The sequence below is a fragment of the Ruditapes philippinarum genome, unplaced genomic scaffold (genome assembly GCF_026571515.1).
Source record: "Ruditapes philippinarum isolate M1 unplaced genomic scaffold, ASM2657151v2 ctg4073_1_1_1_1, whole genome shotgun sequence".
NCBI classification, from domain to species: domain Eukaryota; kingdom Metazoa; phylum Mollusca; class Bivalvia; order Venerida; family Veneridae; genus Ruditapes; species Ruditapes philippinarum.
Genome location: NW_026854141.1, coordinates 43,171 through 108,920, shown reverse-complemented (window position 1 = coordinate 108,920; position 65,750 = coordinate 43,171). Strand labels below are relative to the sequence as shown.

General features: G+C 32.0%; 2 protein-coding genes and 1 long non-coding RNA gene across 3 annotated transcripts; 2 read left to right on the top strand and 1 right to left on the bottom strand.

Annotated features, from left to right (window-relative positions):
• Positions 1 to 11,603: 11,603 nt before the first annotated feature.
• On the bottom strand, positions 11,604 to 54,826 carry LOC132739087 (myotubularin-related protein 3-like). Its single transcript, XM_060726738.1, has 13 exons — positions 54,700 to 54,826; positions 46,471 to 47,397; positions 40,005 to 40,300; positions 35,539 to 35,720; positions 28,034 to 28,130; positions 27,206 to 27,319; positions 25,888 to 26,072; positions 22,792 to 22,911; positions 18,513 to 18,624; positions 17,562 to 17,757; positions 17,031 to 17,216; positions 14,948 to 15,115; positions 11,604 to 12,593 (listed from the first exon to the last, which is right to left on the bottom strand). The coding sequence occupies exons 2-13, from the start codon at positions 46,498 to 46,500 to the stop codon at positions 11,604 to 11,606; spliced, it is 2,676 nt and encodes an 891-aa protein (XP_060582721.1). The 5' UTR covers positions 46,501 to 47,397; positions 54,700 to 54,826.
• A 4,036-nt stretch (positions 54,827 to 58,862) lies between these two features.
• On the top strand, positions 58,863 to 59,657 carry LOC132739091 (uncharacterized). Its single transcript, XR_009626952.1, has 2 exons — positions 58,863 to 59,208; positions 59,577 to 59,657. It is a non-coding gene; the product is annotated as an uncharacterized LOC132739091 (long non-coding RNA).
• Positions 59,658 to 60,074: 417 nt separating this feature from the next.
• LOC132739090 (MATH and LRR domain-containing protein PFE0570w-like) lies at positions 60,075 to 64,287 on the top strand. Its single transcript, XM_060726741.1, has 3 exons — positions 60,075 to 60,193; positions 60,500 to 60,685; positions 62,243 to 64,287. The coding sequence occupies exons 2-3, from the start codon at positions 60,592 to 60,594 to the stop codon at positions 63,985 to 63,987; spliced, it is 1,839 nt and encodes a 612-aa protein (XP_060582724.1). The 5' UTR covers positions 60,075 to 60,193; positions 60,500 to 60,591; the 3' UTR covers positions 63,988 to 64,287.
• The last annotated feature ends 1,463 nt before the right edge of the window (positions 64,288 to 65,750 follow it).

The window sequence follows — 65,750 nt, the reverse complement described above, 5'->3', positions numbered from 1 at the left end:
ATTTGCCAAACAATGTGGAACACGGGAAATCGTCGTTTCAGCGACTGAGGCGCATTCCGGCGGGATTTCGCTGCATCATTCATTAACATCAATATAAAGAACTAGAATTCCACAGCTTACCTAATTCAAGTCCAACGAATATCAATATCATTCCGATTTTTTTCTGTTTCACGGTATTTTTTGACTTGTCGCTGCCATTTGGGATTCTGATACCTGTGTGTTATATGCGATCTGATTGGACATCCAATTTGGCTCATCCAATCAGATCACGTATTTCAACCCAGGTATCAGACTGAAAAATGGCTACGACAATTCAAAAATTATCGTGAAACAGAAAAAATCGATATATTGATATTCGTTGGACTTGAATTAGATAAGCTGTGGGATTCTAGTTCTTTTTATTGATGCCGGAATGCGCCGAAACAACGATTTCCCGTGTTCCACATTGTTTGGCAAATGAACATATAGTATTTTCACCTTTCTATAACTATAGTTTTGATAGTGGAATTTTTTTTTATAATTTTGTCGGTGGTTTTGAATTTGGTACCTTATAGTAAGCCTTAGAGTGTTGATTTTTTTCAGGGTTGTAGTAGGGGTCCAGGGGCAGATAGGGGTGGGGTGTCCAAACACTGATACTGCCACCTGTGAGTTCATCAAGACTTTCTGGCAAGCCTTAATATTACCACACATGACTAGCCGCCGCATAGCTCAGATTTTGACGAACTAAGAACTCAGTTGGATTACATAATATTTCCAGGAGGATAAATCCATGCATAGGAAAGTAAGGGCCGCGACGAATGTGCAAGTGGTACATAGGCAATTACTAAAAAGTGAGTCGGAATAAGGAGGTACCATTAAATATGCTTGAATAACCGTGAATTTCTGGCAAGAACATAGAGAAATATCTTGATAATTTGTTGATAAAAGATTAATTATTAGGCGGATATTAACCATTCTAAAGACTTCTTTCTTTACATTCCAGGAAGTATTCTTTTTTTATTTGTGTGCATCTGGTTAAAGATGCCATCTTAGCACCCTTAAGACATGTAAGAACGATTCCTTTCCGCGATGAATACCAGTTTAAGTGATTAAGAAATTTAATGTCTTATACGGGAATTGAAATATTTGATTTCTTTTGCAGTCTATAGAGATAATATTAGGAACAAGAGCTGTCCGTAAGACAGCGCGCTCGACTTTTTTATTGCTTGCCAATAAAAAAAGTTTTTGCAGTAAAAGGCAATACAAGAATCTCTGTATTTTTAAAGTGAACAATGGCCATGAGCATTAAGATATTTAGTGAAGAATTATTTTACTGAATTGTGTAACTTGTCCACCAATCAAATAGGCGAGATAAAATGTGAAATATGCATATACTACTGATTTTAATTTCAAGTACAAAAAGAGAAAAATAACTAGTTGTTTTGATACCCTTGAATATTACAGCAATGTTTATATGACATAATTTATGGTAAAGTGAACAAGTGGATAGGAATGAATTTTTTTAGATTTTTTAAGTTTTTTAGTGCTTGCCTATAATACAAAACATTGACAGTTAAGGGCCATAATTCAAATAAAATCTTTGACAGAATTACCTTCTCCTGGACATGTTTGGGAATCATGATTGTAAACAAGTATTCCAACTTTCAAATTAATATCTCAAACAGTTCAGTCAAAAAGTGGACTGGTACTAAAAACTTAACCAAGATTCTAAGTCGATAAAAGGCCTTAATTTTTAAAACAAATCCTTGACAGAGTTACCTTCTCTTGCGTACAGATGGGGGTAATGATGTGAAATAGCATTAAAAGTTTCAAAGCAATATCTCAAAGGGTTAAGGCAATAAGTGGATTTTACCCATATTCAATGTATTTTCTAAGTCAAAAAGGGGCATAATTCTGTCAAAAACCTTGACAGAGTTATGTCCTCTTGTCTGTTGATGAAGGTCGTGATGGTAAACAAGTATGGTCAGTTTCAAAGCAATACCTCCAATGGTTTTGAAATAAAGTGAGGTGGTACAAAAAACTTAACCAAGCTCAATACACTTTCTAAGTCAAAAAAGGGCCATAATTCTGTCAAAAACCTTGACAGAGTTATGTACTCTTGTCTGTAGATGGAGGTTATGATGGTGAACAAGTATGGTAAGTTTCAAAGCCATACTTGTAATACTTCTGAAATAAAGTGGGGTGGTACGAAAAACTTAACCAAGGTGTGACGCCAACGCTAACGCCGACGCCGACGCCGACGCCGGGGCGAGTAGGATAGCTCCCCTTTTCATAGAAAAGTCGAGCTAAAAATTTAGATTCTAAATATGAAGCGAAAAAGAGACAAGTTTGAAGTAAGTGTTATCACTGGGCCGCGTTCCTGCTGTACCATATTTAAACGTGCTTGCTTGATAAACTGGTACAACTTTCAACTGTACAGGTCTACATTTACTAACAAAGTTTTGGTACATCCTCCTCGGCCTTTACCTTTTCCACATTTGAAATAATCAAACAAAATGACAAAAAATCGCGTAACAGAAAGTATCATTAAAGCAATTAAAGAATCTTTGTAAAACATTTTGTATACCATTTGAGGCAAACTTGTATCCATATTCTGAAACTGGAAGTCTTGAAGTTTCCATGGCTTTTTTTAATTTTGAAATTTAAATTAAAAGGCGGGCTTTTTAAAAAAGGGGCCCAATTTTTTAAAAATTTTTCAATTTTTTATTTCCATTTTTTTTGGGCAAAATTTTTTATTTTTAAAACCTTTTTTTAAGGGTCTCAAAAACGGGAAAAGCACAATTTGAAAGGGAAAAATTCTTTAAAAAGGGGGGTTTTAAATAAAAGGAATTTTTTTTTGGGTTTGATTGTGTGGGGAAAGGCAAAAAGGGGTTTATGGGGACTTTGGGGAAATTTTCGTTTCCTGGAAAAAACCAGAAATTTGGAAAAATTGGAATTTTTTTAAAGGTTTTTTTTACGTTTCTTTTTAAAAATTTTACTGGGTCCAAGGGGTTAAAAAAACCACTCGGCCATCCGCCACTAAAAAAAAAATTTCCTTTAATTTTTTAAAAACAGCCCCTTTTTTTGGTTTTTAAAAACAAAAAAGAAAAAAAACAATTTTAAAAAGCCCCAAAAAATGTTTTATTTTAAAGAATTTTTTAAACGTTTTTCCCAACCATAAAAAAAAAAAAGAAAACCATTTTCCATAGGGGGGGAAAGTTTGTGAAATTTCCAAACTAACCGTACTTTGTTAAAAATTCAATTTGGGGGGAAAGTTAATGGATACCCCCAACTTTTAAAAACCCAAAAAACCCTTTAAAAGGGTTTTTCCCCTTATTTTCCACCCAGGAAAAATTTTTTAAAATCCAATCTTTGGGGATTTCCCTTGGGTTTCATTTTTAAAACAGGGAACGGGTTTCCCCCTATTTTCAAAAAACCACCCCCAAAAAAAACGGTTTTCCCGGGAACTTCCCAAAAAAATTAAAAATTTATTTTCATATTTTGTTTAAAAGGGTTTTTTGCTTTTTTTAAAAAAAAAAAAAATTCCAAGGGGCGGGTTTTTTCCCCTATTAACAAATTCATGTTTGGTTCCCTTTTTTCTTTCCCATTTAGGGGATTTTCAGGGTTCCCCAAAAAACTTAAAATTTTCCTGGCCCCCTTTTAATTTAAACCAAAATAAAAAATTTATTTAAGATGAGGGAAAAATGATTTAAAAAATTTTTTAAACCCTTTTTTTAAAAATAAAAAACCCCAAATAAAAGGGACTTCGTTTTTTTAATTTTTTATAAAAAAAAAAAATTTAAAAATTTTTTACTTTTCAAAAAAAATTACCCCAAAATTTTAAAAATTGTTTGTTTAATTGGGGGTTCAAAATTAAATTTGTTTTACTAGGGAATTTTATATTTAAAAAAAAAATTTTTTTGGAAAAAATTTTTAATAACGGGCCAAAAAAATTTTAAAACAAAAAAAAAATTTAAAGTTTTAAACGCTTAAAAGTGGGGATTTACAAAAACAAAAAAGGGAAAAAAAATAAGGGGATTTTTTCCAAGCCCCAAAAGTAGAAAAACCCAAAAAAATCCCCCAAAGCTTTAGGGAAAAAAAAAAAAAAATTTACATTGTAAATAAAAATTTAGGTTAAAGTGTTTAAAAAATTAAAAAAATTTTAAAAAAAATTAAAATTTCCATTTTTTGTGGGGTTTTCTTTTTTTTTAAAAATTTATGAAAATTTTTTCAATTTTAATTTACAAAAAAAAAGACCCAAACCCAAAAACCATGTAAAAAAAAACTTTTTCGGGGATTTTTTTATAAAATAAATTTAAATTAGTTACAAAAAAAGGGGACAAAAATGCCCCACTTTTTAAACCTTTTTGACTTTTGGGGGGACCTTTTTTGGGCCCTATTTTAAATTTCCCCTTGCCCTTTTTGGGGCCTTTTGGGCCCCTAGTTTAAAAAAAAATTTTGGGAATTCATAGGAAAGTTTTGGGGGGAAAATTTTTTGGGGAAATTTATGCCTTTGCAAAAAATTGGGTTTTTTTAAAATTTTTTTAAAAAAAAAAAACCGGGGCCCATCCTCCCCCAAAACTTTAAAAAAATTTGGGTTTTAATTACTTTTTAAACCCAAATTTTCCCTTTAATTTTTTTTTCAAAAAATTTCTTATTTAAACCCAATTAAAAATTTTTTGAAAAAATTTTAAGGGTCCCTTTTTTCTTTTTGTTTTTAAAAATTGGGGAATTTAAAAGGTTAAAATTTTTTACATTTTAATTTTTTGCTGACCCATATTTTTTGGAAATTTCAAAATTTCCCCACATTTGGGGTTTTTTATTGATTTTTTTTTAAAAGGGGTTTAAATTTTTTTTCCCCCCCCCTTCCCCAATTTTGGGGAAAAATTTGTAAATTTTTTTTAAATTTTTTCTTTTTTTTTACGGGGAAATTTTTGGGGCCCTGGCTTCGGGGGGGAATTTGGCAAAAGGAAAACCCATTTCCCGGGGCCCCAAGCAAAAGGGTTTAAAAAACAATTTTTCTTTTTTGCTTCTTCGGGTTTGGCTTAATTTAAAAAAAATTTTAAAACCCAAAAAATCTTAGGGGCTTTTTTGTTTAAAACAAAACTTTTTTAGTGGGGGGGCCATTTTTAAAAATTTTTTGGCTTTTTTTTACCAAAATATTTTTTCCCCAAATATAAAACGGGATATTTTAAAAAACTTTTCCGAAAAACCAAAAGAAAAAACCAAAAAAAAATTTTAAAAAAAAAACGTATTTTTTTACAAAAACCCAAATTTTTTTAAAAATTTTTAAAAGTCCTTTTAAAACTTTTCAATTTTTTAAAAACCTTAGCCCCTTTTAAAACCCCTTTTAAAATTTAAAGTTTTTTAAATTTTTGGGGTTTTTGGCGGGTTTTTAAAATTTTTAAAGTAAATTTTTTAAAATTTAAAGTTTTTAAAAAACTAAATCTTTTTCCCTTGAAAAACTAAGCCCAAGGTTCCAAATTTTTAAATTTTGGCCTTTAAAAGGGAAATTTTTCGGGGAAAATTAAAAATTTTACTTTCCAAAAAAAATTTTTAAATTTTTCCCAAAAAATTATTTTTTGGGAAAATTTCTAAAAATTGGGGGAATTTTTTCTCAAAAATTTTAAATCTATTTAAAATTTTTCAAAGAAAAAAAAAAAACTTTTAAAACAAAAAAAAATAAGGGGAAACGGGAAAAAAAAACCCCTTCTTTTTAAATTTTAAGGGGGCCCCAAAAGGAAAATTTGGGTTTTTTGGGAAAACAAATTGTTTTGGTCTTTTTTTAAAACGTTTTGCCCCAATTTTAAAACCAAAATAAAAACAAAACGGGGCCTGCAAAAAAATTTAAAAAAAAAAGTTTTGATTTTTAAGGGGGGCAAAATTTTTTTTTTTAAAAGTTTAGATTTAAAACATTTTGGATTTTTTTTTTGGGGTAAAAAAAACAAAAAATTTTGGAAAATTGGGATTTTTTTTTAAACATTAAATTTTTTTTGGGGGTTTAAAAAAAACCCCCTTTCCATAAAAACCCCCCTATTTTCTATGGGGACGGGGAAAAAGGGCAGATAAAAAATTAAGGGCCCCCTGTAAATTTTTGGGGAAAAAAATTTTCCCGGGTCATTTTAAAGGCCTTAGTTTTAAAATTTAACCCTGGAAAAAACCTTTTTTTAAAAAAAGTGACCATAATTTGGTTTTTTTGGGGTGAAAATTTTTGCTTTAGGCCTTTATTTAAGGATTGCTTTTTATTATAAGGGTTTTTTTAACTTTTCCCAAAAAGGGGTTTAAATAAAACGGGCCTACATTTAAAAAGGGGCCTGGCCGGGGGAAAAAAAGGTTTTTCAGGGGGATTTTTTTTCAAACGGGGGCCGGGGAAATTTTTAAAAAACTTTTGGGAAAAAAAGGTTTGTTGGGGGAAAACAGAAAAAAACAAAAGGGGGATCCCTTTGGGTCGGGCCCTATGGCAAAAATTTTTACAAAAGAAAAAAACCATTAAAACCCAAATTTTAAAAAAAAACATAAAAACTTTTTTTTCCCCCTCTAAAAAAAATTTTGGGGGGAAAAAGGGAAAAAAATGGAAAATTTTTGGGAAATTAAAAATTTAAAATTTTCCTTTTTTTGGGGGGAAAATTTAAATTAAATTTGTTGTTTTTTATTTTAGCAATCCCAGTTTACAAAACAATTTGATGAACGGGGGGAAAATTTCTAAAAAAGGGGCAAACTTTTTAAGGGGGGGTTTGGGGGAAAATTTTGTATGAAAAAAAAAAAAAATTTTCTGTTTCTGATCTATTAGTAATGGATTATACCCCCCAAAGTTTTTCCCAGATAAAAAGATTTTTAAAAAAAAGGAGGGGAAAAAACCCAGGGGCCCCTTTTATCTAAAAAAAAACAAACATTAAAAAAATTCTATGGGGGGGGCCCAAAACCTTTTCACAAAAGCAAAAAATTTTTTTCCCTTAAATGTAAAAATAACATTTTTCAATTTATTAGGGCCCAAACCAGGGAAACCAAATTTTTTCTTTTTTTTTGAGTCCCAATTTGAAAATTTTGGTTTCCAATGTTTTAATTTCATGCTTTTAATTTCCCATGGGGTTTTAAAAAATTTTTATTTGTTTAATTCCCAGATTTAAAAATTTTTTTGGAATTTTTAAACTGGGGTTTTGGTCCTTTTAAATGTTTTTTGATTTTATTTTTCAAAAAAAAAAATTTTTAAACTTTTTCAAAAAATTTTTTGGTTTAAAAAAATTCTTAAATTTTAAAAATCCCTTGGGGCCAAAATTTTTAAAAAAAAGCATTTGGGTTTTTTTAATATTTTGTATAAAATTTTTCCTTTTAGTTTTTAAAGTAAATAAAAACATATATATCTTTTCCCTTTTTTTTTTTTAACACCCGGGAATTTTTTCCAAAAAAAAAGGATTTCCCCCATTTTTTTAAATATAAAAGGGTTTAAAATTTTAAAAAAAACAATTAAAAAACTAAGAAAAAAATTTTTGGTTCTAAAAAATTAGCAATTTTTTTCCCCCAAATACCACCCCCAATTTCCCCTGCATGATGAAGAAAAAAAAAACCAACTTTAAAAATTTGGGCCTCCTCTAAAAAAAGAAAAAGGGTTTTTTCCAAAATTTCCCAAAAAAAAAAAGGGGGGACCCCAAAATTAAATTTAAAAAAAAACCCAATTTTCCTTTTCTCCCCCATTTTTTTTGTTTATGGAAAAACCCCCTTTTTCTTTTAAACCGCCCCTAAAAAAATTTTGGTTTTTTATTTTTTTTAAATTCAAATTTTGGGTACCCAATTTTTAAAAAAAAAAAAAATTTTTCCCAAGCCCCCAAAAAAAAAAAGCTGTTTTTTCTTTTTAAAAAAAAAAAACCAAAAATTTGGGAAATTGTATAGGGGGCCAAATTTTGGGATGCGATCCGGGGGGTAAATTTTAATTCTATTTTTTTTCCATACCCATTTTCTTTTTTTAAGATTTTGAAAAACGGGGAAAATGGTAAAAGGGGTTTTTATGCCTTTATCCTTTTTAAAAAAAACCAAAAACGTGGTAAGGTTTTTTAATATTTTTTAATTTGGGGATGCCCCCCAAAGGGGAAAACCCCAAGGGGGGCCCTAAGTTCCCCTTTTTCCGGGTTGTCCATTTCTTTTAAAGGGGGAATTTTGGTAAAAAAGGGGCTTTGGGGAAAATTTTGGTAAAAAAACCCCCCAAACCCCTTTGCCCAAAACTCTCCATTTGTTTGATCATTTTTAAATGGGGGAAAACCCGGGGAATCTTTTCCTTTTAAAAAGAAATTTTTGTTGGAAAAGGAAAAATTTTTAAACCAATTTTTTTGGAAATTTTAAACTTTTTAAAATTTTTTTAAAATTTCCAATTTTTGTAAAGAAAAAAAAAAAATTTTTATCGTTTTAACTATTTTTAAAAGTTTTGAATTAAAATCTTTTTTTCCCCTTTTTTTAAAAATTTTTAATTTTTTTAAAGGGGGTTGGGACCGCCCCCAACCCTGCATTTAATTTTAGGGGGGAAATAAAAAAAGGGGGATTTAAAACAACACTTTTTGGGGGAAAAAAGCACGTTTTTAAACTTTTTTTTGTTTTTCAAAGGCCCTTTCTCCTCAAAAAAAAAAAAAAAATTTTTCCAAAAAAAACCCTTAAAATTTTTTTGGGTATTTTGAAAAAAAACACCCACATCCAGGGAAAACCTTTTTAAAAAAATTTTTGGGGCCCCAATTTTTGCATTTTTATAAACCCAGATTTTAAATTTTCAAATTTGACCCTATTTTAAAAAATTTTCAATTTTCCCAAATTTTAAAAAACATTTTTTTTTATGTTTTCTATTTCTCAAACCTTTAATCAAAATTTTGGGGATTTTTGTTTTAAATCTTTTTAAAAATTTTAAAAAACCGGGAACAGGTAAAAAGAATAAAAACCCGGGGCCCAAATTAAATTTTTAAAAATTTTTAACAAATTTAAAGCACGTTTTAAGGGGGTTTGAAATAAAAAAAGGGATTGGGGGAAAAAAGGGAATTTTTAAAAAGTCAAAAAAAGTGTTTGATTTTCCCACTAAAAAAGGGGCCCCTTTGGGAGTTAAAATTTAAACCCAATTTTCCCTGTTCCCTTAAAAAAAACCCTTTAAACCTTCTCCTAAAGGTACAAAAAAAACTTTTTTTACCGCATTTTGGAATGCTTTCCTTTTTTTCCCCAGCATGGAGAACCCCCCCAATTTTTTCACACCCCCAGCCCCCTTTTGTGGGGGGCCCAGGGGAAATTCGGGTTCCCCCGGGCCCCGTGAAAAAATTTTTTTTCTGGGTTTAACCATTTGGCCCCCCAGTTTGGGCTTTTCGGGAGGAAAAGCTTTTACTTTTTGTGCTTTTGTTTTTGATTAAAGAAAAAACATTTTTCCAGGTGTTTCCCGGGTTTTAATTAATTTTTTTAAAAAGTTTATAATTTTTTTTTTTTAAATTTAAAAACGGGAGCTTTAAAACCCCTTTAAATTTTTACTTTTTTAACATTAAAAAAAACCCCCCCAAAATTTAAACTAAAAAAAGAGGGAATTTTAAATCAAAAAAACTTGGGAATTTTTTTAAACAACCCCAAAAAAACGGGGCCAAAAAAAAAAAGGAAAGGGGTTTAAATTTTCTTTTAATTTTTTTGCTAGATTCTTTTTCAAAATTTTTAAAATCTAAAAAAAGGTTTTAAAAAAATTTTTAAAATTGCTGTTTGATGTAAATGTGGCATATGTATTTCTTAAACAACATAAATATTGGTTAAATTTATGATAGCAGAAAGGATCATTTAATGACAACCTATTCTTATTTAGTAGTTATTTATTGTTTTATTTCTTACTTAAAATTGTACACTGAATACATTTGTTTATTATATACTTACAAATGAAATATTGAGAAAATATTGATGAAATAAAATGTGTATTTTCATTTTCCGTATTTTTCACTGTAAAAATTTATTTTTTCACTGCAGTGAAACATATTTTCCGTATTTTCACTGGTGTCTTGCCGGACTACTTTCTTTTAAATTCTGCCTGTACACAAAATTTTTAAGGGAAAGTCTTTCAAATTTTAATGTAAAAAAAAAGGGGGAAAAATTTGTTTTAAAATTTAAAAAAAAGGGTAAATTTTTTCTAAAAATTTACTTGGATTTTTTTTTCATTTTTGTGGTTTTTTGGAAAAATTAAAACCATTTTTTTCCACCCCGGGGGGTTTTTTCCCCGCCACTCTTTAAAAAAATATTTTTTTTTTCATACCCCCCGGGTTTTTTAAAAAAAATTTCATGAAATTTATAAAAAAAAAGTTTTAAAAAATATCCTCTTTTTATATTTTAAACATTTCCGTTTTTAAAATTTTTTGGGTTTGGGGAAAACCCCCAATTTCCCCCTTTGAAAGGGGGTTTTTTGGGGGAAATTTTCCCTTTGGGGAAAGGTAGCCCGGGGGGTTTTCCCCAAAGGTGGGGACCAAAAATGAAAAATTTTCCAGTCTGGCGATCTTCTTGTTCGTATTTTACTTTCATATTGCTCACTTCCCTTTGCACCGGGTCATTAAATTTTGTAAGGCCGTCAATATCTAGATGACGACTTAAACCATGTCTAGGTACTGCAGACTCTAAGGACTGAAAAATAAATATATATTATTGTTAAATGTAAAGTTTAAAAAAAACTTCACAAAAAGTTCTCTTGTTTTTTTCTCTTTATCAAACAGAAAAACAAATACTGTATCAAATATATCAAAATAACATTAACAATTATAATGTGGGACATAAAATGATTTATTGAGCCAACGAATAACTGTGGTCAAAATTAGCTACTCAATTAAAATAGACACCATACCAAAAGCAAATCAAAAGTATATTTCTGTTAAGCATTCAAATATGGCAGGAAATTAGTTTTGCTTTCTGGTGACCAGAAAAATATCATTTCCAATATAATTAAATACCTATTAAAGAGACTCAAAGAATATAAAATAAAACTTTATCTAAACTGTGGCTAAAATTTTTAGAAAGTCATTTAGAAATGGTCTTTAATCAATGTTTAATTTAGGAAAAAGAACTTGAATTAATACAGGGACTGTAACAGTATACTAAATATATTCTTACTTTTCCATCACCAGTGCCAGGAGTAGGTGGACATGTTGAATTGCGTGACTGAGGACTAATTGGGGTTGTGTGAAGGGGCGGAGTCATACTCGTATCTACGTTCACCCCTTTTAAAACCTTCCTTTGGGAAAATTCCGAACAAAATTTTTCCCTTGACAAAACCCCATCGCAGATTTAAAGACTAGTTGGAAAAGGGGACGCCTTTTATTGGGAGCAAAAAAAACCTTTTTCAAAACCCCGTGAAAACCGTTAGACCCATTTGGGAAACTAGGCAAAATACTGCAGTGTTTTCTATTGTTCTTTATTAAATTTTATCAAAAAAAGATTTGAAAACGAGCTACTTTAAAAAACTTTCCTTTTTTGTAAATTTGGGAGAGGCAACTAGCGTGTAAATTACATCCCCAAAATTCTTTTAATTCCTCTGTTACTGTGTCCGGGTTGGGAAACTTTCCAGGAAAGGGGACCCTTTACTTTTTCACTTAGGGAATTTCCTTTGTTTTTAATTTTCGTAGCAAAAATTTAAATACTATTTATAGAGTCTTATTATTCCTATTTAATGCATTTATAAATTTGGCATTTTTACAATTGTCGTCTTCATGTACGGAATGTCCGTTAGTTACGGCATTATTTGCACCATTTCCTAGATTATCTGAAATATCTTCACTTTCTGATATCGTCTCAATAGAATTTTCACTACTTTCCTCAGTTGAACTATCAGGACTATAATTTCTATCACATGGATTTTCTGTATGACCATTCATTTCATGAATGCCATTGCCATTTTTCAAGTCATCTTTATCATTGTCTGTCACAGTACTGATTTCTTTAATTTCCTTACTTTCATTATCAGAAAGCAACTCATTTTCAACACCATTTATTCCATTTTCATGATGGTTTTCAGCATTACCATTGGTAACCACACCATTTGCAGTAACATCTTCAGAAGTATCTTCCAATTTTTCAGTTTCACTCTTTCCATTTTTAGCTTCAACCCCTTCACCACTATCTTCCTTATTATCACCATTTTCCACATTATCACCATTTTCCAAACTATCACCATTTACCACCTTGTCATGTTCTTTACTATCAACACCTTCATCATGAAATCCATTTTCAACTATTGAAATTTCACCATTTCCTACTGGACTATCTAAATTTTTCATTGTGATATCACCGTTTTCACTTAAGGACCGATCATTCTCTGAACTTTTAACTGATTCACTAGAACAGCTTGTATCCCCGGACATTGCATCTTTCAACAGTTTCTGAGTCTGTTGTTCACAATGTTCCATTGCAATGTTCGGATCACTTTTTCTCCGACTTAGACTAGAAGTAAGGTCGCTATTCAAAAGCAAGTTTTCGCAAGAGCGTGTTTTCTGTAAGCCCGTCGTTTCTGTACCATCCCCTACAGGACCATTCTGATTGGTTGTTTCTTCGGGACTGGCAAATGACGAGTTGTTGGACAAATAAACTGAAGTCCACAGCCTCAAACTCTGAACATGTGTAGCAGGAAACAGAACCTGGCAACAAATAAATATATACATGTATATATAATAAGTTATATGAAATGTCTACCTAAAATAAACAGTTTTCTTGATTGCAAGGTAGCACAACTAACTTTAAAGTAAATACTTTCAAATATTTTCATCATATACTTAAAAGCAAATTTATTCATTCTTTTACTAAGAAAGAGGCAATAACTCTACAAATACTGAATAAATCAACACGCAAATACCCAGGTGCACAACTACACATGATGACTAACAATCCTGTAAAGTTTCATGACTATAGGTCAAATACTCAAATACTTCTTGAGCTACGTGTAACACAACATGAGAACAGACGGACATACAAGGGTACGAGGGTTGTTCAAAAAGTAATAGGACTGCAGTTCTACTGTTCACATTTTTTAATTTACGTGCTTAATATTACAAAATAATAATATCGGAACATATCCTCTTTATACAGTGAAGAAATCAATAAAATATGTTTAAAAATAACGAGTCTGTGAAAATTTCAAATGACAAGGGGTTCGCGATCCAGCGCACGCTAACAACACAATAAATGACGTTTATGACGTCGTCAAATAAAAAAAAAATTTATCAAGCGTCATCCCTTCTGAAAGAATTCTCCCTAGTGTTCTAGGTATCTAAATCATGTAACTTTGACCAGACCTCATGTGTGGAGATGAAGCGAGAAAGAAAATGACCACATTCTCGTTCCACTCTTCGAAAAAAAAAAGCCCAATAGCCGGCCACTCTCCGCTTTTTCGCGTATTCTTGTATCTTATAGTAATCAATACATATTAAACAGGCATGAACTTATGATGTTAATGAAAAAGCAATTAATACAATTATTTTACACATATCATCATACGTTCTTAAAACAATATGATTATGTAAGTAAAAATAAAAATAGTTATTATATAATCTATAAATAGCTTTGAAATGCCTTTCCCTGATTGGCTAACAAGCAACTTTTTGTAAAAAATAACAGGTCAATATCAGAGTATATTCACTGTTTTTTTTCCTAAAAATAGATTTTCAGAGTATATTCAGAGTTTTTCTTCTAAAAATAGATTTTCTGGAAATCCCTAGAAGACGCGTTGAGACTTTGACGTGACGTCACGCCAAGTTTGTTGTTATTATTCTGGAAAAAAAACGTTGAGTGGGGTGTACATAAGAGTCAAATTAGTTTATTTTAGTTACCGTTTTTTCAATGGCAGATGTGATAAGCCATATAAAAGCTATTTATAAATTATATAATAAAACAGATATGTACTTTTTAGCTGTTGAATATGATGTGATATGTACTAAAAAATTAATATTGACCGCGGCTATCGCCTCGGTCAATATTAATTTTTTCAGTACATATCACATCATATTCAACAGCTAAAAAGTCCATATTTGTATATTATCAACTGAAAAGTATATTTTCCTACTAAGAGCAGCGTATCATTTTTAAAAGAAAATCGGGGAAAAATATTAATTATTACCGTTAATCATTATTACATTAATGTATTGATAACACATATATCTATTAAATAGAATAGAATTTTGTTTATAACAAATCGTTTGGGCAGAACTGAATCAATAGACCCAGTGCAGAAATCAAACATGCCGGGATGTTTACTTTTTCGTGGACTGTTTACCGTCGATCATTTTGTAGCGTTTTTTCATTTGACGTCACTAACGTCCTGTCAATTTCCCGCTATCATTGTCATCCTTTCCAGTTTGTGATCTCGTATGTGCAGTTTTTGAATTGCTTGCGCAAGCTGAGAACGAGTATCCTGATAGCCGATTAATTGTACTATTGTTTATTTTATGTTTTCATATGTATCTGAAGGAGTATCGTTAATTTGTTGGCAAAGTTTAACGATCGCACACATTTTCAGTTTTTTAATGTATGTCAAATTTCTACATTTAACGTTATGACCACTGCTGTTCAAAACTTGATGATTTAGCCATTTCATGTCTGAATGTCGTCAAATTTGGACATAATGTCACTTAAATATAATTAATTGTGTTGGTGGAATAAATTGGGGGAAAAAAGAAAATAAATAATGAATAAAATAAAAGTTCAACTAAGCTTCATTAACTTCTTATGTGCTGCGCCGGGTGCGTGTTACCATGGTTATTCAATAACACAGGGAACACGCGTTAAGCACAATAATTCAATAATTTTATGCTTAAATTGAAGAAAACATTTTTTGATCGTTGTACATATAAAATATTATTAATTGAATTAAATATAAAGGTGCATGACGCTTAGTCCTATTACTTTTTGAACAATCCTCGTAAATCTAAATGCACCCCCCCCCCCCCCCCCCCAAATATTGAGGGCACAAAAATAGGTAATTTGTGGTCAAACTCACCTCATGTTCTGGAGATGGAGCATACAGTTGATTATGGAAGTTTTTATCACTGAGTAGGTTCCAGACTGAGGCAGTAGACTGGTCTAGTTTTAATTCTATACGATCCTGGACTGTGTTACATAGGAATGTTCCAAATAAACAGGAATAGGTATGTTGCACCAATTTCACCTGGAAAACAAAAAAAAAAAAATAATAAAAATCACGAGGTTAGTTTTTTTTTATAACCTTTTTCTCCAGGTTAGTTTTTTTTAAACCATTATCTATGTGAATAAATACTGTCAAGTTTTTCAAATGGAAAGTATGTATCTTATAACAGTAACAGAATTTATATAAAGTACTAAAATACTTGAAATGTTTACTTCAACCTATCCACTGTTTAGCATATATGTATTAATCTAACTTAATATAAGTACTTATTAAGCATTTAATGTCAAAGATTTGTTTGTAACACAATAATAATCGTCCTCCCTTATCTCTCTCCAAAGTACAAACATTAATGCTTACATTTCCTGAATCTTGAAAATATATATTTATAAGTCAGGGTTATTTTGGTGCATGGTTTAAATTTCCAGACAAGAATTAAAAAGCTGTCATGCAGAGGTATATTGTGTCAAATAACGAAGACTCTGGCTTATAAAATGAAGAATTTGAGATAAATTGTAAAGTATCTCATTGTGTACTCCAATATAGCAACTGATGTGACTGCAAAATTTAAACCAGATTAAACAAGATTAAACCTGATCTGTCTGATATTAAGATGTTATCTGGAACTCCGCAAATGTGGGTTTTTCCATGCTAATCCCCTGGTACAAACAAACTTTTACCATTATAGCTTCACTGTGCACTATCGGTTGCAATAGATTAGTCAACCTGTTAATTTTGAAGTTGTAACTATAAAACTTTGCCTGTACCCCCAGATTAGCTGGGAAAACCCCAAATATTCTTAATTCTGGAGTAAGTCTAACTATTGTGTAATATAATCCATTGTCAGAGCAATAACAAGAGGGCCATGATGGCCCTGAAGTCGCTCACCTGTATATAGGCCCCTGGAGCGGGGCCAGTTTAAACCCCAGGGCTTTTATTTGAACAAACTTGGTAGACACCCATTAGAAGATGTTTCATGCTAAACATCTAAGGTCTAGCTGGTCAAGTTTTTTCTTTACACATATAGTTAAAAACAATGACACACCTGGGGCAGGGGCAGTTTTGACCCAAGGGCTTTTATTTAATTATTTATTTAATCTTTGTAGACACTTACTAGAAAATGTTTCATGCTTAATATCTAAACTCTAGCTATTCAGGTTTTTTCAAAGAAGATTTTTAAGTTTTTGCTATACACATATAAGGAAAATCAATGTCCCCCGGGGCGGGGTCAATTTTGACCCCAGGGCTTTTATTTGAACAAACTTGGTAGACACCCATTAGAAGATGTTTCATGCTAAATATCTTAGCTCTAGCTCTTTGGGTTCTTTAAAAGAAGATTTTTAAAGTTTTTACTATATGCATATAGGGAAAATCAATGACCCCCTGGGGCGGGGCCAATTTTGACCCCAGGGCTTTTATTTGAACAAACTTGGTAGACACTCACTAGAAGATGCTTCGTGCTTAATATCTTAGCTCTAGCTCTTTGGGTTCTTTAAAAGAAGATTTTTAAAGTTTTTACTATATGCATATAGGGAAAATCAATGACCCCCTGGGGCGGGGCCAATTTTGACCCCAGAGCTTTTATTTGAACAAACTTGGTAGACACTCACTAGAAGATGTTTCATACCAAATATCTAAGCTCTAGCTCTTGGGTTTTTTTAGAAAAAGATATTTAAAGTTTTTTCTTTTGGTTGCCATGGCAACCAGAGTTCTGCATGAAATTAAATTCTTTGAACAATTTTCAAAGGTGACCACCAAAGGAACATTCCTGTGAAGTTTGGATGAAATTGGCTTAGTGGTTTATGAGGAGATGTCATTTAAAGTAAAAGTTTACGGACGACGGACAGGCTACGGACGGACGCCGGACGAAAAGCGATCACAAAAGCTCACCCTGTCACTTTGTGACAGGTGAGCTAAAAAGTAAGTAAAAAGTACTCACTAGAAATGCTTCAGTGAACTCAAACTGGCAAGGAAATTGCACAAGAAGTTGATAGACACATTCCAGCCATTGTAAGAACACTGGACATCTCTCATTAGGGTCCTCACAGTGAAGACCGTTACCACAGCGATCAGCAAACTTGTGGCCAAAGTGTAGCCATTCTCTTTCAACCAATACTTGGAATCCCTGTATGAAAGTTTCAAATGATGTATTAATTTACAAGTAAAGTACAAATGAGTTATTAAGAAATTTTTTTTTAAATCAGACTTCCCTTGGTTGGAACCCTGCTATGAGCGGTCTTTAATCGTTACATGTGACGAAGCAATATGACATTCTCCTGCATGGTCAGAGGTTATACTTATAAGTTTATTTGGTGTTTTCTACAAAACATACATATAAGGTGTAACAAAACAGACATTACAAATATGATCTAATCAATTTAAATGCTATGACCTTTAACATTATCATCTTATCACAAAAAGTTACAATGCTAAAAATAACTATAATTTCATGTCAGGAAAGCTAAATTACCTCTACAGTGCGGTAATATGGATCTAACATCAGCTCTGCAAGGGAGATAATCTGAGGTGTCCTATCCCAACCATCAGAACAATGCACTAAGACTGGTCTCCCTTCCTTTTCATTAACATTCACCACCAGGCTTGCAACCTTCAGGAGACTGGCTAAATTATGCAGCCATTTTGTGTTTTCCAGTCCTGACAGCCAGCTGGAAATGAATAGAGACCAAGGAGGTTAAACAACAGAAAAATATTAACATCCAGGACAGTTGTAATAAAAAATATTTCCAGTTTGCAAATCAGGAGCTCTTTCAATGGTCTGTGCATCATTTCAGTCACAAGTGGGCACCCAAGTAGAACCACCAACCTTCCGTCAGCTTGTTTTTATCATAGCTACAGCCCACTTGTAGTCAATGGATTCATTGGGAGCAGTGGCCTAGTGGTTAAGGTGTCTGCCTCTCAACCCAGAGATCATGATTTCAAGTTCTACTCGGGTCAAGACTATGTTTTTTCATATGACACCAGTACTGGTTGGTTCCAGGAAGAGGACTTGAAAGTAATTAGTGTAAGTTGCAAGATCTTGTTTCGCAATCAAGCTTAAATAAATATGCTAAATCCAATGGATTCTTTGGACATTTTTAAAAAGCTATGACTCAAATATCATACACACTAGAATTTTTAAACAAATTATAAGGAATTGGCAAATAATGATCTTAGTCATATACAAAGGCCTTTGATTACATACTTTTTGAGAAATCTAAATATTACATAAAATTTTCATTAACATATACTGCTTAAAAATTGAAAAAAAAAATCTTTGTTAACTTCTATGACTCATCCCGGATATCTGAGAAAAGGAAATCAGATACGGTAAACAAGCTTTTACATAATCTTCTAAGCTTAAATCACTGCAGAGTTCTTTTTGCTTCAACTAAACACAGAAGATTTCAATAAAACATCTTACCTAGCCTGGTCAACAGCAGAATTACAATGACTTCTCAGGGTAAAAAAACTTTTCCGTACAGCATGGATATTGGCGAGGTTCATAAACTGTACCTCACAACTTTGGTAATATTCTGAAATAGAGCACATTCACAAATCAATAGAGCACAATCATAATAGAGCACAATTGTAAAATAGCCCAATCATAAAAGAGCACAATCATCATAGAACACAATCACAATAGAGCACAATCATAATAGAGCACAATCATAATACATGTAATAGAGCACATTTTAAATAGAGCACAATCTTAATAGAGCACAATCATATAGAGTTGTAGATCACAATCATAATAGAACACCAGTGTACAATACAAGTAGAGCAGAATCATAAAAGAGCACTACAGCCCAATCATAACAGAGCCCTAATCATAATACACTCATAATAAATCACAACCATAATAGAGCACAATCATAAAAGAGCTCAATCATTGTCAATCATAATATTAACATCCAGTGAAGATATTCTACAAAAACTGTATCATTTATAACCTACATTTCCTATATCTTAATCCACATGTGTAATAGACAGTAAGACTTAACCTGTTTCACTTTTTATTGTAGATTCTTTGGATTTTAGTTGTTAATAGTTTTAACTTTTTCAGCAGCTGTAAAAAAATTGCCAAATACTTCACCTCAGTGTTCTTATAAATCTTTATTTTTTTTATTTTATGAACAATTTTGGTTCCAATACTTATATTTATTGTGGATTGAAAACAGGTTTTTTTCATTACTACAAAGCAAGAAAGATATTGCAATTTCTATTACATGTATCTCTAATGAACAGACTCAAGGAAACAGTCAGTGACTTACAACAACAGTTGACTCTAGGTACATGTATCTGCAATTTTAACAGACTGGGCATTTTACTTCGAGATAAATTAAATTTGATTTACTAGGAGCTGCTTCAATGTCATGCTTTGATGTATATGCCTGATTGAATGTCCAAAGTTATTAAGTTTACTCATATATTATAAAGGGCCTCCTGTATGTTTATCATTTATCAATAATTAACCAGAATAATGATCAGAATAAACATCTAACACACGTTCATAACAAGTACTCCGGAAAAACAATGTCGCTAATTTCAGGAAGATTAACCTAATACTTCTTTAATTCAATGTTTAATCAAGACATGTTCAACAATTAATTTACTTAACTAATAATTTCACTGTCATGACTTACATCACAAATACCAACTTCAAAAATTATTATCCGTTACTGTTATTGCATAATTACTATCAACTTAGAGACGGAAATCAAATAATGCTGACACATGCAAAAAAACAACAATTCTAACCGCATGCTGACAAAAGAGGTAATTAGCATGAATATTCAAGGACATGACATAATTCCACGATTCCAACAGTTAAAGGAATTCTGATTACAGATGACCGACTTTTTAATTTCCTCATTTGAATTGAGAAAAAAATCTCTAATCTCTTAATTCCTTGAAAGAGCATAACCAGATTTTGAGTTGCTAGTAGCAACTAGTCAATAACAAGGCAAGCAAAACAGTAAATCATTTCAGTATTCCAAGATGTTTACAATGTTAGCAGGGATTTTTAATGCCATATTTTCCCATCAATTTATCATGTTAACATATTAGTATTGTGAACAAAAACATTTAAAAAATTTGACATTTTATCTGTGTAATTTGAATACGGTACATGTGGTAGACTTCTATTTGTTGGCGCAGTTTCCACATAATTTGTCAAATGGACTTGACCTGTTTGAAATTTGGGACTGCTCATCGTCATTTTCAGGGACATCAGCTAAAACCAATTAATCCTTTCACTGCTTAATGGCATACTTTGAAAGTGGAGCAGTCGATTGTTAGCATAAGAAAAGAGAATAAAAGCATCCAACAGTTCAGTCCCTTGTCATATTGCATGCATTAATAGGCTGGCCTAGCTCTAGACTGGTGGCACAGACTAATCATATTTTGTTGTTTGATTGAAAAGGTAGTGTAAAGACAGACTTTATTGTCAGACTTCACAAACTTACTACTAAGCCTTGATCTAACCTTATTGAAAGTCTTTATCAAACTTTCTATCACAATCTAAGTTAAAACTTTCACCTAAAGATCTGGAAAAGGGTGATCCTTCAGAAGCATTAATCACAACATAATTACTTGATAACTGCAGGCTCGGTTTGATTGAGTCTGTACACCTAACAAGAGGGCCATGATGGCCCTGAGGTCGCTCACCTGTATATAGGCCCCCAACCCCCACCCACCCCCCAACGTTGCAGGGCCAATTTAACCCAAGGGCTTTAATTTGCACAAACTCGGTAGACACCCATAAGAAGATGTTTCATGCTAAACATCTAAGCTCTAGCTCATTGGGCTTTTTGAAAGAAGATTTTTTTAAAGTTTTTACTATACACATATAGTTAAAAACAATGACACCCCTGGGGCCGGACCAGTTTTGACCCAGGGCTTTTATTTGAACAAACTTTGTAGACACTTACTAGAAGATGTTTCATGCTTAATATCTAAACTCTAGCTATTTGGGTTTTTTCAAAGAAGATTTTTAAGTTTTTGCTATACACATATAAAGAAAATCAATGACCCCCGAGACGGGGCCAATTTTGACCCCAGGTCTTTTATTTGAACAAACTTTGTAGACACTCACTAAAAGATTCATGCTTAATATCTTAACTCTAGCTGTTTGGGTTTTTTCAAAGAAGATTTTTTAAGTTTTTGCTATACACATATAAGGAAAATCAATGACCCCCGGGGCGGTGCCAATTTTGACCCCAGGGCTTTTATTTGAACAAACTTGGTAGACACCCATTAGAAGATGTTTGATGCTAAATATCTTAGCCATAGCTCTTTGAGTTCTTTAAAAGAAGATTTTTTAAGTTTTTACTATAATGCATATAGGGAAAATCAATGATCCCCCGGGGCGGGCCCAATTTTGACCCCAGGGCTTTTATTTGAACAAACTTGGTAGACAATTATTAGAACATGTTTCATGCTAAATATCTTAGCTTAAACTCTTTTGGTTCTTTAAAAGAAGATTTTTTAAGTTTTTACTATATGCATATAGGGAAAATCAATGACCCCCTGGTGTGGGGCCAATTTTGACCCCAGGGCTTTTATTTGAACAAACTTGGTAGACACCTATTAGAACATGTTTGATGCTCAATATCTTAGCCATAGCTCTTTGAGTTCTTTAAAAGAAGATTTTTTAAGTTTTTACTATATGTATATAGGGAAAATCAATGACCCCCCGGGGCGGGCCAATTTTGACCAAAGGGCTTTTATTTGAACAAACTTGGTAAACACCTATTAGAACATGTTTGATGCTAAATATCTTAGCTTTAAATCTTTTGGTTCTTTAAAAGAAGATTTTTTAAGTTTTTACTATATGCATATTAGGAAAATCAATGACCCCACCAGGGCGGGCCAATTTAGACCCTAGGGCTTTTATTTGAACAAACTTGGTAGACAGCTATTAGAACATGTTTGATGCTAAATATCTTAGCCATAGCTCTTTGGGTTCTTTAAAAGAAGATTTTTTACGTTTTTACTATATGCATATAGGGAAAATCAATGACCCCCCGGGGCAATCCCAATTTTGACCCCAGGGCTTTTATTTGAACAAACTTGGTAGACACCCATTAGAACATGTTTCATGCTAAATATCTTAGCTGTAGCTCTTTTGGTTCTTTAAAAGAAGATTTTTTAAGTTTTTACTATAAGTATATAGGGAAAATCAATGACCCCCCGGGGCGGGGCCAATTTTGACCCCAGGGCTTTTATTTGAACAAACTTGGTAGACACTCTCTAGAAGATGTTTCGTGCCAAATATCTAAGCTCTAGCTCTTACGGTTTTTTAAAAGAAGATATTTAAAGTTTTTTCTTTCGGTTGCCATGGCAACCAGAGTTCTGCATGGAATTAAATTCTTTGAACAATCTTTAAAGGTGACCACCAAAGGAACATTCCTGTGAAGTTTGGATGAAATTGGCTTAATGGTTTATGAGGAGATGTCATTTAAAGTAAAAGTTTACAGACGGCCGGACGCCGGACGAAAAGCGATCACAAAAGCTCACCCTGTCACTTTGTGACAGGTAAGCTAATAAAAATCTGGAGAAAGAGTGATCCCTCCAAAGCAATGAGTCAGTACACCTAATAAGACTGATCACATGTCCGGAGTCTATTCACCGTCCTTTTGTCTGCATGGTAATGATGACTTAAATTGTATGCAGATCTCCATGAATTTACTAAACCATACCTGGACATTCCATTCCTCCTCCTTTGGCTCTATTAGCAAATGCAGCACTGTATGATCTACAATCTATTATCAACATTTTCTTTGGCTCCTCACTCTCCTCGGAATCCATTGTTGATGAGTCTGAAAGTACATTAAGATTTCTTAATTATAATAACTTTTACAATTATCATTTAATTAAAGCTAAACTACTATTATCATTCAAGATAATTATTCTAATTAAAGTCCGATTTGTAGAATAAAGCCTTATAAAGCCTCCGTGGCAAATAGGAATATCTGTCAATCTCTGAAACTCTATTACAGGAAAGGAAGCTGGTTCACATGTCAAGTGAAGAAGTGCTGGAGACACTTGATGGCCAAATAACTGTAGTTTTACTGTTGAACATACTCTTGTTACCATTGCAGACCAAGTTCAGCTGGTACATCAGTGCTATCTGATCAAGGTCTGCACTATTTGCTATTCAGTTAATATATATTTCGAAATTTTCCATGAAAAAGATATAATTGAGCCGCGTCACACGACAAAACCAACATAATGCGTTTGCGACCAGCATAGATCCAGACCAGCCTGCGCATCCGCAAAGTCTGATCAGGATCCATGCTGTTCGCTTACAAACTCTATAACAAGTAGATTAACTGATAGTGAACAGCATGGATCCTGATCAGACTGCACGGGTGCGCAGGCTGGTCTGGATCCATGCTGGTTGCAAACCCATTATGTTGATTTTGTCGTGACGCGGCTCATTTGTTTGGTCCAAAAGCTGCATTTGAAATATGATTAAGATAGTTTGTGTGGTAAAATTGAATTTTTCTATTGAAATAGTTACAGCCTTATTTAAAGCAAACATATCAGGTCAGTAAACAGTTAAAATACATGGCTTAAAGCCAAATCATTCATCATTGTAACCCCTAGTCAATGAATTCAAACAAGTTGGCAATTTTACAACTTTTAGTATAGCTGACAGTTTGTCATCTTAGATGAAATTCATTGCAGAAGTCTTCAAAGTAACAGATCTATCTGTTACACAGGCAAAACTAATGTAATTAACCCAACAACATCACCCTGTATTTATGTTATAAACTCATCCTGCTTTGTATTTGGAATATCCCATTACTAATTTTGGGGATTTCAACATTGAAACAGTACAACTTTTTTTTATCTGCCAACCAACATTAATAAGCTGGTTTCAAAAATACTCTACTGGAATAGATTATAAGACATTATTGCCCAAAGTATTCAACAGTTGAAAGGTAAAAAAAATTTCTACATGTATATGAATTTTGCTAAAGTATTATATCCCATTACTAATATTAGGGATCTCAGCATTGAAACACTATAACATTTTTTTTAATCTGGCAGTAATTAGTCTAAACTCCACTATTTTCTAATGGTATAGATGAAAGGATTTCAAAGAGTTGAAAGGTAAAAATTGTTTCCCTCATTTTTTCTGAATGTTTATAACATGTCATATCTCATGATTTATTGCATTGAATAAATGTCATAGACAAAGTTTTAATTTTACATAAATTTATTTAACTATTTTTCTTAATTTTATTGTTTCTTCTCCATAAAAATGACAAAGATGAGAAATTGTTGTCCCAAAACATAAACTAATACATTGTACTCTTTTTACAAACAATGCATTAATTATATTATATATATGTACTTAGTTGAAGAAACAGATTAGACATTTATTTTTTAACTTCTTATTTACTTTAATCAACTTCTGTGTTCTTTACACAACATTTGTGTGAAGTAAAAACTGAGTTTATATACAGAATCAATTTGGGAACCATTATAACATGGTTTCTGGTTAAATTTTCAATTTAAATGAAACATTTCTCTTATAAAATTACAGACTAGAGAAACATTAAATTTTAAGTACATTAAAGCAAGCCAGTTGTTAAAGCATCTTTCTCACAGATATGGCAAAAATAAGAAAATCTGCTTGAAGTTTAGTAGAAAATATTGATTAGTGACACATAGCATTGGTTTCACATCATACCAGATAACAAAACAATGATTTACTTCAAGAAACATGTTGGTATCCAAGTGGCACCACCAACAGTTCAGCCAGCTTAATGACACTGTTAGACCATGACCCCATCTGACATTAAAGACACTTCTTTAAATGAGCCACGCCATGACAAAACCAACATAATGCTTTTGCGACCAGCATGGATCAAGACCAGCCTGCGCATCTGCACAGTCTATTCAGGATCCATGCTGTTTGCTATCCGTTTCACTACTTGTTATATGGTTTGTAAGCAAACAGCATGGATCCTGATCAGACTGCGCGGATGCGCAGGCTGGTCTGGATCCATGCTGGTCGCAAAAGCATTATGTTGGTTTTGTCATGGATCGGTACATTAATCATCTCAAATGTTTACCTCGAGTTACATTTCACACTAAGCACACATATATAATGATATGTAGACACTTTCAGACAAAACTGTATACAGATTCAGATTCCATTTTAACCTCTAGAGTATGCCTTCATTTATATATACATATCTCACCGACTTCTCTCTACCAATCTGTTCTCTCTGGGTCTATGTATTGATTTGTATTGATAAAGCATCAAATGTAAGTATCAAAAACATCTAAGTATTGATTGGGTAGTGATAACTTATCACACATAAGTTTTTCAATGCAACAATAAAATAATATTTCTGATGTTGTCACTGCATCATGCCTAGTGTCTGATTTTCACTCAGATTGAAATCCACGCCAGGAATTAAAACTATACAGGCTATGATGAATTGCAAACTGATCTTGAAACTTAAGTTTTATAATCTTACATCAAGAAAGCTCAACTGTTTATCCCATGAAAGATATATAGGAATCTAACATAAGACATCACTTCATACAGACTTGTATTAAATAAGTCTGTGAAAGATTATAGAACTAGCCGGGCGCAAACTATGTAGATCTAACTATCCTGGGACCAATTTCAATGCACTGTAAGTCTATATGTAATGAAAACAAACACAAGATTGTTTCCACTTCTTCATCAAATACTGCATTTAACAGGCATTTCTCTAATATGACGTTTTGTAATTCAATTAATGTGTTATAAAAATACAACAAAACATTACCATCTGAACTGAGATCAGACCCACTACCATCTTCCCTAATGGACTGTTTATTCTTTGAGCCAGGATTCATTGAACATGCTACAGGAATGGAATTCAATAAGTTCTCATCATCAGTGTTCCGCCATCCAAAGAAACCCATTTCCGGTTGACTGCACCGGACCAATACTGCACCATTTCTGTTGTTTCTGTAATACAAAAATATAACATCTTCAAACTAAAATTCAAATTATATTTTTTTAATATTTGTTCTCCACCTTACTACTATTATTTCTGTCAAATTTACAGCTTTAATATTGTTCTTTCAGTCAGATATCAAATAAAATATAAACCTATGCATTTTTCAGTCGGTTGCATTTTTTTGACATAAATAACTTATCTTTTATTTCATAAATTACTACCAATCAAAGGCCTACACAGTTTTTATTCAGAGGCACATATATGCCTCAACTTGCCTGGAAGAAACTATAGTACGCATGGTAAGAGATTGTAAGGTCAGCAGAATTCAAATCACTTTTGATTAAAGAAAATTGTCCAACAAACTGTAGGCCCTAAAATTGACAGCACTGACAAAAATTCATGTGTTAACAAGTTAGTCAGTACTTGAAGATAAACAGCTAAGTACTGGTTTAGAATTGGAAAAAACAGAATAACTAGGTAACTGCTAACCAATAAAATACCTCAACAAATTAACACTTAAACTAAACAAATTAAAATCTCATTAAAATTTACAACACTCATAAAATACATGCACATAAAATTTCTTCCTTCTACTTTGTATATTTCCTAAATTACCACTTATTGGAAGATATTACAAGAATTTCTAAGATACAACAATATTAACAAATATTTTAAGCTTAACTCAAACACAAGGCAATAATTCAGTAAATTCACTAATACAATAATAATAATTATCAAGATACAAAATGCTGACAGCAAAAGCATGATTATAATGGCAGTTTCATTACTAGGTCGATTTTCTATAAGTTTTTCATCTTTTAAAATAATGCTGTTACAAATATAATGTGCATTGACATTTTTGAAAACACCGAGGGGAAGTAAATAACCATTATTATAAACTAAACGCTGTTATTCATGACATTGTTCCGATAGGAAGAAACTTGAGTTGATACCTATTGCAATGACAATTCTACCCAAGAGACTGATTCTAAATTAACAAAACAGACCATACTTCAGTTCTAAATCAATGCAAATGTAATTACAGAATAATTAGTTTTGAATCATTCTCTCATATTTCCTTACAACATTATTACATAGTCAGTGACAAATGACACATGCCAGTTTAAACATTAAACATTACCTCCAAACCACTGATGGAAATCGTTGAAGAGCTCGGAATCCTGCAACTTTCTTCAAGTTCTCGTCAGAGATATCATGGGGTACAATATGCTCACATGGGTATGATGAACATAACCTGAAAAGGCAACACAGTTTTTTTATTCATACATAAAATTTATCGAGGGTTGACCACAAAACTGTTGTAAGTCCTTCTTTATTTCATATGAGTTACTGCAGTCTTGTGATCAACCCTTTTATTAATATAATTTTTGCTCTGAAGAAAAAGCAAATCTGTATTAAATAATGTTTTTCTGTGTTAAATAATGTTTTAACAATAGATTAGAGTTTGTGAGATACTTATGAAATGAAGGAAAGTGTAATAATTTTTGATAAATGTAGAATAATGTACTAGTAAACAAAGTTGTACCTTGTCGAAATCAATTAATGACAACAAAAAGCAAAACATGTTCAGCTATATATGGTTAATGAGTACCATATCAGAATGCTGTAACGAAATATCAAACATAGAAAAGCTTTTTATGAAATAAAAAAATAACAATTTTTTTACTTAAAGTGACTTAATTCACCTTTAAATGATTACAAAGACTCTTCAGCTTGAAATTTCACCGATACACATCTTGAAAATGTCTTAGACCTAACCTTGCTGAATTTGTACAATGGACTTGTTTCATTCTAAATTTAGAACTCATAAATAACTAAATTTTTCATCCTGATATCCCAAAAGTTAATAATGGACTCAGTCCCAAAATGGAGGTAATTAAGATAATGGACAAGTCCATTTAAGAAATTCAGCAGATTAAACCTATACTAATGATACAACAGTTATTACCCAAATGTTTTATTTATGTCTGTATATCTCCAGGCAGAACTCAGGTCAAACTTCATTCTCTCAATTTCTTTGGTAAAATTATACACCTTTGCTACTCCTGAAAATACATAAAGAATTTTACAAGTGATTAGAATTTATTCTTCAATATGGAATGATTGTCTTTTCTTTTGGTCTAAAGTGGTGGGGCCATACAAGGACTAAGGTGTAATGCAAGCCCTCCATGCATCAACGTTAGCAAGAATAGGCATCTGTGAAGGACAAATGACCGAATTCCACAAGGTGGCTGGATAATGATCCAGAGGTATATTATAGAGTTTACTATGGCACTTAATCAATGTAACAGTAAGTGAATTGTTTGTTTGTTTAATTTGGTTTTACATCACTCAGACAAATTATAGGTCATATGGCGCCGTTCCAGCTTTACTGGTGGAGGAAGACCTCAGGTGCCCTTCCGTGCATTATTTCAGGCACGAATGGGCACCTGAGCTAAGAAGCACCGACAATCCGTAAGCTAGTTGGATAGCATCCTCACATTAAGGAATCAAAAGTCCCTGTCGGGATTCGGACCCACAGCAGTGAGGGGCAAGTGGTGTGAGTGAATTTAAAGTTTTTCAAAGTTAAAGTGGCACTATTTGCAGCTCTCACAGAGTGACTGAATGCTATAGGGATTGCAGTCTGATATTAATTTCTTTTTGTTAGTTACATTGACTATATAATAATATATCTAAAAGATTCAATTTCTACATTCTGTAAAGTCAAACATAAACCTTTCACTATTAAAACTAAGATTCAACTACTTCCAAAATGATATGATGTAAGCCGGAAGGAAATAAGTGTTTTATCAAGTAGCCATGATATATTTACAGCAATGTTTTCTTTCCACATTTTAACTCATTGTTTACATACTGACCTATAGTTTACAGACATATGTTGGGAGATTATAATAAATTCAGCTCTGTAATGACTGAGACCACATATTGAGACAAACGAGGTTACATAGAGGATAAGTGAGGTTACTATGAGGTAATAAGGTCAATACAGGACATTCCTATACATTATTGTTTCTTTTATGTATTCTTATATATATATTTACTAAGTAAACCTTTGTAAAACCTCTATAGACCCATTATGTTTGACTCTACAATAATCCATTTTTCCAAATTAAAGCTAACAAAGAAAGAAAGAAAAAATATTTTGATATAAATCCATATTTTCTCGCAGTTAACCTTTAACCAGCCACGGTATATAGTGGGAATGTCATGATTGCAATTCAAAGTTGATAAATTGATAGATAAAATTGTTCAATATGTGGATTTTAAACATTATTGGAAATAAAATTATGTTTAAGTCAAGATTGTGCAAGCTACAGTCAAAGTGGATTCTATATAATTATTGGTGGCACTATAATTGCTGCTCGTGCTTAAACAGTTCATTATTTACCGTATAACATAAAGCTGCCAATGGAAACTAAAATTAGGAAGTCCATCTAGAAGAGTATTACTAATATTAATAATTTCAATGTTTTTAGTAATATAAGGGAATCCGGATTATTCATTCAAGAATAACCATAATTCCATTTCTTTGATGTAAAAACACCAATACTTTTTACAGGACTTAAAATGTTTTAATGTTGAATATGTCTTAAGCCGATGCTAGGGGGTGTGGCCATGCAGTAACTTGCACTTTCCAGTATTTCCATGAACATGCTCGATTAAACAAGCCTGCAACATTTTCAAATTTGTTGCATTGGACTTTCTTTAGGGATTCTGTTTTTAGTATTTAAATTTCATCCAACAGTAATTATATTAGTGAAGAGTAAAGAGCTTTTAGGATTTAACTTGTAACCACTGAATATGTAACCAGACAGTGTTATCAGAAATGGACCATGCAACTATTACTATTCTAGAGTAATGGATATTATAAAAGGTCAATATATAGTTTATTTAAAAGCAATACCACATTATGTATCATAAACAGATTGAAATTCTTTACGTATTTGTAATAAAGAAACATGCTAATGAACTCATAAATCAACTTGGTGACTGAAACCTAAACTTAGTTAGTTAAGCTACACCTCCAAGTCATATTTCTGACATGTTTATTTTTTCCCCGAACAATGCCACAATACTTACGTCAAAATAATTTTACGCTGTATGCATTACAACCTCAAGGCCATTAACTTTAAATGAATGCGTAAACATACCTAAGAATTGCAATAAATTAGCATTGCATTAAAAAAATTAAAACTTTGTTTTCACATGTTAAAATCCCTTAGCTATGTAGTTTCTTAATCTGATACAAATTGCTAAACAAACAAATTTGTTACTTGAAAAATTGTTCTCACATAACTTAGTTAAAGTATGCAATATAAAGTTTGGTTACCCTTCTAAATGACCTTTAACAATAATTGCACCAATTTTCTTCTTCTCATGGGTTTACAAATTGTACTTAAAAAAATCTTAAGGTATATAAAATTGCTTTACAAGTCTTATAAATACATTAGCCCCTTATAAATTTTACATCCGAGCTGAGCAAATAATGATATAAAAAGACCAAAAATATGCATCAAAACTTGAAATTAGCTATCAAATTGCATAAAAAATTACCTTTAAATTATCATGGCAAAATAAGGATCTGAGTATGAAAATAAACAGTACAATTCATATCTTTAATACACAACAAAAAAGAAAGATGACAGAAACTTGTTGATACTTCTTCTGTTCTATGACACAGTAGCTAAAATAATAGCTGAATGTCAATAATTCAGTAAGTTTTCTACGAACATTAGCATCAATTAACGGATATATCATCGCAGTAAATTAAACTTGTAATTTTCCCCCAGGATATGTCAATCCCACCAACAAAAAGTTATTTTTCAGGAATTCCTGGAAGGAGCAACAAGGAAAGGCAGAAAACGGTCAAAATTGAATACTCAATTAAGTGAAAATGTATAAAATCCGTATCAACAAAAGGTGAACAATTGCTCTATTTTTTATTTTGTCAGGTAGACTCACATTAATGTACCCAATTAAAATATGTGTAACAGACAGGCCTTCATTGAATAATTCAATTTGACATGTTCATTCAATAAAAGTTTAAAGGAGTTCAATACAGAACTGGGTAAAATCAGAATTGACACTAATCAATGCAGACTACAAAAATAGGACAACAGGAAGCTTGGCTACATATGCCCCTAAAAATTACATATTGAACATTTACGTAAATATGATGTAATTAACTGGAATGACAAGCAGTTGTTTATAATCTAACTCGGTCATATACAGATAACATGTACTCACGATAAAGATAATTATATACTTTAGATTACTTCATACTTAAGATAATCATATATCATACCATACTAGTATATATACCATGTTTATATTACATTCTTTAATTATATTCAGTAAAAGATTGCTAACTTAAATTTAACCTCTCACGATTGAATGCCCATAGTGAAAGAAAATTTATCAAAAAGTAGGTCATTTTATTGCCTTTGGTTACATTCATAACTTTTTATTTACAAAATATCTTTAAAATTCTATATTAGGTTTTAAATTAAATATTTACTAATCTGGCTAGTTTGATATATAGAATAATACACAAATATTGCATAATAGTCAATACATGTACGAGGTATATAAACAAGAGCCCGGTTTGAGCCGGGTGATGCTCCCCGAATAGGTTTTGGACACAGGAAAGTACACCTCTTGCAGTTTCAGAGTTATGTCCGTGGAAAAAGTTCAAAGTGCAATAATTCCAAAATTAGGCAAGGCAGAGTTACAGTTCTTTGCACTGCACTTCTAATCAATGTGATCTATCAACCTACACAGTTTCTTGATGATAATCTCTATGATTTCTGAGTTATGTCCTGGACAATTCAAAAAGTAAAAATAAACAAAGGGCAATAACTCCAGAATTAGGCTAGATAGAGTTATGACTCTTGTGCACTGCACATCTACCATTGAGATTTATCTACCTACAAAGTTTCATGTTGATATCTCTTATAGTTTTACAGCTATGTCCTGGACAAGATTTTTCTAAAAGGGGAGATTATTCAAAAATAAGGCTTAACAGAGTTATGGTTCTTTTGCATTGCACCTCTACTCAATGAGATTTATCTACCTACAATGTTTCATGTTGATATCTCTTATAGTTTTAGAGTTATGCCCCGGACAAGATTTTTCTATAAGGGGAGATAATTCAAAAACAGGCAGAATAGGGTTATGGTTCTTTGACAATGCATTCCCCCTTGATGCCCTCTACCACTGTATGAAGTTTCAACAAATTATCTCCAAGGGTTTTCAAGTTATGTTCCGGACAAAGTTCAAGTTCAAAGTATTAAAATAAACAAAGGGCAATAACTCCAAAATTAGGACAAAAAGAGTTATTGTTCTTATGCACTGCACATCTACCCATTGAGATATATTCACCTACAAAGTTTCATGTTGATATCTCTTATAGTTTTAGAGTTATGCCCCGGACAAGATTTTTCTATAAGGGAGATAATTCAAAAACCGGGCAAAATAGAGTTATGGTTCTTTGACACTGCACTCCCCATCGATGCCCTCTACCACTGTATGAAGTTTCAACAAATTATCTCCAAGGGTTTTCAAGTTATGTTCCGGACAAAGTTCAAAGTATTAAAATTAACAAAGGGCAATAACTCCAAAATTAGGATGAAAAGAGTTATTGTTCTTATGCACTGCACATCTACCCATTGAGATCTATTCACCTACAAAGTTTCATGTTGATATCTCTTATAGTTTTAGAGTTATGCCCCGGACAAGATTTTTCTATAAGGGGAGATAATTCAAAAACCGGGCAAAATAGAGTTATGGTTCTTTGACACTGCACTCCCCCTCGATGCCCTCTACCACTGTATGAAGTTTCAACAAATTATCTCCAAGGGTTTTCAAATTATGCTCCGGACAAGACAACGGACGGACAGACGGACAGACGGACGGACGGACAGACGGACAGACGGACAAGGCGCCGACTATATGCTCCCCCGAAATTTTTCGGGGAGCATAATAAATATTGTATATTGTTATCAAATAACATTTTGCAGATAACCTTATAGATATAAGTACATCTTAAAATTTATCTATGATGATTCATTGTTTTGTTTACATTTAATTATATCTTTATTCTTATCATTATAATTATCATCACCTGAATAATGTGTTAAGATTTTCGGTCATATATAGACCTGCACATATCAATATCTGACTGGTGGGGCGTCCGTGGCCGAGTGGTTAAGGTCGTTGACTTCAAACCACTTGCCCCTCACCTCTGTGGGTTCGAATCCCAACAGGGACTTTGGGTTCTTTCATGTGAGGAAGCTATCCAGCTAGCTTACGGAACGTCGGTGGTTCTACTCAGGTGCCTGTTCTTGCCTAAAATAATGCACGGAAGGGCACCTGAGGACTCTTCCTCCACCAGTAAAGCTGGAACGTCGCGATATGACCTATACTATGTCGATGTGACGTAAAACCCAAAAAAAACAAAAAAAAAAACAACAAAAATCTGACTGGTAATCTAGATAATGCACTTAGTCTAGTACTGGCCATTTGTTCATTTAGTGTCTATTTTCATTGTGAAATTTACCAGTCATCAGGTCGAAGGACTTGATTAACCAACCTTTCATCAGGATAGTAAACAGTGCAGACTATGATCAGGCTGGATGTACCTATTCAGCAGCTAGCCGATCTTTGTCTGAACTGGTCGCATGTGTGAATTCAGTTGCCACTAGTAGGAAAAGGGTTAAATTAATTAAGTTTTCTATATTTGCGTTAATTTACTTTTATTTAATTTGATGAGAAAAAATTATACATTTTCAGTTGAAAATAGTCATTTAATGGAAAATTAATTTGATTATATGCTTTGAAACCGAAAGTACTGTTGGCATTCAGGCTGAAATCTCAAAGTTAACAATAAAGGCTAATTTACAAGGTTCATTTTGAAAAACTATTAATATTGAAATTGCACTGATAATAACGCGCTTTTGAAGATCAATTCAAATAACAACCACTGTAATAATTTAACATGTGGCATTACAGTTTATATTTTGCAAATACAAACATCACGTGACCATTCTAGCTATTTTCAAGGACATGAATTATGATTAGTATTAAACCAGATATGCATGCATTTTTCAATTTTTAAAAGAGATGTCATCTGGTAGGTTAAAGTTATTCAGATTAAATTCGCTGTTTAATTGTTTACTTTGCTGATATAGCACAATATTATCAGATGTGCAATTGTATTCATGGGGTATAACCTACATTAACATGAGAACATGCATGCATTTTTTGTCACATGCAATTTGCACACAGCACGTATACATAACAAAACTAAATGGTAAATGGTATCACTGTTCAACTTCCTTAATACAAGTCTATAACTAGTCTCGATCATTTAAAAAAATTGTCACACATGGAATATAAACCTGACGTTTTTAGGTTAATATATTACTTTGTTTGCAATTTTGTACTTTTGGCAAAGGTATTTTGGCAGAACAACAAAAACCCCCAACTAGAAATTAAGTTCTCTTGAAAACCCATTCAATTTGTTTGGTTTTTTAAGCCTTACTGACACTGAATATTTATGGCATCTTTCCTGAGACCAGATCTTAGGTGCCCTGTATATGCATTATTTCAAGCAAAAACAAGTCTTTGAGTAAAACCTCACCAATTCGATAGCTTCCTCATATTACAAAAATCCAAAATTTCTGTTGAGGTGGTGATGGGCAAGAGATTTTAAGACGGCAACCTTACCCGATAGGGCATAAAGTACACTCCTATAGTCGGTAAATTATGTAAAAAAAAGCTCAAGAACTTTAGGCTGATTAAAATGTTCTGATAAGACATAATTTACCTACATGATTTATTATGCATGCTAAATTCAATTTTAAATTTTGTGATATATTTATAATTATATATATCAATTATCATCCTTTTGATCCCTTTAAAAGCTCCCACCCACTGGTATAATAAGACATGGTAATTTTATCAACAGTGAACAGTGTATTCAATCATATCATATCATACAAACTGCCACACACTGACAATCGTTAACATGTTCACGTTCTTCAGAAGGCATGTCACTATAACTACGATATAAAAAAGAAACCGGCCAAGGTCAAAACTGAGCATAATAATAACTACCGATGACTCAGCTTTACAAGCATAACGACAGACTGCACAGATCAATATTACAATGTTTACTTTGTAAAAACACTTACAACATGCACTTCAGTCTGAATTAGCCCCCAGTCTAAATTAGCCCCCCCATATAGAACTTTCAAATTATAGATTCTGAATATATTCGGATAAAGGTATTCAAGCTAAAACAACCTTTTCTTGGTCAAACACATTTCTATTGGATTTTTTTTTAAAGAGACGTTTGAATGCAAGATGTGCACGTTAGCCTGGCTGTATACGGTGACAAAGGTTTATTACTTCCGATACGGTAATACCTGCAAATTAAAGGTAAATACTGACCTTGTGGACAGAGCTGGTAACATCCAAGATCCGGAGTGCATTGCTCTGTTTGGGCATTATGGTCAATGCACCATGCATGGAACGCAAATGCGAATACATCCTGAATCTTTTGTCTTGGAGCAATCTTGGTCAACAGACGCTTGAACCAATCCTGGCATGCTTCATTTGTCGAAAACGCACATCTGAAATAATTTAACAAAAATGTTTAAACTCTTACTACTCCCCCTACCAATTTCATTATTTTAGATGTTCTGGTTGAGAGGGGCATTCTTGTCTGGAAGGGTGTTTTTGGTGGGTGAGGGGCATTCTTGTCTGGAAGGGTGTTTTTGGTGGGTAAGGGGCATTCTTGTCAGGGTGTTTTTGGTGAGTGAGGGGCATTCTTTGTTTTTTGGGAGGGGATTTTTTGGGGTTGTTTGGGGGGGTTTAATGGGGGAAGGGGGATTTGAAAGGGGGGAGGGGCGTTCTTTGGAAAAGGGTTGCTTGTCGGGGGGTGAGGGGTGTTCTTGGGAAGGGTTTATTAGGAAAAGGATTTTTTGAATCAAAAAAATTTAATTTTAATTGCTATTCTTTTAAAAGAGCAAAAATTTCTCTTAAATATTACAAAAAAAAAGTCTTCTTTTTTAAAAAAGAGAACCTCTAAATCGTTAACCAAGAAATAACCTGTCAAACAAAAAACCAATGTTTTAAATAAATACACTTTTGAACAGCTACAAAGTACCTCTTGTCCCTGACCTACATTAAAGGAAGTAAATGATGTATGCAGCAACCAAAAAAGGAAGTACTTAAAAACAAGCTATTACAAAAACAACTATCTGTCTGTCAATTGTTCTATTTTACAATGGAGACAACCTGGTATTTTTTAAACTTAAGATGTAGTAATGTCTAAGCTCTTTGAAGTGCAATATTCATCTTAAAAACTTGCAACGACAACAAAATTCAAAGCTGCCAATACGTAGCATAATCTATGTACTCTGAAATGATTTTAGATTGGCTGTTGACTATTATTAAATTTCATTATTTTGAAACTTAAATCTAAAGAGAGATTAAAAATTAAAAGTATGCCAAGGCCATTTAAAAATGACAGGTAAAATGTTGACATCATGAAAGACATTAAAGCAATAAATAACCGACCAAATGAAGTACTGGTAATCAAGTGATAACACATCGTCCAACTTTGAACGCAAGTTTCAATTCAGATTTTTACTGGCAAGGCTTTCTGACCTGTATAAACATTCCTAAATCTGACTGGGTCACTTGATTGTTTAAGTGATAAAAATACATTCATTATTTAATATCATAATACCGAATGCGATTTTAACTTGAACAACTTATAATTGCTTGCTTTCTCTTGGTAATGTGATGGTAATATACATGTACATGCAAGTTTCATTTTAATAATGATGTCTGTCAACAAATTTGCTGGTTTACTAAGTAGAAAAGAAGTACAATTTCTATTTTGATAGATTTGAAAAGAATTCATGAATTTTCACCTTTTAGACAAACTTCTATTCAAAAAGACATTTTAGTATAAAGCATCTTTCAATAAAGACATAAAGGGTACAATCATGCTTTAATAAGACATTTAAATAAGCAACCCCTTTTCATAAAGACGTTTAAATCAATAACCCCTATTCATAAAGACAGTAAAGTACATGAAAATTGAAAGGTAGCAAATTGATGAAGAACAAGGATGACTGACCTTATTGATATGACAATGTTGGTGTACACTTAATATAATAACAAGTTTTTAAAAACAGAAATTGACATGCCATATTATTTGTATGTAAATGTCATTTTATATCTACATTATACTGCCTAGCACAGCTGCTGTCTTTGATAGAAAATCAATACCACTCACTTGTATATAGATATATAAAATATCTGAGTTTCTTTCACATATGACATGTTTGACATAAATAAGAAAATAAGCTTCTTATTTCACAACACTGCCTCCTTTCTAGCAGACAAGAAATCTGTTGCTTTATCAATCTAACAAACTAAACACTTTCAAGAACAAACTAAATACCTGAAGCATTACCATGTTTTGCTTTAAATAAAAATCTACCCCAGTGTCGACAGTCCATTTTAAAGGAACTCTATTGAGGTTCAAAAGCATTAAAACATAGAATTTGAATTTCTTACATAGATTAACTTAGGCACTAATAAAACAGCACAATATGTAAAAGATAACTAGGAAATAAACTAACACAGACATACTTTTGTGTTATTCTTAGCCTGATTTTGGGCACAAGTTATTAGACTAGACTTTATTCAAACGGAACAATAGTCGCGAAAAATGATTTCTTAGTCCCAACATGTCAAGAAACTTCTGTGGTATCCATTTCAAGTTGGATACCTATACTTAAATACTTTAAGTCAGCAGCTTGTAAGCACTACCTTAAATTCCCCATTTTTAATCAGAAAGGCTATAAACATTAAATTATCATACTTTAAACTATCTTAAATGGACTTGCTAATTAATAATATAATCTAGACAAAACCATTTATTATATTCATAGAACATGATTGTCAATACAGTCATGATGCCAAAATACTGACTGAATAGCAAACACTGTGCAGACCATGATCAGACAGCATGCCATGAGATCATGGTCTGCACTGGTTACATGGGTAGAATAAGTTGTCGACTAAGCTGGCTACTTTGTTTAAGAATAAAATGTACATATATAAATGCAATACTTTTATCACATTCATCATCAAGGCTCAAACCTGATAAACAGACCTCTCTGAGTCTTTGCCTCTTGACACCATCTTGAAAAGGTTATTTATTCACTTGTGATTTAACTGCCTCTTAGACCTTCCCCTTTGTTTATTAACTGACATTTTCAAATATTTCTCAGAAATGAGCACAATACCTTCCCAGTATATTATAAATTAAATTTTAATATGACAATCCCCATTTTCTTGGAGACAAAATCGAAGATTTACCGTAACAATACTGTATCTCATTAAATACTATAGAACAAGTTACGTCTATGTTTCAATGAATACAGACATAACAAACTACCTTAATTGCATAACTTTTTTTTCAAATATTATGTAATATGATGATCATCAGTTTTTTTCTTCTTCACGAATATTATATCTGAGAGTTGTAACAGCAGGGGATTGCGGACTTCAAGACAAACAATATATATATATATGGAGTCAACAGGAGTGGGGAAAATCTAATTAAAGCTGTCTGAGCTTTGTTTCCTTATTTGTAACAGATATTCAACAGACTCCAGTCTACCATAAGAACACAGTACGAATGACCTATACATCAGCACCACTATACATATAACACATCACAACGATAGAAGATATATAATTAACTTAAGCAGTTCAGACCTTACCCCCACACATCATTGATTAAGTATTATGATCTCCATCGTCCAGCATTGATTTTGGACTTTTATGATGTTAGGAACTATGTAGACAGGATCACTTAAGTCTTGCATCATAACAAATTTGCAGCCAGTTTTGACTACTTTTTTTTTCTGTTTGGGTTTGGCATAGCATCATCACTGTACAGGTTGTATTGAAACTTACCAGCTTAACTGGTGGGGGGAAGACCTCAGGTACCTTACTGTCCATGCATTATTTCAGGTAGGAACAGGCACTGACATTTCATAAACTTAGCTGGATAGCTTAACACTATTCTTATTGTAACAGTAATTATAAAAGTCTTCAGTTTGTTTATTTGTTTTATGAAAAATTAAAGGAATATTGCTGATTCAGCAAACTGAAAGTGTGAGTCATAAATCAGCTGTTATAATGGTGGACCAAGTACAAATTATATTCAGCTTATCTTGAGAAAAAAAGCTTATAGTTTAGTGACAGCTGTGAGAAGGGGAACAGTTGATACTTCAAGCTTCCGTGCAATATTCTAATCTGCTTTAAATCCATTGACTGCTATTTATATATCAGCAATAATATGTTGTCTATGATACAACAGTGAGGCCAGCTTGCAAACCTGTGAAGTCCTAATAGGCTCTATACTCAAGTCAATCATTCAGTTTATAAAGTTTGTACCGAATCCCCTCAAACTTACAATTAACAGAAAGTTAAAGAAAAGGCAAGTCCACTAAATCAAATTTGACACGGTTATGATTAAAACATTAATTGTAATGGATAATCATTATGTGAAGAAGTATTTATTTCAAATATTTAGTACATTCTGTACCAAGCTGATTTTATATGTTCATTTTTGTATTCCAAATTGTTACCCTTAATCTTTTGCACGCTATGAGTTCAAATCCAGCTCAGGATGTTGAAATTTGCACATATGTAACGGACATAAACTATGCCGACAGTTTTTGTCTGACAGTTCATAAATGCCTTTAACAATGCTTGCGCATGAAGGGGCATCCAAATAGCTTTTACTGTATCAGTTAAAGCTGCAGTAAAAGCCATTACATGCACATGACAGAACATTCAACCAGGAAGTAAAGATTCTTAATTACCTCGCAACAGTAGCATCTTTACAGTAGATATGTAGGTAGAAAATATCTCTTATCTCCACGGCTTCTATCAATCCTAATGGCACATTGATGAAAGAGTCCTTGTAACGAATCAACAAACGGAAGTTTGATACAACCACTGTACCGTCTGCTGTTCGTCCTAGAAACTCTGCGCTCTCTCCGCTAAGTAGCGGGAACGGAACACGCAAGTTGTTGTCCTCCGACACCAGCATTTTCTTTGGGAACACATCGGAACGTTTTATATGTTCCATGCTGGTCGGTTCTTGATCAATTCCATTCTGAAATACATATTTATACATACAATTTTGTATAAATACAAGAATATTTGGTAATGCAAATGGATACACCCCAGTGAATGCCATTAAGCAAAGTGATATACACATGTATAGGTAATATTATGATGAAAATTAGGGAAAAACTTTTTTAGCCAAAAGGATTTTGACCTTTCCTTCCTGAAACCAAACCAAAGCAAAATTATAAAATTTTATGCACCAATTTATTGTATCTAAAATACTAGCTAGGTGAAATGGAAGGACAAATTTCACGTAGTACTGACCCGGAAACCGTCAGCTACATAAAAATTATATTTTATATGCTCCATTGTAAAATTTTAGGAGAATAAACTATAACCATATCCTATAAATTTAAGCTCACTAAACACAACTGAATATCCATGTAAATGGCATTGACATCACCAGGTTTTGCATATGTGTATGCCAAATGCTTATTATTATTATATCTCCATAATTATAATTAAAATTATTACACATATATTGCAAGAAAAGTGCGGAATATAACTTGTAGTACAATGTATATTAATGTTGACATGAGTCATAATATCAGCTGATGAGGTGGACATTCCTTGCAGAATGGAAGGTAAATAATATATTAAGGACATGTTTGTGAGCTACATACAATTGTCGCTGGTTTAAAGACACCTTAATGTAAAGCACTTAACTGGTCTAGTATTTATTTTAAAACTATCATTCTTTTGCTAATTTAAAGGTAATTATCAAATGACAAAAAAAATCCTAGTCTGCATGATAGACCTGTATATATTAAACTAACTATACAACGTATTTCTGAGCCAGAGGATTTCTAAACAATAAACAGCAATAAGAAGGACTAATTCCTGGTTTACAACAAACTTTATCCAAAGAATGACATTAAAATTGTGTATCTTAACCTTGAGATTTTTTCCCTTGTTATTCTTGAAATACAAAAGCCACATAATCTTATTTTACATTAATTTTCTGCTTTGATGTTGAAAAAAACATCGAATTCCTTGAGACCATCAAACAAACAATGCAAAAAACAAACTGATGTTCATAATTGTTACAATGTATGTTTAACATGGCTTTACTAGACTGTAAAGCTTACAAAACTAGAGTGAAATTTTCTACATGTTTGTATTTTTTTGTATGCATGCCTTTTTTACAATTTAATGTCCTTTAATTTACATACAGTTAACAATGGAAACCAACAATTGCCCCCAAAAATGTTATTGCACATTTAAATGTCTCTGGTCAATATTACCAAAACAATACAATTGTACATATATAATCATAAATTATAATACTTTAATAATTCATGCAGTATTGCAGTAATGTTCAATTTATTTGGGAAACTAATATTTCGGTTTTAAAAGATTTATAATATTAAACATTAAAAGGCAAAATTAATATTCTTCAAGGATTTTTTTTTTTTCGTTGAGTGATTTACAATGTAATATTTAGTCAACAAATCTTGCAATTGATACATTACAATTATAATATGTATTTAAGCTACGTGCTATTAAACTGTTTTGGCAAGGTGTCAAAACTGCTATTTAAAGCGATATAAGGTTACGTTTAAGAACGTGTGACTTGCCTTAAACATTGTCTATTAAATGACTGAAACAGATCGCAGGCCATATAAAAAGGTTTTATTGGAAATCCATTAACGGCCATTCCCTGGAGCTCGCAATTTCTTATAGAAGTGATATTCCCAGGATTTCTAGTCATATTAATGCAACAATGCTGTAACTCAATTGACTTTAAAAAACAAGATAGGATAATGTTTTGACCAACTCGTCAGTGACTGTAAACAAGATTATTTTATAACATACCTTTCAAAACCTTGTCTTTTTTCTCCAAGACATTTTATTTTTCTGCAAGCTAAGCAGATTTCAGAATAATATTCTCAAATAAATTGATTTTTAATCCCACAGATAACAAATTTTAATGTCTTTAGCTGTATAATTTCACTATATTCTATCATAAAAAATTCATTTTTGATCATGACAATGCATTTTCACCTTCTATACATTCCTGGGAGTACATGTACACCTAAGCCCAAAACTTCCAGAGGATCAAGACTAGTGCTCTTAATTAGTAGGTGACAGTTGGATGAGAAATTAGATTATTTTTTTCTTAGACCTTGCTATTCCTGATACTTCCCCTTCCCCCTTCAACTCTCCTTACTTCAGACACTGGTTTGCCAATTTATGCTGCGGTTTTAATTGTGTACTTAAAAATAAGGGTAAGATGTGAGGATTATGACAGGTTTTTTTTATCAAGTTGCAACCATGAGACTGATTATATCAGACTCTGTAAGGGCATTCAGGTTTTACCTGGGCTTTCCTAGTCCAAAAGTCAAAGTCCCATCTTTTAATGTGATGGATGGGTCAGGTAATAAAATTTATGAGTTGTGTATGAAATTAAAATTTTTTTTATATGCTCATTGTACGGATTTTTAAAGCTGCCTTTTTACCGCACGAAAAATTTGAGGTCAATGACCCTGTAATACCTTCTTATTACTTACGGCTGAATTCATTTCTTTTCCAAAACCTAAATGTACAAGTTATTCATTTTTTCGACTGTTTCCTACATGTACATATGATTGAAATAAGGGAACTTAGTTAACACTTCAAAACTAATCTACATGTGTATTTAAATCACCCATTCTTTAACACTCAATTCAAATAACCTATTTTTTAAGTTAATCCTGTATGAGAATATAAATTATACCTGTATAATTGACAACAGCCTTGCCTAAATTCCTAAATTTTAAAATTCTCTAAGTATTGTCATTTGATCAAAAAGCAAAATTGTTAAATATTCAACAGTATAAACAGATGGCTAATACATCTTTTCATGGAATTGTTCATGAATTTGAAGTCTGCATGCCAAAACAAATTCATATGTCAATAGTTTCAATTTTTTTTTTAAATCTTGAATGTGCTGTTATCGAACAAAAATCTAAAAAAAAAAAATACCAACAAAATTAAACCGCGATCCAGAATCTTGCATTAATAATATACATATAAATTAACTTTTTTACATAAAACTTCCATTAAACCTTCATTCCTAAAATAACTTAACTTATATCATGCGTAAAAACAGGTAAAAAGTAAAAAAAAATTTTTTAAAAATTGCTGACATGACAGATTTCCTTCATAAAAAAGTAGTTATCTTTATAGACAAGGAAAAAAAATAATTGTGATATTTTATAATAAAGTTCAGATATTTTCAATATCTTTATAAAATCAATATACAAAATGGCCAACTTTGAACTCAAAACAGTCTAAAGTACTGTTTTAATCTCAAGGCCATATATAAGACTATGCCTGAAATCAATATTGAAGCCAAAAATAGATTTCTAATTTACGACAGTCAATACAATAGGTTAAAACCAAATATCTTTTCCTATTTCAAGACTTTACAAAAGATCAATAACGAAAACGAAACTACACCTTGATATTTACTTCCATGAAAAATATCCTTAACATTCCTTTTTCATAATGATCATAATATGAACCATCATTTCATTATCAGATCTAATAATTATACAAAAATCACCTTTTCTATATCAAGTAAGCTATAAATGGTATTAACTAGGTCACAATATCTCATGCTTTGCTACACAAGAATGTAAAAATTACAATGAAAAATATAACAACTTTGCGACTAATGCCGATTACATATTCTGATCTAATGCCAAAATACAGCTTTCAATACAATGAAGAACTTTAAAAATAGAGTACACCTATAATGACAGGGATCCCTCAATTTGAAGTGTCGTACTTTCTGTTTCATTCTTTCCTACTGTTGTAAACAAATAGGAATAAAGATGATGCAAATGCTGACTTAAACAATGTAGTAAACAACATGCATACTCTGATTAATAATGGTCTTATAGCTACATACCTACATACCAAAACACTTCATAAAATATTGACTATTGCCCATGCTGTAACAGTTTATAACTGTATACAATTGCCCATGCTAAAGCTGTTCCTGCAAAAGTTTATAAACCATTGGCTATTGCCCATGCTAAAGCCGTTCCTGCAAGAGTTTATAAACCATTGGCTATTGCCCATGCTAAAGCCATTCCTGCAAGTGTTTATAAACCATTGGCTATTGCTCATGCTAAAGTCGTTCCTGCAGAGTTTATAAACCATTGGCTATTGCCCATGCTAAAGCCGTTCCTGCAAGAGTTTGTAAACCTTTGGCTATTGCCCATGCTAAAGCCGTTCCTGCAAGAGTTTGTAAACCTTTGGCTATTGCCCATGCTAAAGCCGTTCCTGCAAGAGTTTGTAAACCTTTGGCTATAGCCCATGCTAAAGCCTTTACTATTACAGTTGATTGACTATAGAGTTTTTAGACTGGCTATTGCCTATGCTATACTATAAAACTAAAACACACATAACAACTAACAAGTGATATGTAGAAGATTTCTCTCACTGAAGCTTTAATTGACTTGAAAATCTTACCTTAATTTATTTGACCAGCAAGATGTTGAAGATAAATTAATTTGACACTTAAACAAGACTTTTTTTCTTCACCTTTACTTGTGGAGAATGAGTTGAAGCCTTGTTTTAGAATTAAATTGATTAGTAATAGTGATCACTCGAAAAGTTTAAAACTTATTTAAATAATTTCAAATTTTTTCCAAGATTTAATTAGTACTATAGCATACCGGTATGCATCATGTTTAAGAGCCTGAAAATATTAACCCCAGGTTTCAAACTTAAAGAGGCAGAAATCTTTAACATTTAGATCCTTCAACTCTCCCCTTTGTAAAGTTCAAGATTCAAAGTCAAACTAAGACAGTTGTTGAAAATCAATGACTATTTATTAGTATTTAAACGTGCTATAATTATACAGGCTTTACAAGCTGAAAGTGAAATATATTGGTTTACCAGAAAGAGGTAGACAGTGAACAAATTTCCTGGAATTTAAATCCAATTTCTTAGAAATTAATAGTATTAAAAACATTCCCTTTTCATTTAATTGTTATTCTGTTTCGTCTACATTTCTTAACATTTCAATGAATGCCTTAACATTGCATTATCTTAACGTTTCATTTAAAATACATTGTATGCTACCGGTAAATGAATAATGCTAAGAATGTGGTTAACAGCACTATAATATCAAACATATAAAGTGTATATTTTAATATGTTTTTGTCAATTACCTGTCATACACTGTCATTATAATGTGTAAATTGAACAGATGTTACATATCATCCTATTACAATCAAACCTGTGTTACAGACCATCTCTGAATAAAGGTAACCATGTGTTTAAAGGCCACTTTGAGAAAAACCCTTCAATGATGATAAAGAACAAAGAAACCTCCAAATAAAGACCACTTGGCATACTTGGCCTCTCCCTTGATTAGCCTTTGTTAACAGGTTGGTTTGACTGTAAATCATAGTATTTTAATTCTTGCATCGTTTTAGTCAGATAATGTTTTGACTTACATTTAGTTTATATGAATTTGTTTTAGTTCAATTGTGTTGGAAGCTAAAAGCTTATTTACATGTACTGGTGGTGAACACTCTGAAATCCTTATAAGTAACAAACACTTGAGGAGATAGTGTACAGTGAATTTAAAGTGGACAGGAAAAGTCCACTACAGTATAAATGCAAATTCAGTAAGGGTTAGTAAATTATTAAATACTTAAAGCAGCACATCTCCATTGTAAACCATGTGAAATTTTATGAAAAAAATTAAAATATACAAATTTCTTGCCATAAATAAAAATGCTGTCAAATTTACAAACCATGCTTAAGGTCAAATCTTACAATGTACAGATGTAAAACTCAAAGAAATTGCTTTAATAGCATGTCAAAATATACTTAAATGACCTTTACTCCATAAGCAAGAGTGTAAAAAATGACAAAATAGTAAGAGCTATTAAGTTCTGCACATGGCTCTGGTTCAAGCAGCACTTCCATTACTTGAAAGAAAAGCAGTCTTTATAGTGTATTTGATATAAAAGAATGACCCCTCCACCCACACTGACTTTACAAGAGTTACTAACAGGCAATGCACATAGATGCTTTGGTACCAAAGTCCAACAATGCCAGACAGGCACAATTTACATGTCCATGCTCTATCTGACAACAAATTAAAGCTTTACAGTCAGAACTTTCAGATGTGAATAAGGTGTAAATTCTTACCATATGTTCCTGCATTTTCTTTGTATACATTCACACCCTCCGCACTATTGGCGATTATTCTTTTTTTTCTGTTATTTCAGTCTCTTTGAGATGAAAACTTGGAAGAACACATCCATGATGATCACGTTAGTAACCCAGGGGGGCTACCTCTATTCATTTTCCAAACACAAATCAATATTTAGTTACAATATTTGAGTTTTTAGTCAGAAAATATCACTCACTCTGAAGTTTTTAACACAAAATCCACAGTAAGTAATAATTTTTAAGTCATATTAAATGTAATTTTCTTTTTTAAATATTTGAAAAAAAACCCCATAAAATACAATTGTTTCTATATTTAGTTATCTCTAAATCCAGTCACATGATGTGTAACCACATGTAGGCAATGTCTGGAATTAACTTCCTTGTCACTGTTTTCAAGTATCGAACAGAAACACTTGCAAATATATGCACACTTACATGTATCTATTGTTGATAATCAACTAATTAAAAGAAAAACGCAACAACCTCACACAAACAAACAAAAATTTCATAACCTTGTCACAAGAGAACTTAATGTCTAGACTAGATGTTCAGTAACCACTGATTTTCTGCCACACCACCTTAAAATATCCAATAGTCTATATCTTGTAACACAGTAAGAAGATATATGTTATATGTAAACGCTTATGTAAGTTTGTCATTCAAGATTCTTCAAAGTTGTATCATCTTTTTTTTGATAAAGTAGTAAAAGAACTCTACAATAACAATATTTATATAAGGTTATAGAGAAAAATAGGACGACCAGGTTAAGAAATTTTACAATTTTCCAGTAAGAAATTTTGCCAATGCCAAACAAAGGGACAAATGTGTTGAGCTGCTTCTCCAAATATAGAACTTGGAAACTGCCTGCCCTTGCACTTTCTTCTCAGCAGTCGGAAGTCAAGCCTGAAAATACATAGAAACAAAAGAATTGACAAATTGTAATTATTAAATTGAGGTTTTCATTACAACCCAGTTCAGCCAAGTAAAACATGTCATTTTGCTGCAACATGCAACAGTCCAGATTTCTTTAACATTGTTTTCTGACAAGTATTATACTTAAGAAACTTCTTTCAAACCCTCTGAGTATATATTTTAGACATAAAATACCCTGACTGCACAAGACTTAAGTGTGAAAATCACTTCATTAATGGACATTACTGAAATAATTTCTTGAAAATCATGCCATAATTGCGAAAAAACAATGCCCCTTCTAACTTAATTTTAGGTGGAAAATATTTTACCTTAACATTACAAAATAAGTGTCTCAAGAGCTTGATATTGTTCTCAAATCTGTAGCTCAAGAGGATAACAATAAATTTCATGTAAAATATGGCCTTCGGTAAAGTTATGATCTCTATACAATAATTGTATTAATTTTGTCGCCATACATGTAAATAAGACTTCACTATAATTTTAACCACTTAATCAACACTTCTCAACAAGAAACCAAAATCTTTTGTCTAAAAAAAAACAGACATAGGTATTAGCTCAGCTCAAATTTTACAGTGGTGAACATTAGGGACTATTTAGATACTATATTTAATTAATACTCATTTGAAACAAATGTGGATGACCGATGTCAGATGACATTGATCTTTCCTTAAGGCTCAAATATTAAAGCATAATATGTGCGTTTTGATTGCATGAGTCCAAGATGACAAAAACTGTTTTTATGAATGGCGTTTACTTAAAGCAGACTTGTTTGTAAAAAAAAGGTTAAGGAACAGACAGTTGAAAATGATGCAATATTTGTAATGTTAGATAACAGACATGTGATATTCATGACCTTTTCTCCACAAAGTCTGATGAAATTGCCAATGTCCAACAACTGGGGATTTTACACCACAAACAGTTCAAATATCTAAAAATAAATATCTTACTATTGAAATGAAAGTAAGATAAGCAAAATAAATTGACACTACTTAAGTTTTAACCCTACCAAGTTTTTGTAACAAGAGTGTACTGCTGTCCTTTGTAAGTCTTGTCAGACTGCAAATATTAGCACGCTGGCCTGGATTTGAATACTTGTCACATAGACAAATCATTATCGCAACTGACAAACACATGTGAAGGGTAATTCTGAGGCATATTGTGCCTTTAAGCATTTAACAAGAAATAGCTAGGCCACAAGTAGTCAGTACCGAGGTGGATGGTGGCATAGAAATTTAACCTTTAACTTAAGCCAATGTTTCTCTGATGATCATGTTTCCATATCATTGATATCAATACAGTTCTGGAGGCAGACTAGAACTTGATTGTTATATTTTCATAACTGCTTAGTTACCTTAATTTAAACAGTATTATGTATGTAGAGAACATGACAAGACAGTCAGCATTCCACAGACTGACCAGACCTTAAAGTCTATGTGCTTTTACTCTTTTTATCTTGAAGTCCTTCACAGCTTGACATTGACAATGATTTACAGTTCCTATATCATATTTAAAGCAGCACAAAATAACCCATTACAGTCACATATATTATACCTAAATTAATAAATCATATGATTTTTAAATATAACCATTTATTATGTGATCTGATACAATATTGATGTTTTTATTTTGCTCTCTACAGACAAGTTTGATATATATAAAAAGACCTTTTTTCTCATATGCTAAAACTTCCAAGTATTTTTTCCTAAAATGGAGCTGGTACATGTTTTTATTTGCCACTGTAGTATTTTTTCCCTTCCTAATTTTACATTACTAAAGTAATAGACTTCCTATTCCAGCTGAACTGAAATGCATATTCTGAGAAGGGTACAAAACATTGTGATACTTACCATACCGTTAAATAAATAATATTGCACATTTACACAATAATCCTTTTAAAGAAATTTGAACCATTACTTTTATAATCCAAATTTTCTTTCTTAAAGATTATATTTCATAAAATAAAATTATTATTTTCTGAAATTGTTGACACATAAAAACCTTCTGGTTTATCTTTGCATACTATGAATTACTTAAATATTTTATTACCATATATTTATCCCAGAAAAAAAATATCTCCGTAAAAGTGACGTGAATAAACACCAGTCACCAACTAGCGTGAAAATGCTGTCACTGCACTTTTACGTCTATTTATTTCATAACCGCCTCCAGGTAAGTAAAACCTAGGTTTTATCAGTTAAAAAGTACAAAAAAATCGCTCCCTTGCAGATTTAAAAACTGACAAAAAGGTCGCCGCATGTCAAGGCTATTTTGCAATTCAAAAATATTTTTAGCCTATACCATAAACTGTGAATGAAGATACCGATTTTTTAAGCTGGATGTATGCCAAACTAGGCTATTAAACCTCGGCATATTTGCTTTAAATCTAGGTAAGTAAATAAAACCTTTAATGGCACACTACACCACTTCAATCATAATGACAGCATAATTTACAATAAGAGATCCTCACAGATACTGAACCCCCCATCCCCAGTCATTACATCATTATATAGACATTACTCTTTAAACCTGCTGAATTTGCTTGCGTTATGGATAGGGTTTCATAATCGGACAAAACTCATAATCGATCATCGAAAATAATCGAACCACCCTTTTCGATCAATCATCGATTATATAATCGAAACATTTACAATAACAAAGTAAATATGTACAATGTTCATATCATGCTTTAATATTTATAAGAATTCCATTTCCATGTAACCACCACTTTATCAACTGAAATAAATTAGTTTAAAGATATACTATGCTCATCCTTGAGTAAAATAGTTTTATCAAATAAATTCATTAAAATCTATGAAGTTATTATGTCTCACTTCCAAAAAGCAATGAATAAACTTTGTATGGGAACAAGTTACGTTGGTCCTTTCTTAATGAAACTGCCAGTTTTTTTTAATGACACTATATATTGATATTGCAACCACCTTTAGTGTGTAGAATAATTTTATACATAACATATCTTCTTTGTGTGAAGTCAAAACATATTTATTTTATATTTACAAATAGACTGTGTAGCAATTTTAAATATTCTCTAATGTCAAATTTGAGCATAGTATACCTTTAAACTAGCATGCCTTACTGTCAACTATTAACTCCATGGTCACCAGTATACTTTCATATTCAATTGAATGAAAATTATTGTTTCAACCAAAACTGGCTTTAATTTAGTGTTGTTATAATACAGTGAGTTACTTAAGTAACAGCAAGAAAATAAATTACCGATAATCGATTATTAAACTTTGTAATCGATCATCGCTGATCGGTTCTATAAACGATCAATTTTCGATTATACTCGATCATCGTTTAATCCCTAGTTATGGATTTGCCCGGTTTTGAATTTGTTTTAAAATTTTCGAGATTTCAATATCAAAATGCAAAACTTGACCTGTCAAAACAATATCTGGTCATACTTCATGGCTGTGCAGGCTGGCCTGGCTATGTATATTGGTTAAAGGCAAACCACTTCCTGTTCAAGCAGTTTAAGGGGCAAAGTTTTGAATTTTCAGAAATACTTAACAGGGCTACAGATAACATTTTGTGTATATTGGGTAATTACCCCTTATTTTGTGATCTATTGGGTTTTTTCTATTTTCTTTGAGTTATTTCTGTATTTTTTACCCTACCCCCTCTAACCAATTTGGGTTATAAAGTACAAGTTCATGCATTTTACCCAAAATTTTTGACCTTCATTGTAGACATTTGTAGGTTTTGTACGGTAATAAAAAAGCTACTTACTACTTTGCTTTATGGTTTATTGGCCTAGGAAATTTCCAAGTTGCCTTATATAATTTAAAGGTTAAAACAGTCTGAAACAGTATGATCTGCTTGATGTACGCGTTAAGTAATAATTTTCGTCATTACGCACCAGTTCAAATGTAGTTTGTATAAATAAGAATTCATTTACTTTTTCTTACCCTTAGTTATTATTGGGTTTTTAGACATTTTAATTGGGTAATAACGCAAATACGCATGTTATCTGCAGCCCTGACTTAAGTATCATAGTTAATTTATTGTAATTTAACTAAATGCTATTAGACAAGTGGCTTTTTTTAACTAATCTTAAACTCTGTGTACATGAAGTTCAACTTTACATGTACAATATCTACAGATTTCTTTTTCCATTATTGCAAAAATAATATAATAATATCAATCTATTCTTTTTTCTTTAATTTTTAAAATGAAATTTGTGCTTTAGAATTGGAAAAAAAGCAGTATATGTATCTTCTATTAACTCAAAATTGGCGGTCCGCCCTAAAAATAAAAAACAACAACCCAACACAACTGACCGTGTACTTTGAAGTTAATTAATTGACAAAAATCATTAATCTTAAAATATCATACAAATTAATAAAATGTCATTTAGTGATCTACAGCTTCGTACATTGCAAACTGTCACGCTATTGTGTACTTTGATAACTTTATTATCAGACAGACAATCTTTAACTTCTGAGAGACAATTAAATGTATACGAACTTTTATCATGAATACAATCATGTGGGAAATACCCTCCATAGGGTAAAAGATAAGAGATAAATATAAATTTAGTCATGACATTACAATATAGATAAGAACAATGCTTATTTAAATAGCTGTATTATATGACAATATGCCCATGTAATACTATACTTGTAATACTGTTTTAAAGTACTTACTTATAGAAAAATAAAGTGAATTACTAAAAGTGAATTAAGTAAAGTTAAATAACAATAACTTTTTCATAGTTACATTACTCTTTTTGAAATAACACAGGGTGTTCACTAACCAGGAAATCCTGTGGGTCATTTTGACTAAGTTTTACCGACTACAAGGCAAAATCCCCATGATTTTAACAAAATTAGACCTCCAGTTAAAATCCTGAGGGTCAAATCAGACTCTTTGGTAATTTGAAGGGTCAAACGGACACCCTGTAACATTTTTTTTTCCATTTAGCAAAATGTTATAGAATTAGATCCTACATCCTGTTTAGGTGACCCTGTGCATGTCTTAATCTTTAAATTTCAAACAATGTTAAGTCATTATAAATATTTGTTCCTATCTTCCAAATGTAATATTTTTCTATTGTATGTTTTCCATAATTTTATGATTCAGTTTACCCCACATGTACCTATTTTCCTTAAATTAAGCAGTTGTTCTCGCTGATACTCCACAAGTAACAACTAACTTCTCCTCCAAGATAATTTTACTAATAAGAACTGTTCAAGACTACTATGGAGGGCCACCAAAAACAGGTTCCGAAACTGTCAAAAAGATAGTAGATCAAGCTGATGGGACAGAGTTAAATATGATCTGTTTTATTATTTAGGGCAGGATAAAAAATGTTTCACAACTTTAAATTTAAAAGAAATCAGTTTCATTAATTTTTCAAATGTTTCAAAACTGATGTCAGAGTCTAATTTCTAAATTTGACAAGATTTTATCTATAAGATTAAGAGGATTGTTATCAAAATAAAGAATGACTGTACAATTTTAAAGTAATTTTATCACACTAGGCACAACATGAACAGCTATGACAGCATTCTATTTATGATAATAAATTGCTTCAATTTTAAAGTGATGTCATTTTGAACAAGTTCAATTCAATATAATAATATATAATATCAAGTGTTGTGTACTAATTTTCTGTAAGTTACATTGAAATGTGACACTTTTCAAATTTTGCTGTTACAGGCTTCAGTAAACATTATTGAATATTATCAATATACCGTAAAACTCCTATTAAACGCCCCCGGGGGCTAAACATTTTCCAAAAGGGGGGCTATTATAGCAACACAGTTTTTCCTAAATCTATACATTTAGTGTTAGCAAGTGTTGGTAATAACATTAAAAAGTGTTCAGGTTTTAAAGTTCATATTATACATATTTGTGTTTACTATAAAATACTATGGATTCTGAATGACTTTGAATAAAATTATGGCTTTAATTATGAGTTCAGCACTGATGAGTAGATTGTTTTCCTTATCAAAAGGCTTGGGGGCCTTTATTAGGGGAGGGGCGTTTATTAGGAATTTTACGGTATGCTTTAGTTTAAGTCCACTGCATTATAGTTATCTTACTATCAAAGAGGAGACATATTCATATGTACATGTATTAGGATTGGTAAGTGTTTAATATGAAGTCAGCAATTTAATGAAGTTAAATCTATTTAGCACCACAACAGTTGCATGACAGATTTAATAGAATAAATGTTGACTAACAAACACTAACCTCTAGAGACCATGTACTTAGTGGTTAAAATTATCTTTTGAAATTTTACACATTTTCTTTGCGAGTATGACCATTGAAGTGATTTAAAAGGACAAATGGTACTGATTAAACAAATGAAATGTAATTATGTATCAAAGAATTTGAAAAATAAAACAATTTCATTAGAAAAATATAACTTTAACCAATTCTAAAATGTTTAAAGTTACTAAATTCATTTTGGCCTCATGTAAATTCAGCATGTTTCATCAATAAGATGATAATTATACAAAATATCTTGTTGACTACTAAATTATGTAAATACAGGATGTGGTTTAGTTTGACAAAATCATGTGAGAAACTTTAAATATGTTATGTAGATCTATTAAATAAAAATAATAAACCTCAAGATGACATTATGCAAAGTAAAGTCATATTGACCTTTATTCTCACTATCATAATCACAAATGGTTAAAGTATAACACTAACCAAACATATTAACCAGATGTAAGACAGAATACTGTATGCTGAAATAAACAAAAAAAACCACAACAAACGTTTAACTGTTTTTCGTTCAATACCGTCAGAATACGTAGACGGTAGAGTATGCAAAAATTCTTTCTTCTTGATAATTAGTATCCATTGCTGTAATACAGTATATATGAGCCAACATTAAAGAATTGTTCAAATAATTTAAATATAATTATATTCTTAAGGAAAATGTTTGGCAAAATTATATTTAAGTGTCTGTCACAGTGTTCTTACTATGAGACACACCCCCACCTGCATTTTCAACTTTGATGTTTTCACAAACATTTTTTTCTTCAAATAAATTAGCAAAATTGATGTACAATTAATATTGTTTCATAATTATTCACAAATAATCATGTTCTTAGTTGTTATTTTATTGGGATTTCAAACATAAATATGCTAAAATATCTGAAAACGAAACTGTCATGCTTTGTGTACACTTCACTTTTACCAAATATCTGCCTTTCTTCCACTCGCAAACAAAGTATTTTGTAACGACTACTAAGAGTTTTAAATGTAAAAACAAAAACATAAACTTTAAATTACCAAAACGACCGGAGAGACTGAAGTTTTGCAAATTCAACACATTTTGCGATGATCTTCGTCCAATTTCTGACAATATGGCGGACACTGTCAACATAAATGACGTCATTGGAGGTGTTGCCTGTCAAAGGTCAAGGTGAGTTATGGGACATAACTAAGACTTTCTCATTAAATAAAACCCGCAATACTTCACTCCCTTAGTGTGAAAGAAGGGGCGCAACTACTATTAACTAAATCGGGAAACGTGCCTCTGATTATCTCCCATACAAGATATACGTCTTATTTATGAAATATTGAGAAATACTGTACTGGCATGCGAGCAGTTCCCGTACAAAAATCGTAGTGACTTAAACATTATTTTTTGTTACGCTCACTCACCACAATTTGAATGTTACACATCAATATTCAGCTCGTCACACAAATCATGGAAATTCCATCATGTTCTAAACATAGTATAACCCTAAGTTATGAGGCCTCATATGGGGTACCGAAATTATCCATTATTTTGTATGAAGAGAAGTAGTTCCCGTACATAAAATCTAACCCATTATAATTATACAATTTTATTATATCGGACCTATTTTTCATTTACAATTGTTGAACAGACCATTATCTAAGAGATAAATAGATGTAATTCAGGAAATAGAGCGTAGACTAAACGCGGGTATCAATTACCCGGTACCGTTACCCCAACGCATTCACATGCAATAGCATGCTTGTATGCATTATATTTTACGCATCAAAGCCATAAAATTATTATATATAGTAATATTGGTCAACATTCTGATAATTAAACAAGTTTACATTACATTGCCTACTTATTTGTAAACAGGTGGTATTAGTGGAAAACCCTTTAACAAGCCTCACGTGTAAGTATTTTTGCGCATGCGCACAAGGACGGAATCCCCCAGAGAAAACAAGGTCACGTTTTGACGACGCACAGGTGAAAGTGATTTAAAACGAGACTTTATATACGTACTGCCGAACTGACACTTAGATTTTGTCTCGTTTATGTATCTGCTTGATTTGAAATGAATTTTTGAAGAATGCAAGTAAAAATCAAGCGTTTAAATGAAAAATACGGGTACTGCTTCTGTACGGGAACTGCTCGCATGCCAGTATAGATGAAATAAAATACGTATTTTCAACATTTTCCACATTTTCACAGTAAAAAAATTATTTTTCAGTAGCTACAGTGAAACATATTGTCCGTATTTTCACTGGTGCCTTGCACTTTACTTTCCTCTAAATTCTGTAAATAGTGTTTTCCGTACACTATATATTTTAAATTGTAATGTCAAAAAAGAAAAATGTATATATCCATGTAATTGTATTTTCCAGATTTTTATATTTTTCAATTGGCGTGTGGCAGCTGTTAAAAGTTGCCACGTACTTCACTTCAGTTTGGTCCTTCGGAATCATTGATTGCAGGACATTAAGTGTTGAAAATTGAGTACCACACAAGCCGGTGCTAGGGTGCGTAAGGGAAGCTGCACTTTTTCATATTCCCTCATGTACAGACCCAATCAAATCGAGTCTGCAATTTTTATGTAATTTTGAATATTTTATCGCTTCCGAGGTGATCACTATTTTTCCAGATTTTTTTTAAATACAGCTCTTTGATGTATTCAGCTTGTGCCTTTATACCTTTCATCTATATAAAATACAGAAGCGTAAGTGATGTTAAATTATAACAAATAAGCATTTCTAAAATTCTTTGAAATAATAAAGTTTCCCTTAGAATTAAATTAACATTAAATGTTTTTTCTTCGACTTTTGCACCATCTAAAATGAAGATTTGTTAGTGCAATTACTGTTTATCACATACCCGTGCCGATTTTGCGACTCCGTAAAAATGGCATTGCACGGACGTGCATATATTTTGACGTGACGTCATTTGCGTTATATAATCATAGCGTTATGACGCGTTAAATGTAATCGTTTAACTATAGGCGCGTCAATGGAAAATGTTCCCTTTTCACTTCAAACGGTCTTTATTTTTGGTATGCGATAAATAGAATATTAAATTCGTGTAAGTCCCAGAGGCTCGCATAATATATAGAGGATATTGAATGAGTGTAAGTTCAATACTGAATTTATTGCACGAGTTGAATAAAATTATATTATGCGAGCCTTTGGCGAGCATAATATTATTTTATACAACGAGTGCAATAAATTCAGAAATGAACTTACACGAATTTAATATTCTATTTATCACATACCAAAATTAAATACAGTTTAAAGTGAAATAAGAGTCATTTTTCATTGACGCGCCTATAGTATAACGCCAACATTTAGCGCGTCTTTACAGTATGTTTGTATAACGCTAATGACGTGACGTCAAAATATATGCACGGCCGTGCAATACCATATTTACGGAGTCGCAAAATCGGCACGGGTGTGTGATAAAATTGTATTCAACTCGTTTAATAAATGCAGTATTAAACTTACACTCATTCAATATCCTCTATTTACGACACCAAGGTAGTAGTTATCAGTGAATATACACAAAAGCCAATCAAAAATAGCTGCTATGCAAACATTAAAAAGTCATTTCCCAGTCCATTCAGTTCAAAGGCACAAGTCAGACCCATTATGATTGAAGTATAAAGGTACTTTTTCCAAAGTTCTGATGTATTAAGTCCGGAAATATAGTAGGATTTTCTTAATTTGGAAGCGGTTAAACGGAAAATAGTTTCTGCCTTTATTAACAAAATAACCCAGCAAACATGTCCATAAGGGTAACATATAGACTATATCTGGGCATACACATATTCGACATTTATGGGGACATATGTGAGTTGACCCACATAGCACGCGTGTCGCTTTGTAGCGGCAACTTGTACCTCTTACCTGCGAAGAGGTGTCCCCTCCCAAAGACTGAGAAGCTTTTGAAATCTGAGATTGAAAATGGTGATGTTTCCAAAACTTTTCAATGCCCTCTAAGGTAGCTATTTTGATGATTCAACATATGCACTCCTTTATGATATATTCGGCATCAAATTACAATTAGGACGTATTTTCTTATCAGATAATATATTTTCGATTTTTATGGTAACTTCATTAATAAACATGTATTAATATAATCGACAATAATGATTAGAGTGTCATTATCTTAATAAATTTATTGCATGTAGTCATGTCTGACTTTGTAATTCTGTGCTAAAGAGCATTACGGTCATTATTTCATTGTCAAGTTGAGCTGAATTGACAACAACAATAAGAATTTCTTAATAGTTAAGGACACTTTCTCTAATCATGTCCGAAAACTTGTGATTAATTTGCGACTTTTACCGGAAATTATTTTTTTCTCAAGAAAATGAATCACGTGAAACCTCAACTTTCACTTATTGTAATACAAGTGAATTGATCGTCAGTTTTGTGACCTTCCTTTTAACACAACTAATCAGTAACGTTATGTATTGAATTGTATTTTATTTGTGGTTTTCAGCATGCTCTTTTTACAAGAAAATAAGTGAACAATAAATGTAATGTTTCAGTTGAATACTTGTAATACATTACGTGTGAATCACTTAATTTTCCCCATCACTGTATACAATATGCACGTCGTAGCCAAATCTATTACAAGTTGCTTTTGATTGGAGGATTCAATGAGAAAGCAGGTTATCATAATGGTAAATTGACAAACTTTTTCTTTCAGATATAACCTATTTTTATTTACCCAAATTTTAAAAACAGTTACTACAAGTTATGTTATGCAATTTCAAAATGCACTCTCAGAAATCAAAATGCACTCCCAGAAATAAAGTGTCATCTTTGTTAACTTTTCGTGGCGAAATGAAGTCTCAAATAGTAATCGCCGTGACAAAGCAGATAGCTCGTGACATCAGTTCACCAGGCCACCATTCAGCCTATTGGAAAAATTGTTCGAGGATAAAACTTTAAAAAATAAGATTAATAAACAAATAAATAAAATTAAAAATAAAAAAGATACAGCAGTGTAAACTAAATGCATATGTATTTAAATTGCATAGAATCTGCAATTTCAGATTTTGGTTTGAACTGTGCACACGTTAAGTAAATAAAAACAAAAACAACTTATTTTTGATGCAATCAACAATTTATAACGCGCGTACATATTTCACAAGAGTGCTCTTATTTTTACGTTGGTGCATTTCAGAGATTGATCGTCAAATAAAGTTTACGCAAATATGACGTACATTTCTATTTACGGTGAATCTACAACGTTTGGACATGCGATGTTAGATGTACCATTATATAATTACTTATTCTCAAGTTATATTTGATACATGTACATACATTTGAAAATTTATAAAAAGATAAAATGAATTGAGCTGGATACATTACTACTCGATGATGAAACTGTTTTAAATATTTTTTAAAACTTACTTTTTTAAATTCAAAGTGATATAAGATAGGGCGTTTTACAAAAACATTTGTTTCGCGCTAAAATGATAAAACGTATGTTTATTTACAGGAATGTAATTAGTTTAGCAATTTGTTTCACTAGTGCCGCGTATGCACATGGAGGTAAATATTCTATATAATTAACTACGTGTAATATTTAACCTTAATTCAAACCAGCGTCATAACATCTTATGTGTAAATTAAAGACATACATTGACGCATACATTCTTTGTTCTAAACCAAGCAACAGCATAATGCGTTTAATTATTTAAATGCTATTTCTAACTGAAATTCTAACTGAAATGTGAAAAGCATCTGAAACTAAATTTGTAGTTGTAAGGAATAAAATGAATTATATTCACTAGTTCAAGTTCTTCTATTTTTAAACATCATTAAACTTCTTGTTATTCAGTTTTCAGCATTTTGCAAAACCTTAGCACAAATTAAAAGCATGATGATATAATACAAATGTACTGACATTTATAATCTAGGAGGAGGAATCAGTGCACATATAGGAGAGGTAGTTGTCCCACAGATTGGTACTATGAATGGAATTGCAACAAAAACAGAAGGTAAGAGCTAGTACAAAACATTTAGAGTTAAAACCAGGATGACAAAAGCGAATCCGATCTATCAACTTTATGAAAAAATAGTGTTTCAATAACAGTAAAAAGAATGACTTGAATACAACGCAAGATACGTTACAAAAATATAATATGCATGGAACTAGGCAGAAGAAAACCAAAATTTTCTCACGGAATTTTATTACCTACACAAACATTTAATAATTTAAATTTAACAATCTTTGATTAAAAGTCCGCACTGTTACCACTGAACAATTGAGATATAAAATGCAATTGTTTATTCCTTGACGCTTTTTAAGAACATTATTTTTACACACATGTTACATTGAATTATTTCAATAAAAGTTTCATTTTTTAAATTCAAAAAAAATTACGTATTGTGTCATTTTCTTCTATTATAGAAAGAATTATTAAAACTGATGCTGGAGTTACAGACGTTGCCCACCTAGCTCCGCACACAGTTGAATTACCGGCAGTAAATGTAGGGAATACTAAACTTACTCCTTCTGCAAATGCCATTCAAGGTAAAGGCCATCAATTCTCACTTGTGATCCGTTTGATAAACCTAAAACGATAAGTTCACAGTTTTTAAATAAATTCATTACATTTAAATTTATTACATTTAACACTGATTTTTCTTTGAAGTGAGCCGCTTTGCAATGTTATACAAGCAATTCTTTAAAGTAGAACTGTGCCCGAGTATGTTCGTAACAAAAGTCTATAAATGTAAATGAAATATAAAGAAAAATTATGCCTTTTAATAATGTTCTGACTATGTGTAAATTTCAAAGCTGACACATTACGATTAAAGATCGTTTGCCTTATTTTAGGCAGTCTTTTAAAAAGAAAACGTCGCCGAGTAAAACAGAAAAAGAACAAACGTTTAAAAGCAAAGCGAAAGGAGAAAAGACAAGAACGTAGAATGCAAAAGAGACTGAAAAACAAACAAAAAAGGCAAAATTTGAAACAATTAAAGAAACAGAAATTAAAACTAGCCAAAACCGGAAAGAACCGAGGTGATTATGTTAATTATTTGAATTTTTACTAGACTAGTTGCGATATTCAGAAGCAAATTTGTACGCATGCACCAAAACCAGCCATGTAGCTTTTAGAATATGCGGAACCAGCTTGTTAGAATTAAACGTTTTAGCATCCTTGCCGTTATTTCAATACATAATGTAGCTTATACGCTTTTGTTTTACGCTATTAACATATATACGATTAAAAGTTGAATCTCACATGTGTAAATTGGATTAAGTCTATTTCACTTTTGCCAGATATATTCAAGTGCCTAAATATCACAATATATTGAATAGATATTATCTACCATAAATATACCAAAACATCCCAATAGGCAATTTTTATAATCATCAAAGTCTACAGAACAGTCTTAGACTGAGCAATGTACTTTTCTTTTTGTCAAGATTCTAGGGTAAAATGATTGACCCATTGTTCCATCATAAGTAAAATACAGTAAAATATTGTCAGGATTTCATTTAAAAGTTAAAACTAGCACGCGGATATTCTTCTTACCAACAGCCAGAAGTCTTCTACCAAAACGGACTGACAGTTTCTTCAAATCAATATCTCATGTAAGCTTCGAAGACTGACCTCTACGACAGACGCACTTCCAACATGACTATAATATTTATCTCCCTGTTACTCGTGTTTCACCGAGTGCCATTTCCTGCAGCTAATTAGGGATGTTAGGGGTACAGGTGCCATCTTCGTGTTTTTTCTCTACCAGGCCACACGTCATGTTACAATCGCATATACATGTCAATAGTCATATGAATGGACATCATTGCCAAGTATTGAGCATTAACTTATAAGCCAGATTTACTCAGCAGACCCCTTTTAGCTCTATTTAAAGCGTATGAACCCTTATAGAAAAAAGATCACCTGAAAGAAAAAAGAAATACTTTAAACCTTTTTTACTTTGTTTATCACAACTTTTTCAAATTTGAAGAATTATATACTATCGAAGATAAAACTTTAATAAATAAACTTATTAGTATTTTGTTAATGAAGTGGTATCTAAAACCTTTTAACACTAATATGCATGGATTGTTTGTTTGCTTGTAAAATATATACTGTCATTCGATATACATATGTTCAGTTATATTTTGAAAATGTCAAGAGTGTTTCCATAAACATATAAATTATATGTTAGGCGTTCTCCATTAACTTAAAAACACCCAAAAATGACCGCCGTTGCTCATTGTTGTATTTATTATAAAATAATGCTTACTGTGGTTCACTTGATCTAAACCTACGATAAAAATTAAGGTATGAACGTTTGAAAATAAATGATACATATACTTCTTAGCGAAATGAGAGGTGAATTCACTGTTACTGTAGATGTTAACGCACACGATAAATAATCTCTTTGGTAATTATTTACCCTAAAGTTTGTCAATATTTCTAATAAAATGTGCGCGAGATGAAAGCTGTAAGTAAATTTTCGTTTGAAATTAATGTCCATTAAACATGTATTTAAATAAATCACTTTATATTTAGATACATTTTTAATACAGTGGTTGAATTGAATGTTTTTTCTTTATGTATTTCAGGGGACAAGAAAACAGCTAACAAGTCAGTGAAGTGGAACAATCGTCGATTAAAAATCATTGAACGTATGCGAGCGAGGAAAGCAAAATTAGATATGAAAAAGGAACAAGATGCTTTTCGAAAAGCAAACAAACAACGCCAAAAGGAGAAAACAGAAATTCAAAATGCACTATTTAAAAAAGAACACTCGCTGACAAATAAGTTTAAAATATTTAGCACTACTAAGGAAGGGAGACATAAGCTAAATGATACACCTATGAAGTCTAGCACTATTTTTGACAAGATAACTGAAAACGAGTTAAATGCTGTCACCAATAAAGAACGTTTATCATCAAATGTAATAAATACAACAAGAATTACTGACAAAATAAATCTACTGAATGAAACAAGTATTGCTGATGCGAATATGAAGAATGGTACAGGAATAAATGAAAATAATGGCATATCCCTTAGTAAAAATGATGAAAATGGCATAAGTAATGTTGGATCAACGAAACCTGTTGTGTCTGGATTTACTATCAATGAATTGCCAGTTTTAGATCTTACGAGTGTAATTGACCCTAGAACGCAAATGAACACCTTTGGAATAGAACCTGGCTTCCCTGCTGATCCATTAAAATCAGAAAATGTAGGACCAGGTATACCACTTGGAATGGCGAACATCGGAGACAGTTTGTGGGAACCATTTGACCAAAATATTGGTTTATCGAATAGACAGTCGTCAAGTGATAATGAAGTTCTAACAGGCAATATTGATGCTAATATGGGTATACCCTTGGGACCAATCGAAACCGGAATGAATGCTCCATTTAATCCAATAGATGTTGGACAAGATCTTCCTAGTAAACAAACAGGTAGATTAAAAATACCTTTAGAAAAGATAAACATAGGAAATATCATTCTTTTAGAACAACATGGTATCGCAAATGAAAGTACAAACAATGATCATACGAATTTTAACTCAGACAGTCAGTTAAATCATGTCGAAAAGTTGCCTAATTCAGCATTCGATATAAACGGTAATGGTTTTCCATTAAGTCCGGTGACCAAATTTACAGAACTTAAAGAGGACAAACCAAACCCTCATATAAAGAATGGCTCACATATGGGGCAAACTTCAACAAATTTGCTATCCGATCAAAACTCAAATACCATGGGAGAAATTCTTAGGAATGTCACAACTGACTTGACAATTCATGCAAACAAACCGAATTCTCCGTCAATTGAAACCATTAACTCTACAATAACATCCAATCAATTTGAAATACTGAATAATGCAAACCAATCCGACAGCAGTACTAATGAAACAGGTACCCCTGGCAGTACTCCAAAGATAAATGCTATTGGAGAACCGTTAGGTCCAGTAGATATAAATCAACAAAACAATACTGTCGAATCAGGTTTCAATCCCGTATTTTCCGAATTCGGAGAAGCAGCTGTGTTTCAGTCAGTGGATCTCAATCAATTCTTTTCAAATGGAAATCGGAACGATTTGGACGGAAACAGTCCCCTATCGATTCAAACGCCAGAACCAACCCAAGATAACGGAGGTTCAATTTCAGGTATAATGACACTTAATGGCGAGATAATGCCAATAGCTGGACAACCAATGGCAGAACGGCCTAGTTCCAATGTACCATTTGTCTCACCTAATACTGCAACAAGCAAGTCTACGCTACCAAAATCTTCTCTTCTTGGTGTACTTTTTGAGATTCAAAGATCATTGAGACAAGGAAAAACAGATTGACCTTTATAGTGTTTAAAGAAGTACATTTGTAGCTGTTGTTCCGGGCTAGTATAAGAAAATGGCAGAAATGCATAACATTCATTTATTCAAGACAAAAACATTTTGTTTTTTGCTGAATCAAGATTTTATCAGTCAAGTTAGTATGCTGAGAATAAATAATGGTAACGCATATCATTTTAAATGTTGTTGCAAATTTAATCGATTTTGATAACATGAAACAGTTATGAATATAATAATGATACTTTTCCTCTACAAGTGTTAGATTGTTACACTTTTATGTACATAAATTATTTATTACCACTGTGTTTTTTTCGTAACTTATGCCAAAGCAATGACGATCATAACAAATTGCTTAATTATGTTAACAACAATACCATTTTCAATTTTAAACCCGACTGAGCAGGAAGCTTACAAAGGTAGATAAATCAGAAAGAATGTTTGTATAGTTGTACAGAAGTTACTTCCCTTTATTCAAATTTGTTTCAAATTTCTAGAAATGATCAGACATCAATCATTTTATCCTTTGTGATGATATCATTCTCCAATCCCATAACGTGGTAATAATCGTCAGTAAACATCAGTCACTTTCACTTAAATGATAGTTATTTGTTCAAAATTGTGCATTAGCCTCCTTTATTTGATCGACACTGTTTCATTTCATCTTATTTTTTTATCAAGGAAATTTGCACTTGCACTACATTTCACAAATAAAGTCGGTAAACATAACTGAGAACTATCTTTAAACGAATAATTCATAATTAAAGACAAACTATGGATGCTTTAAACTGGTAATAAGCACATATGTTATCGATGTTTGTATAATTTCTCTTTAGTATGTCTAATGACCAATTTGTAGAAAAATCAAGATGGAAGAGTTAAAATTTGGCCAGCTAACAGTTTAGACCCTTTCGCAGAATTCGATTATCCTAGAGCTTCTTTACTGGTGACCAAGTCTAATTAACACGGGAAGGGTAACATGATAAGTATGTTAAGCACGTTCTTTTGACATGCTACCAATAAAGCAATATTATATCACTGTAAGATATTACTTACTAGTATATACTTCAAGGATCAATTAAGTGCAATGATACTCCTTGCACTAAGTGGATTTCTCACGTACGCCCACCAAGTGATAAAACAATTAGGAAGTGGCTAGCCGTACGGGCCCGTACGACTAGCCAAAAGTTCTAGTCGTACGTGAGTCACGTACGACTAGCCAGGACTATCTGTATTGTCTAGCCGTACGGCACTTTTCAAAATTATATGGAAGTCGAACATGCACATGTTATTTTGTGCCTCATGATTTTGATTTGTTGTTTTACTTGTATGAAAGATGAATTTTTGTAAATTAAGCACATGGATCGAATAAATAATGATCGGAGTGGGATAAATAAAAAGAACATTGAAAAAAAAAAAAAAAAAAAAAAAAAAAAAAAAACGGTGAAAAGCAAAAATAATTGTATCATTTTCAAATACAGTAGATAAATATCGAACATGAAAGCACAATCAATTAATTAGCCTTAATTAAAGCCTACCAAGGGACTGACTATAGAATTTTAAAATGCGTTTCACGGAATATGCAAACTTTCCTTAATGATGGATAAACTTCTATATATTATCAGAGCCCAACAACAATAATTTTCGTTTTTTTGTTTCATTTTAAAGGTGTCAAAAATTAAACTTAATGAAACCAAAAAAGGACTATTATCAAAATTTTGTAAATTATTTCATTTGGTGTTATTTAACTGCGACCAAACGCTATT

Coding starts and splice junctions, on each gene's coding strand:
- LOC132739087 (XM_060726738.1), bottom strand. CDS start 46,500: ATGTATACAAAGAAAATGCAGGAACATATG. Junction 28,131..35,538: donor TTACCAGCTCTGTCCACAAG/GTCAGTATTTAC, acceptor ATGTATTTTCAG/GAGTAGCAAAGGTGTATAAT. Junction 18,625..22,791: donor AGGAGGAATGGAATGTCCAG/GTATGGTTTAGT, acceptor GCTCTATTTCAG/AATATTACCAAAGTTGTGAG.
- LOC132739090 (XM_060726741.1), top strand. CDS start 60,592: ATGCAAAAGAGACTGAAAAACAAACAAAAAAGGCAAAATTTGAAACAA. Junction 60,686..62,242: donor CAAAACCGGAAAGAACCGAG/GTGATTATGTTA, acceptor TATGTATTTCAG/GGGACAAGAAAACAGCTAAC.